Source organism: Dasypus novemcinctus, chromosome 2 (assembly GCF_030445035.2).
Source record: "Dasypus novemcinctus isolate mDasNov1 chromosome 2, mDasNov1.1.hap2, whole genome shotgun sequence".
Classification (NCBI taxonomy): domain Eukaryota; kingdom Metazoa; phylum Chordata; class Mammalia; order Cingulata; family Dasypodidae; genus Dasypus; species Dasypus novemcinctus.
In genome coordinates this window covers 161517787-161589875 of record NC_080674.1, presented here as the reverse complement: position 1 = coordinate 161589875, position 72089 = coordinate 161517787, and the positions used below count along the sequence as shown (strand labels likewise).

Genomic DNA, 72089 nt, shown 5'->3' with positions numbered 1-72089 from the left:
AAATTCAAATTCTTGGCCAGTTGGTTCAGTGCCTCTGCATTTTTCTCAAGAGACCAAATGTAGGTCTTCTCATGCATGGACTAAGGAGGTGGAAAACTACCCAGTGTGAGATTAGGGGGGATGAGAAGATCTATCAGGAAGGTTCCTTCAGTTCCCCAACCAGTAAAACACTTCACTCATGAAGAACTTTTGATCCCAATTTACTATTAATTGGTAAATTAATAACTACAAATTAAATAACTGCAATTGATTTAGGCTAGGGGTTGAAAAATTATTTCTTAATGGGTTAGACAATAAATATTTTAAGCTTTGTGGGCCAAGAGGGAAAACTGAGGCTATTATGTAGGTACTTATATGACCATTTAAAATGACACCCATTCCCTTCCCATAGTCTTGTCTTCTCTATTCCTTCCCCTTCAAAGTCTCCAGACCCCTCTCTGTGAGTTTCACTTATAATGAATTATCTGTTTAAAAACATGACTCTCAGATTGAATGTAATACTCTAACTCTTAATTAGGCAGCATAAATTGTAGCAAATGTCATTTATACAGAATCCATAGTTGCATTCAGGATACTCTTGTTTTCTGTCCCAAACATGCTACACATAAGTAGGACCTGCTTATTGTTTAGATCTCAACTTAACCCTCCTCAAAGCTTTCTTCCCTGGTCACCATATCTAAAATCCTGCCTCCATCACCATCTCCCTGTATCATTTCAGTGGCTTTTTTATTTATGTTCTTAGTAGAACTTATCCAAATGTATAATTATTTTGTCTGTTTAATTGGGAAATTTTTTATTTGCTGTCTCACCCACTGGAAAATAAAAACTTCAAAGAAAGCAAGGATAACTTCTAGTTATGGCCATGATGGAATATCTCACACCACACCTTACCTCTTTTGTAAAGGATTAACAAAATACATAAAACATTTGTTTTTGAGCCTTGGACGATAACCAATGCAGGGCTATGATTCTTGAGAGAAGGAAAGCCAATGAGAGAAGCTTTCCATTCATACAAGTTTTCTTCTTTAGGACATCTTCCAAACTGAAATGCAGAGAGATAGAGTCCAAGCAAAGAGCAGTGTTTTGCTGGGTTGAAGAAACAGATAATGAGAGTTCAAGGCTGCTAAGATGGACTGAGATTTGAGGTGCAGAGAATTGGAAAGGAAGAAGCAGAAAAGCAGCAGCCCCAGAAGCTATATAAAACATCCCCTTGGGTCCTGGGAGTAGTCATTAGCCATAAGAATAAGGGCAGTCCTTTAGACATAAAATTCCTTGAAGACTATAAATTGCTTACACATACTTTTCCTCACTGACCCTAAAAACAGAGTAGATGAAATGAAGAGAAGAAGATTCAAAAAATGTCTGAAATAGGGAAGTTTGCAGGCAGTGGAAGAACTAGACCTGGAACCCATAAGAAAATGAAAAACTAGTAGTAACAATTATAATATATAAGTACATATTATATATATATTTCAAATGCCAATAATTATTTTGACTAGCATTTACTGACTACATAGTTATGTGGTACTATGATTTGCCTCATTTTGCAAGCCTGAAGTCCTGAACCAGCATGCTCCACTCTCCCCCAGAGCCTCCCCCTCTGCCTGGTGCTTTTTTCATGGTAAGTGCTACTTTTGTATTTGTGATTCTTGGAACCAAGACTGTCAGTAACTGGACTCATTAACACTATTTCTTTGGTTTATTTCTCTGGATGTGAGAAGTAAATGTGTTTCCTAGCAACCTTGTCCCCTGCTCCCTCAATTTTCCATACTCATTATCTTCCCCATGATCAACTACAAATTAACGAAATTACAAGCAGGTTTTAGATTTCCCAGTAACAGAAGGGGTACTTGCAAACATTTGTTCTCTTGGCAAGAAGTGGTTCTGGGGACACATGCTTACTGAGGACAAAATAGGAAGACGGCCATTACCTCAATATGCCTCAGCATTTGGGAGCCAGGTCTCCCTGTATAACCACTTAAGTGCAGTCTTTTGGCCATTTCACGGAAGAACCAAGTTTAACACCAAAAGGAGCCGTAATTTTGGTTAAAAAGAGATCCCTATGACATCCTTCTGTAAAATTTATGGTCATTTGTGGTGGTTCTATTCTCAGCTCTTCTGTGAAATCCCTGAATTGCACCCCTACCACCACCAATTCTTTAATATCCTGAGAACCAGACAACTGTCCAAACATGATTACCAAACACCTTTTGTGGGAACATGAAAAAAGACATTTCTTCTAATACAAAATAGAACTAGGGACTCACAAAGCCCAGATCTAAAGTGGTTTTTCAAGCCAGAGACTTTGCAATCATGAATAATCTATATAGAAGAAAATTTTCCCAAACATAGTCCTTTTTGAACTTAATTTTTCCTTTATTAAAGAAGTTGTGGGTTTACAGAACAATTGTGCATAAAATGAAGTATTCCCATGTAACACCCTATTAACACTTTGCATTGGTGTGGAACATTTGTTACAATTGATGAGAGCACATTTTTATAATTATACTATCAACTATAGTCCATGGTTTAACTTAGAGTTTATTGTTTGTGAGTATAGTTCTATGGATTTATTTAATTATTCTGTTACCATGTATACAATCAAATATTTTCCTTTTAATCATAGTCAGATATATATTTCAGTGCTGTTAATTACATTCAAAATGCTGGGCTATCATCACTATCATCCATTACCAAAACTTATTCCAAATAGGATCATATTTGTCATTTTCTGTCTGCTTATTTCACTCAACATGATGTCTTCAAGGTTCATCCATTTGTTGCATGTATCAGGACTTCATTCCTTTTTATGACTGAAGAATATTCCATTGTATGTATATACCACATTTTATTTATCCATTCATTGGGTGATAGACACTTGGGTTACTTCCATCTTTTAGCAATTATGAATAATACCACTATGAACATTGGTATACAAATATCTGTTTGAGTTCCTGTTTTCATTTCTTTTGAGTATATACTTAATAGTGGGATAGCCAGGTCATATGACTCAGACCTCCAAACCTTAAAATGTATTACAAAGGCACAGTAATCAAAACAGAATGGTACTGGCAGAGAGACAGCACATAGACCAATGGAATTGAAATGAGAGCTCAGAAATCAACTCACATTTATGGCCAACTGATTTTTGACAATGGCTCAAAGATCACTCAATTGGTGAAGAACAGTCTCTTCAACAAATGGTGCTGGGAAAACTGGATATCTATTTTTAAACAAAAGAAGAAGGACTCCCACCTCACACCTTATGCAAAAGACAAACCCTACTTCTCTGATATAAAAGAAACCTACTGTGTCCTTCTCTATAAAGGTAGCAAAAAGATATAAAGGAAGAGCCCCAGACTGGAAATGAGAGAACCAAGGCCTTTGCTGCTGTAGGCTGGCTCAGATTCTGGTATGTACAGGTAGGTCAGGGAGTGATAAGTCGGAGGTTTCCAAACCTGGCCCTGCATCAGATTCAACCACCCAATCTTGTTAAAATAATACCCTCAGCCAAAACTGGATTAAGCAGATCATTAGATCTGGGCAGGCACCTAAAAATCAAGCTCCCCAGGTGATTCAGATGCATCTGGTAGTTTTAAGAATTACTGCACTGAGAAAGAAACCTCATCACCCATGTCATGTTTCCCTTCTATTTTGCAGAATCTCCACTTTGCATCCTGATTTGTACCCTGTGACAGTTTGAATTTGGTGAATCCCCCCAAAAAGATTGTTCTTTAACTAATCCATTCCTGTGCATATGAGACCCTTTGATTGCATTAGATTTGGTTAAGGGACCTTGATTAGGTCACTTGATTATTCTACATCAGTGAGGCAGGTTGGGTCTCCTCCTTACTGAAGACTTATATAAACTGAGACACAAAAAAAAGGAAGCTGCCATTTTTAATCCTGCCATGGGAGAGAGAACTCCAGGATTACTAGCAGCCAAAGCTGAAGCACAAAGCCCCCAAGAGGCTGGGCCCATGGAGCAACTCAAGGCTAAAGAACCATATGCCTGATTGCCCACAACTGAGCAGCAGGAGATGGAAAGGCAAAAACCTAGGAAGAGATTGGCTGCTATCCTACTATGCTACTGGCAGGATGCCAGGATCACCAGTAGCTGACTTTGGTGAGAAAACATCTTATGTTCTTATATCTAATGGTGCCTTGATTTTGAAAAATTTTACAACCTCAGAACTGTAAGCCTTTACCCTAATAAATTTCCTATTATAAAAGCCAACCTATTTCTGGTACTTTGCACTGGCAGCCATATACCCATTCTGAGTTAGGACCTAGTTCTGAACCTAAATGTATTGAATTGGAGTCTTGACCATATACATGCCCATCTCTTTTCTTCTGAGCACTGAATCCTGTCTCCTGAACCCCCCATCCACTGGTTTGAGTTCTGCTTAACACTGATGGATGACAGGGGACAGCAATATCACTGATTGAAGAAGCCTTGCTGAGACTTATGGTGGTATATATGATTCTGTGGTATATAAAAGTAAGGTCACAATTCCTTCTCAGAGAAACCCATCTCCCCCTCAGCTCCTGTTGAAAGAGAGAATCAAGGTGGCCATGTTTTACCATGTGACCCACAGCATAATTATAGCCAAGTGTACAACCTAAGCCAACATAAAGAATGCCAATCCACTAACTGTCCAGCAAGTAATCAGTGTTCTGCCTTGAAAGTTTGAACAAAGAGAAGAAAAAAATATATCTGTGATCAGACATGGGTGAGTTTTTAAGCTGAAAGGTCATGTGTAATCGGGAATGCGATGTTCATTTTCAGCAATGTTCTTACTGGCAAGTAATCTTAGAAAACTATATTACAGAGAGAAACTGAACAACATTTTTTAAGATCAAGATTTTTTAATGTAGCCAGAGAGAGAGAGAAAATGGATATACAAAAGCAGAAGCTCAATCCTTAGGAGTTTTTCAATCCCCAGTTCTGAAGCAAAGCCTATCACTCTGTTTTATTTTTGTGAAATGCCCTTGTACAGTTTCAAAATTCTCTTTTACTTGAACCACCTTGAATGGGTTTGGTTCCTTTCAAACAGAAAGATTTTTCTATATTGAACTCCCTTAAGTGGGGTGCACCAGCTTCATTCCAACCTGAACCTGCCTCCTGGGTATGACAATCAGGAATATTACCTAGGCCTCAGTCTGTATGTTCCCATCAACCTAGAACTAAAGGCCCAATATTGCTTGCAGCTGAGTCAATCCTAATTATGCCAATATTTTTCAGCAAGGTTATTTATTTTCACATTTCCTTATCTCTAAATTGAAACAGCTTTGTTGGTTTTCTGATACTTCTGAAAAAGTATTAAAACAATCAACTGATAGATATTTAACAAAGTATTAAATATCTTGGTAAACGGAACATTAAAATGCTTCTACCTCTTTTATTGGAACCTATACACACTACATATGTGTCTCAGAGACTTAAATCATTGGACTATTCATAGGCAGGTTGAGTGCTGAATCCCACCAGAGTTGTAGCCAACACCTACTCTCTAGTTCTTCAGACTTACCCAAGACAACTAAAAATGATAATGATGAACAAGTCCTGTCCCAAAAAAACAAGGAGTATCTACAACTGCAAGCAAAATAGCTCCTTCTATCTGCCCCATAATGTCTGAGTCCCCTCTCAATCTGAAGCAATCAGAGTGGATATCATCCCAAATTCCTCAAGACTGAGGAACAAACAAACATAAAGAGGGGGAGATTTATTGTTATTGTAGTTATTATCGTGTGCTAGCAGAAGAACTTGTAGCACTGATATAAAAATAATGGTTACCAGAGGTGCAGAGGAGAGGGAAGGGATGAAAGGGTAGAACACAGGGCACTATTAGTGCATTGGAATTGTTCTATATGATTCTGCAGTGATGGATACATGAAATTATACATTTGTCAAAGCCAATAAACCTGACAGCACAAAGTGTAAACCATAAAATAAGGACCATGATTAGCAGCAATGCTTCAATTTGGTTCATCAATTGGAACAAATATACTTCACTAATGTAAAATGTTAATAATAGGGAAAATGTGTATGTTTGGGGGGGGTGATATGAGAAACGCCTATACTTTTTTTTAAGGATTTGTTTATTTTTATTTATTTATTTCTCCCCCCACCCTCACTGTCTGCTCATTTTTTTTTAGGAAGCACCAGGAACCAAACCTGGGGCATCCCATGTGGGAGAAAGGCACCCAGTCACTTAGCCACAACCAGGCCCTGTTTATTTTCTCTCTCATTGTATTTCCTCACTATGTCTCCTGGTTGTGTCATCTTGTTGCATCATCTTGCCATCACATCAGCTCACTATCTTGCTTATCCTCCCCAGGAGGCACAGGGAACCAAACCTGAAACCTCACGTGTGGTAGGCAGGAGCCCAGCTGCTTGAGCCACATCTGCTTCTGCCCTATACTTTTTTTCAGTATTTCCCCCAAACTTGGATGACTCCCTTGTCTATTTGCTCATTGTTTTTGCTCATTGTCTGCTCATTGTTTTTGGTCATTGTCTGCTTATTTTTTCTCATTGTCTGCTCATTGTTTTTGCTTGATGTCTGCTCATTGTCTGTCTTCTTTAGGAGACACCAGGAACCAAACCTAGGACTTCCCATGTGGGAGGTAGGCATGCAACTGCTTGAGCAACATTGGCTTCCTGCTCATTTTTTTGTTTGGTTCCATTCATTGTCTGCTCATTATTTGCTTGTTGTCTTGCTTGTTGTATTTCCTCATTATCTGTTCACTGTTTTTGTGCAATGTCTGCTCATTGTTGGCTTGTTATAGGTTTGTCTTTTTCAGGAGGCACCAGAAACTGAACCTGGTACCTCCTGTGTGGAAGGCAGGTGCTCAACTGCTTAAGCTACATGTGTTTATAGCCCTATATATTTTTTTAATTTTGTAAAGAAGTTTTAGATTACATAAATGTTACATAAAAAAATATAAGGGATTTCCATATGCCCCACTCTCTCCTCCTCCCACACTTTCCCACATCAACAACATCCCTCATTAGAGTAGCACATTTGTTACAATTGCTGAGCACATATTGAAGCACTGCTACTAACCATGGGTTACAATTTACATTATAATTTACACTCTGTCGCACACAATTTTGTAGGTATGACAAAATATGCAATGGCCTGTATCCATCTCTGCAATGTCATGCAGGACAACTCTAATGTCCCAAAAATGCCCTCACATTACACCTATTCTTCCCTCTCCCATCCCTTAAAACCTCTGGTGGTCACTAACTTTATATCAATAAGAGTTATTCCATTGCTCTTCTGTATGATCTTGCAATGATGGACAAAGGCCATGTTAAATTTCACCAAAAATTTACAAAAGTGTATGGTCCAAAGTGTAAACCATAATGTAAACTACTGACCATGGTTAGTTGCTATGTTTCAATATTTGTACATCAGTTGTAACAAATGTACCATCTTCATAGTAAAAGATCCTTAATAGGGAAGGGGGGAAACAGGGAGGATGTTAGGTATATGGGAGTCTCCTATATTCTGTATGTGACTTTACTGTGACCTAAAACTTCTTTGAAGACAAAATGAAAAAAAAAGTAAGACACTGAGAAAGAAATTGCCACTGTACATATAGGACAACAATTATTACAACAATGAAAGGTAAAACATCAAACAATTTTTAAAATACTTTTCATTTTTAATACCCCAATTTTTTTACTTTATTCTAGTTTTAGTTTTCAATCACAGAAGGGTTCAACTATGGCAAGAGAGGAGTATTTGTGTGGTGTGTCAGTGATGAGAGATACATGAGAGGAAGCTCACTTGGGCATATATATAAGGTATATAAATATGTTCAAATATTCATGGGGCATTGCCACAGTGGGTAGAGATTCACTCAAGTGAAAGAATGTTGAATTCCTATCCTGGGGGGCTCTGCCACATTCTCTAATGGAACAGCAACAACCCCCGAGTACAGAGGCAATGACCAGTGAAGAAGGATGGTCTGTTGATGGGCCCTTGATACTGATGGCTATGCTTATGAGGCTTTTGCTCTTGAAACTTCAACTTAGCCTAGTGTTTCAGGGTGCCTAAGAGAGCACACTTATCTCCTTAGAGCCTCTATGTTGCTCAAATGTGGCCTCTCTCTAAGCCAAACTCAGCATATAAATGCATTACCTTCCCCCCCACCCCCACCCCCCCAGCATGGGACATGACTCCTGGGGATGAGCCTCCCTGGCACTGAAGGATACTACCAAGCACTGGCTGGTGATGCAAACAGAAAAAGACCTTGAATAAAAGGGGGAAATGGTAAAGACAAATGAGTTTATATGGCTAAGAGACCTCAAAATGAGTCAGCAGGTCATCAGAGAGGTAAGGCCTACACACATCCCAGCAGGACCTCACAGATAGCCAAAGTATATACTTCCCCAAATACTGGGGCTCCTGAGGGTTATGGAGACACCCAGGTCCTAGAGTCATGGCAGATAGCTCTGGAGTTTGGTGCCTTGCCAGTGGTCCCTATTTTGGAGTTCGTGCTCCTGAGTGTGACAGAATTGGACTCAGATGTGACTTCTCTACACATGCCTCTTCTGTATTCTATATTCTGGTATTTTACTATAGACCTATTGTGATTCTAGCAATGGAAGAAATTATATCATTGATGTGGAGACAGTGGCCACTGGAGTTGCTGAAGGTAGGGAGAGGGAAAAATAGGTATAATATGGGGGCATTTTCAGAACTAGGAATTGTTCTGAATGACATTGCAAAGACAGATACAGGACATTATATATCCTGCCATAACCCAGAATGTACTGGGAGAGAGTATAAACTACAATGTAAACTATAATCCATGCTGTGTGGCAATGCTCCAAAATATGTTCATCAATTGCAATGAATGTACCACAATAATGAAAGAAGTTGTTAATTTAGGAAAAGTGGGAAGTACAGGGAGTGGTGTTTATGGGAATCCCCTAATTTTTTAAATGTAACATTTTATGTAATCTATGAGTCTATGTATCTTTTAAAAATAAATAAAAAAGATATTTTAAAGAAGAGTTCTTCCATTGCTAGAATAGTAAGAAGCCTATAGTAGAACAATAGTAAGTCTACTTTAGCCCATTGTTCATTCCCCAATCTTGAAGATTTGGGAATGGTGATGCCCACTCTGCTTCCAATTGAGAGGGAGGTTAGATCTCATGGAACAGATGGATGGAACTATCTTGCTTGCAGTTGCAGACACTCTCTGTTCCTTGGGATGGATGTTGTCCATCGTCATCTACTTGTTAGTTGTCCTGGGTGAGTCCAGTGAACTGGACAGTAGATGTTGCAACTCTGCTGAGATTCAGGGTTCAACTGGCATATGAACAGACCAAGATTTAAGTCTCTGGGAGGACATATATTTAACAAGTATAGTGCTAATTATAGGTTTAAATAAAGGGGGACAGAAGAGCCATATGTAGGAAAACTATAAATAAGTCTGTCTCTATTACACTGGGGAACATAAATTCCAAAGTAAGGCCCACTGATGGGGTGTCAAATTCCTGAGCTGTGTGTCCTGCTTATAGTTTCTGGATGTCCCCAGAACCCCCAGGAGCCCAGATATTTGAGGCACTGTTTACTGTGTCAGTCATGAGATTCTGTGGACATTTGCATAAGCATAACCTCTGGAATGACTTCCCAACTCACTTTGAAATCTCTTAGCCATAAAAACTCACTTGTATTTACTATTTCCCCTTTTGGTCAAGGTCTTTTTCCAAGTACATTGCTAGTTGGTATTTGATAATAATCCCCCAATGCCAGGGAGGCCCATCTCTGGGAGTCATGTCCCACACTGGGAAGAAGGTAGTGCATTTATATGCTGAGTTTGGCTTACAGAGAGGCCACATTTGAGCAACAAGGAGGCCCTTAGGAGGTAACTCTTAGGCAACATATAATACCAAGCTAAATTTCAATTTCACAAGAAAAAGTTCATAAGTATGATCATCAATATCAAGGGCCTAGCATAATGGTCTGTCTTCCTTCACTAAGCACTGCCCTTGTACTCAGGGGATTCTTGCTGTCTTATTAGAGAATGTAACAGAACTTACCAGGATGGGAATTCAATATTCTTTCAGTTATTGTGTGGCTCTCCACCCACTGGAGATAGTGCCCCAGGAAGACTTGAACATATTCATATGCCTTAGAGGCATGTCCCAGGTGAACCCTTTACCATGTATCCCCCATCACTGACACCCTACACCAGTGATCTTCCCCTGTCACTGTTATGACCCTTCTGTGATCAAAAACCTCTCCAAAAATGAAGCCAACAAAATAACCAAATAAAATTAACAAGAAAATGAAATAATAATTTAAAAAATAACCAAATACCAAAAAATTTTTAATTTGAAATAAAAAAACAAAAAACTTTTTTTGGCATTTTGTCTTTCATCACTGTAAGATTTGTTGTCTTGTAAGTACAGTGATATTTTCTTCCATATATTCCCCCGGTGTCTTGTTTTTTTTAAAAAAATTTTATCTGCAAAGAAGCTTTAGGATACAGAAAAGTCATATACAGAAAATAGAGGATTTGCATATACACAATGCCCTCCCCCTTTTCCCTCTCCCCTATTTCTAACATTTTACATGTGGATGATGCATTTGTTATAACTGATGTACAAATATTGAAGCATTGCTACTAATCATGGCCAATGTTTTTTGTTATGGTTTATATTTTGGAATGGAACATAGGACATTTTTTTATTATCTTTTTCAAAGTTAATAGAGCACACAAAACATTACATTAAAAAACATAAGAGGTTCCCATATACCCCCACCCCTCCTCACCCCACTCCTCTACATCAACCTCTTTCATCATTGTTGCACATTCATTGCATTTGGTAAATACATTTTAGAGCACTGCTGCACCACATGGATAATAGTTTACATTGTAGTTTACACTCTCCCCCAGTCCATTCAATGGGATATGTCAGGATATATAATGTCCAGCACCTGTCCCTGCAATATCATTTAGGACAACTCCAAGTCCCGAAAAAGCCCCCCACATCACAACTCTTTTTCCCTCTCCCTGCTCTCAGCAACTACTGTGGCCACTTTCTCCACATCAATGCTACAATTTCCTCCATTATTAGTCACAATAGTTCCATAGTAGAATATCAGTAAGTCCACTCCAATCCATATTTTATTCCTCCTTCCTGTGGACCCTGGGTTGGTGATGTCCACTCCACCTCTATAACGAGAGGGGGCTTAGATTCCACATGGATGATGGACGAAATTCTCCTGCTTGCAGTTGTACGTACTCTCGGTTCCCTGGTGTGATAGTTGACCATTAGAATTGTTCAACCTGATCTTGCAACAAAGGATACAGGCCACTACAAATTTCATCAAAACCCATCCCTTATATTTTTGATGTAAGTTTTTTGTAATCTAAATCTTCTCTAAAAACAAAGTTTATTGTGAATTTTTTTAAATGTGATCCCACACCTTAAGTTTCCTCCTTACTTTCTTATAAATCTGGATGTGTCCTCAACTAAGGAAATTTATAATTAAAAAAACATAACTTGTAATGGATTATGAGGATAAATTTGCTTTTCTAAAGCAACTCTTCAAATTCAGAGCACTCTTCTTCTACACGTAGGTATTAATTTCATTTATTTCACAGTTAAAAACTCCCTAGAAAAGCTGACAGAGTGAAGGAGGAAATACAGCCCAGTCCATTGAAGGATATCTTAGAAAACCACAAAAATCAGTAAGAAAGCAGGTTCTGATTCGTATTGATTATTTCTAGGATATGCCGCTTAAATTGATCAAATGCAGTGAATGTGCCACACTGATGAAAGAGGTTGTTGATGTCGGAGGAGTGTGGGGGGGTGGAGTTGGGGTATGTGGGAAGAGAGAAAGACTTAAAAGAAACCAACAATCCCCATGGAGCCAAGCCTGTGACTACTGAGACTCCAGAATGAGTCTCTAAACTCACTCAAACAATTCCAAACATTTCCCACAAAATTATTTCACAGCATAATTCTTTCCAATAATCAAGTCTCTCTGTGAGCTTGTTATTTTGGTCTTCTCTTTTCACAGCGTACATATCTTATGGCTGACATCTCTTGCTGCTTCCTTACCTTCATGGGCCTATTTCTTTCTACCTTAAATGCCTTGCTATGACCTACAACACTTAGTAAGGAAGGGAAATGGAATTCTTTACCAGAGTTACCAGTTTTTCCTGAGCAAAACTCTCCTCCCTGTACCTTAGCTTTCTTCTCCAGAATCAGGAAAAAATTGTAAAGTATGGATTTATTGAAGGGTAGGTGTTAGGTATTAATAGTACATTTATTTACTCATCTTCCAAGTATTAATAGATATTTAATATAATTAATCACTATAATTATTAGGGAATTAAATTTTTGTTAAATCTCTACATGAGAGTCTGTTGGTAATCAATTTTTAAGCAATGTATTAGAGTATCATTGCGGTCACCCCTCGGGCTGAAGTGTGGTTTGCTGGCCTGGCAGGGGAGCGGCCGCGGTAGGCCTAATTCCGCTGCCCCCATAATAGGGTGGTTGTTTGGGCCCACCGCCACCCCTGAAGGAAGCTCGGCATGGGCGCAGAGTGCCCTCGGGTCTCCCCTTCTCGGCAGCCATGCTTCCGCGGCCGCCCCTCCTCCCAGATGGCGCCACACGATGCCTGTGGGGCGGCACCCTTCTTCTTCCTTCTCCCTGCGCAGGTGCAGGGCGGAAAATTCCAGTCTGCCCTTTTCCCCTCCCCCGACAGCAGCAACAGCCAGGTGTGGGCGGAAAAATCCAGTCTGCCCTTTTCCCTCCCCCCGACAGCAGCAACAGCCAGGCGTGGGCGGGAAACTCCAGTCTGCCCTCCACCCCAGCAACAGCAGCCACCAATCCCTAAACCCTGCCCCTTCCCCCAGCAACAGCGACAGCCAATCCCTAACCACCACCCCTCCCCCATCCAGTACCGCCCACTGACCTTTCGCCGGCAACCAATCAGAACAGGGCATGGCTTCAACCAATCAGCCTTCCCCAGCCCCTATAAAACTGTTGCCTCTCCCTCAATAAAGTGGACTTGCGTGTTTACCTTGTCTCCACAGTAGTTCTTCTGCCGTGCGCCCTCCAGTCCTGAGAGCCCCCGACAAGGGCCTGGCCTCCCTTGTCCCCAGTTCATCGCCTGCTTCTCCGGGCTACCCCTTCATCGCCTGCTTCTCCGGGCGACCCCTTCGTTGTCGGCTTCGCCGGGCGACCCCGTCAGCCGAACCGCGCAACCCCTTGTGAGACCGATCCCTTGTCTGCTGCTGGACCGACCCCTCGTCCCAAGTGGGACCGACCCTTCGTCCCAAGCGGGACCGAGCCCTTGTCCAGAGCTGGACCGACCCCTCGTCCGCAGCCAGACCCCACCTCTACCGACCGAGCAAACCGTCGCAATCATGATTAAGGAGGTGGCCCTAGAATCCAGTTGTCTGGGTTCGTATCCAAGTCTCATTACTTAGCAACTGTCATTATTCGTGGACATGACTAAACCTTCTAAGGCTCAGTTTCCTCTATAAAATGGAAATGAAAATAAAAATGGCATTGCAGAATCATTGTGCAAGTCAAATTATATAATCCACATAAAGCATTTAGCACAGTGCCACTCCGTAAGCATTTGATAAAAAGTCTGTTATTATTATAAATAAGGGATTCAAGTGGACAATGCTAAGATGACTCACAAACATGTCCATTCAGGAAGGGACGGCAAGGATTTATAGGAGAGGTAGGATATGTATATTGCTAAATGTAACCCTTGGTTAAAATCCTTCAATAGCAAAATATGAACCAAAAGATAAATGCCAGCCCTGCAGGTATAGAATAAAAACTTCTTCATTATCTAGTCCCTGCAATACCTTTGCATTCTCTCTTCATTCATATCATCTTCTCCTATCACAAGCCTCCTGCCTCAGTGGGCTTTCAGGAGCTGCACCCCATGCCTAGGACAATGTGTCCTTGCCCTCCTGGAGAACTCCTATTCATCTGTCAAACTGCATCTCGTGTCACCTTAGGTTCCCCTCCCTGCATGCTCCCTTCAGCACCTTTCCTTCCCCTTTTAAGAATGTGCCATAATCGATCATCACTCTTGGTTTGCACATTTTACAGAACTCCCAGTGTGAACCTCCAGGATGCCAAGATATCCAGGGATCCCAGAGAAGCAGCCAGGGGACATACGTTGATGTGAAGGGCCCAGGAGTCTCTGAAGTAAGCCTGAAGATAAATATGAAGTCAGACAGACCTGCTTGACCCAGAACAAAGCCTCAGGTCTAGACGGGAGGATACTTGTCATCAGTTAACTGAAAACCTAAAAAGCAAGTACTCAAGAGATGTCATTTTTTTCCCTTTAAATAGAAGTACTTATTCCATTTGTACTTTCTCAGTCCAGACTTTCTTCTTTTAATTTTCTGGAACACAGGACAGAATTAATTGGCATGGCCAATCCAAGGTTTAAATTTACCTTCTTGAAAACCAGTCTGCAGCTGATTAATTCAGTAGCTAGAGGCCCACAACATGGATCCACTCTCCATGTGTATTAAAGCTACCACAGCCTTGGGTATATTTAATGCTAACACAAGGGGGGAGGGGGGAGGTGCAGAGCATCCTCTCTTCCAGCAAACAGGATTAGCATTCCCCACACTTAGAATGTTGGATGTTGGAGAAGACTTGCCCGATGTCTGTCCCCAGTGCCTCTCCAAAGCTTTCCAAATCCCATAGCTGCAGCAATTCAGTTCCCACCTATAGAATCAGACATGCTCTGGAGGTTTAAGACCCAAGATTTTATCAGAGATAATCTTTATTAATATTCATTTATTATCTTATTTGATTACATGTGTAATGTAAGAACACTGGAAACTACATAAAATCTCAAAAATTACATTATATGTAATTTAATCACTAAAAACAACAAATAATAGTTTGCTATATATTCTTCCAGTGTTATACTCACATGGCATTATATAAAAACACCATTGCATAACTTGCTCTCTTCACTTACTACCCTATTTTGGGCATTTCCTCATGTTATTACAATCTTCCTCATTATTTTTAAGACTTTGTAACACTCTACCAAATTAATGTATCGTACTATAGTTAACTAATCCCCTTTTGTTGGTTATTTCCATTGTTTTTACTATCCTAAATAATGTCACAATGAATGTTCTTGAGCCATAATCTTTCCAAGCCTCTAGGAATTTCCTTAGGCTAAATAAATAGAAGTAGTATTGCTAAGTCAGAATATGTGCACATTTTTAAAAATTTTGAAGCAGATTTCCAAGTAGTGTAACAGAAGGAGATCTCCTGACAGTGTGTATTCTGCCAACACTACATGAGACTGAGTTAGAGGATTTAAGAGTCCTAAGACAATAGAGAGGTGACCCAGCCTTTGTCTACCCACCCATCCCTTCATATATCCATCTGTTAAACATTCAACAACTTTATTGAGCACAAACTCTACTCTAGGGCTAGGAACACAGTGGTGAAAAAGCAGACAAAGCCCCTGTACTCAAAGCTTTAGTAGGGAAACTAGACAATTCCACAAGTAATTATAATAAAGAGTGACCAGTTTAGCCTTGTTTCTGTTAACTTGGTGACAATATGTTCCATTTTTAAAATATGCTCCTGCCTTATTCCAGGGACTAAGTGTCTTGCTAGAAACCAGGTTTCCTTATTCTCCTCTCCCAGGGGCCATGTCTTGCTTTCATGACTTCTCCTGTAGAAGCTATAGCCTTGTTAAGAACATCCCCCCCCAACCCCGCACAAGTTAGCCACTGCCATGGTGCCAGACACCAACTGCGCATCACCCTTTTTCTGGAAAGTAATAAAAACCATGGCCATTTTTGGCTTCACTCTACTCACTTTGTGCCAAACCTCATGCCAAGTATTTCACACACATCATTTAATCAAATAACAATGCTGTGATACTATTATTATTCCCATTTTACAAATGAGGAAAGTAGACAGCAGAACTGGGACGGAGATGCCAGTCTCTCTGACTCAGTGTTTTGTTGTTTTTCACCTGCATCTCTCTGCCTGTGCCCTGATGCTGTGCTTTTTCCTGCCTGGTTGGACATCCCATGGTCATCCACTGCTAGGTCCATCTCCAAAGGCCTGCTGCACCCAATAAGAATCTGAGGCTTTGCACTCTCCAGACACCTGCTTTGACAAAGAATCAAGCTGCCCAAGGGTGTTCCTAGATCTCCACTGCCGAAGATTCCCAAGAGCATGAGCCAAAGACCACCCGCTGCAAAGTCAACTGAGATTGTTGACTAGAGGAATAGCCCAATAACCTACTGAGCCAAAATATATTTGGGACCAGGAATGTCCATTTTTGTAAACTCCCCTGTGTTTCTGATGCACTTTAAAGTTTTAAAAGCATTCCTATAAAAACTGCCAGTAGAGCTACATAGAACAATTGCTCAAATGAACCCCCAGTTAAAAAAGTATTTTTAAAATCTTGATTTTTATAACACAAAGAAATCCTAAAGCATTGCTATAACTGGAGCAAAGAGTCCTAAGGGGAGGTGGCATCATTGGCCTGTCTGTTGCCGTGTCCTTATTAAGCAAAGAATTCAGTGGGTTTGCCCGGTCCATCTACATATGTATCCAGCCAAGTTCCTGGGGTGAAGGAAATGAGGACAGAAGGCAGGGGGCAAAAAAAAGGTACAGTAACATGTGGAAGAAGGACTAACACAAGCCAGAGGAGGAGGGATATTGACTGATCAATATGACCAGGCAAAGTAATGGCATGGCTCCTCTGTAATCCTGAATTAAAATAAGTGGGAATCAATGGGCTAAAAACTGTGGATTCAGTAAAGCCATTAAGTCACAGTGATTCCTTTTGAGGAAAATTAATTCCTCTATGGCTTTGTCCGTTATTGCTCCCAAAACTCAATACTTGCCTGGTAAGTGATTTAGGTGGCATGTCACCTGATAAAGGCTTTGTCACCATCTCCCTCTACCCATTTTATCCCTATGGGGATGGGACTTCTTCACTCATGACTTCTTCCATTAGTAAGGTCTTCTTGCTTCAAGCCCTAAGTCATTGCTTTATGTTAGGGAAAGCCAATCTAACTTCACCTGTTAACACAATACAGGTTCAGACACTCAATAGTTAGTACTGTTGATACTCTTTCTAGGGAACTGCATTGAGTCACTATGTGTTCCCTGTCTCATTAATATGGTAGCTGTGCTACTGTAACAGGTGTTACATTAGGAATATCATATGTATTGCCTTATTTTACTATTACAACAGCCCTATGATGCAGACACTATTATGACCATTTTATGAGGAAACTGAGTCGTGGATGATTTAGTAACTGCCCCAAGGTCTTCTGCCTGTGAGCACACACTATAATGCCTACACATCAGTGCCTCCTTAATTGAAACCCTCCAAACTCCAGGAAGTGACCAAACCACCACTGATCCTCCTAAAGCAGCCCCCATCCCTACACACCAATCCCGAGAAGTCAGAGCAGATTTCTGAGAGAATTAGCTGAACAAAGAAGAGTATATTGAATCCCAGCCACAAAGTCTTAAATACAAGGAGATGTTGGCAATCCACTTCCCTAGACCCCAAGCTCTTGGCTGTCCAAAATCTTCTTTAGCACATAGCCAGATCAGGAGGAAGGAATGGAATGTTCAGGTGAGTGAATATTAGGGACCTATGGCCTAGAGTTGCCACAAGAACACAGGTGCAGTATATTAAGGTGAATAAAAGCAGTTGCTTTGGATTCAAACAACCTGGCTTCCAATTCCCAGGTCTTCCACATATAAGCTGTGTGAATGCCGACAGTTTTAACTTTGCTGACTCCAAATTCTCATTTGTAAACTAGTGTTTATCTTACATGTTGACTATTGTATTAGTTTGCCAAAGGGCTGCCGATGTAAAGTACCAGAAATGTGTTGGCTTTTATAAAGACTATTTGTTTGGCGTAAAACTTCAAGGCTGTGAAAAGGCCAACTCAAGGCACCATAAGAGCTGCTTTCCTACCAAAGTCAACCACCATGTGTTGAAGCAAGATGGCGGGCGATCTCTGTCTGGTCTCTGCCTTCCTCTCCGTGTTCTCTGGTCTCCTGGAACTCAGCTGTGGGCAACCAGACATAGGGCTTGTCTCTTACTGGGCCTCTTCTCTCAGGCTTGGCTGCTCTGCTTTCTTCCCAATTTCAGCTGCAAGCTATCAGACAAATAACTTATCTTTCCCTGGGGCCTCAGCTGCTTGACCCTTTCCTTTCTGTCACATGGAAGGATCAAAAAAGTCAGAACTCTCTTTTCTGGTGTGTGTCTGTTTTTTATCAGACCCAGCTCTTGGGCGGAGACTCAACCTGAGCCATGCCTCATTGTTAGTCCAATTGAAAAAAGGTCTCACACCCACAGGAGTGGACTAGCCCACAGACATAATCATTCTCTTTTTGGGATTCATAAAATAATTTCAAACTGCCACAGCTATGAAGAATGAACAGGATATTCCAAGTAACAGCATTTAGCACAGTGTCCAGCACAGAGAAAATGCTTAAATGTTAGCTGCCATTATGATTTCCCAAGCCCAGACCATTGCCACGCCCCTGAATTATTCCTTAGGCATGCCTGGCAAAGGCTAGAGCCTGTAGTTCACATAGACCTGTGTCCACAAAGGCCAGAGGGTCCCTCCCCTCTAAACAGTGTATCACCTAGTTACCAAACCTCTCTGAACCCAGGTTCCCCAGAAGCTAAAGGGGAACAGTAATGTCTACCTCATTGGTTTGTGGACTGGAATGTTAAGAAGGGAAAGGCTTGTGACAACCTATCCCCTGATTTTACAGATTAGATAACCCTTTGAAAAACCTTGTGTGTATTAGACTTAACCTTTTTTTCTGTCCCAATACTGCAACCTTGCTGGTAGGATCTAGTGCAATGTATTACAATTAAGCAGTACACAGCCATGTGTACTTCATGGAAAAAGCTAAGGCTCAGGACATGTGGCACTTAAAGTTACTAACCACTAGGGGCCGTTGGTAAGCCACAGAAAACTGGAAGGATGACTACCTGTTAGATTTTCAAATTGCATTATTTATTTGAAGAATCCCAGATTTTCAGAAGCCCATCTCAGGGAGTTTTTCAAGTCAGATTGGCTTTGTTTCCTATGAAGGTGCAGCTCTTCTCCCACCTCAGGTTGTAGGGAAGGGGGAAATGGGTCCTGTTCCTTCCCAGCCAGTGAGCCACATGTTGGGGTGGGGGTGGGGGGAGCAGGTAGAGGAAGAAGCACCTGTGTGGCAGGACTTTAGAAAGCCTAGGAAGAGCCTCCATTTGCAATAATGTCCCGTAAGCCCAGTAAATGAAGCCCTGTTTGAGATTTATAAGCACTGTTAACAACTAAAGTCCACTTATAAGTGCAAATATCCACAGGTGAACACAATAGGCCTTCACTCTGTGCAGAAAAAAGAGCCAGAGCACAACCAGGAGTGCCAACTTAGAGTTCTTAGACATGGATTTGAATTCTAGCTTAGCCACTTATTTACTGTGACGTTTAAGCCAGCACTTAGCCTCTCTGAACTTAGTTTCCTTTGAAAAAATGGAACAAATAACTCTTGCCTCATTGGGTGTTATACAGGTTTAGCTAAATAAAATCACACAGAGAAAATTTTAAACACATAGCAAATCTAAATCATTTTATTAGTTGTTATTCTTCTCTTGTCTTGTCAAAATGAGAGCCTAACTCAAAGCCTGAAAAATGGACATGTCAACAGAGGTTTAGGGGTTGAGGAAGAGGAATTGTGTACAAGGTAAGGTTAAAAGGCAGAAAGAAGCCAAAGTAAATGTCTCCATTTCATAGAAGTCCAGAAGAAGCAAGCAAAGGCATTACAAAGTATGAGTTTACATATTCAAAATGCTTATTCTGTTGTATGTTTTTAGGGTGTGTACTGGTATATAGGGAAGGGCAGGTGAAGGTGGTGATGTTAAAACTGTCATTCAGCTTTATATCCCAGGTGGCAGAGAACATGTGAAGTCCCCTTCAAACCAGGTCACCAGAGGTAAAATGGGGCTAGGGAAAATATCAGTTGGCAGAGAGCTCTGGAAATAAGAAGGAATACTATAATACTACTACCCAATTCTGTACCCTACACTGTGAGCAACACAAAGCAAGCCAGAGCACACCCACAGGACAGTAAATGGCTCAGGAGGGGTTCACAAACAGCCTCTGAAGAAGAGAAAAAATGTGGATGTTCAACTGGAAAAAGAAAAAACATAGGGCAATTTGATCCCACCATCACAGTACTCAAAGGCTGTATAGGAAACTAGGAGCAGCTGGCTGATTTATGATATTTGGTCCAAGAAGGTAGATCTAGGATGGATGGGTCTCTGAAAGTCCAAGAATTCCTGAGATTGTATCTCACCATATGTTTGTGTGTATTTGTGCATGTGTGTGTGCATACCTGAATGTGCAATTGTGTATGGGCTGAAAATATATACCTCTTTTAGGGGAAAAGGATCCATAGCTTTTATTAGATTCTCATGACCTCAAAAAACTTTAGAACCCCTACTATAAATAATAATACCTAATATTTATCAAGCAATTGTAAAATGCCAGGCACTGGGCCAAGCCCTTTATAAAAGTTATTGAATCTTCACAAGAACCCTCAGGAGGCAATATAGCTGAATAAGAATGCAGGCTTTGAAGCCAGCCTGCCTTACCTCACGTCCTAGTTCTTCTACTAATTAGCCATGCAGCCTCTAGCAAGTCATTTACACTCCACATCTCAGTCCCCTCATCTGTAAATGGGGAGGAAAATAACCACAAAAGGTTGTTGCAAGGATTAAATGAGTCAGTATATGTAAAGATCTTAGCATATAACAAACAGCATGCTTTATAACTGTTAGCTATTCAGTGTGCTGGTAAATACTTAAAAAACAACTCTTAAAGAAGGGAGAAAAGAGAAAAGCTTTGATTTGGAGCATTTGACAATTTCCATGGTAAATACTCACCATGGTCAATTTCAAGTTCCCAAAGTGAAGTCAAATAGTTCACAAAATTCCTAAGAATTTATCAGTTTTTTTGAGATGGTACAAGCAAGCTCTAGCACATCACTGTTAAAGCTTTTTCTTTTCTCTCACCCTTGTTAAGTGTGGAATGGAGGTAGCCAACAGATATCTCCCTGGTTTCTTGAAGAAGTGGAGTTTAAGTAAAACTGTTAGAAGAAATGCTCATATTCTGTTAGGAGAGGTAAGATTGGAGGAAGGAGTTTAAGAAGACTGGCAAGAGAATGGAAACCAGCTTGGGTCAAGGAAAATTTCTGCCAGTGGTGAGTATGGATCTTCCTTGAGGTAGGAAGGAAATCAAAAGCTGAGTGCTATTTGCTGCAGGTTTACCACATGCAGGGTACTTTACCTTCATTCTTTAAGGTGGGTAGATTTGTCCCAGATTCATAGAGGAGGAAGAGGAGGCTGTGACATTTTAAGAAGTCTTCCCAAGAACGTAAGATAGGCAGGGCAAGAGCTCAGAGTGGTGCTCAGGCCTGTGTGACCTTAAAGCCCCCATTCTTTCCACTTTTTTGTGCTGCTACTTGAACAATAGATAGAAACCCAGGGAGGGAAGGTCAGTTGGCCCTCAGCCACAGGGATGGAAAGGGACATCCCTGAAACTCTCTTCGGGCAAATTCTAAAGATGGAGCCTTGACTTCTTTTATTTACCCCTGACCATCAGTTCTTAATCTTTTGTAAAGTCATGGATTCCTTTTAAAAATGAAGACTATGTATCTTCTCTTCCAGTGAAATATACATAAACACGTTTTGCATATACTTTCAAGGGATTGTCCATCCTCCAAATCCCACCCTAAACCATGCTCAGCAGACTAAAATCTCATACTTCCTTTTAAGTCTGCCCATCCCCAGTTTAACTCCTAGAAACTTCCTATTCCTGTTCCTTTTGTTTCCTCCCTGTTTTCTCTGATTCTATATGCAAGAGTGTCTTAGCCCTCCCCTTCTTGCCTGCCACCAACCCCTCCAATAATTAACTTAACTCTGCCACCCATTAATAACCCCCATAACTACTGAGAATCAAAATAATGTGATCCATAATTTCAAGTACTCATTGGCAAAGCTAGAAAACTGCAGTATTTTACTGGAAAGACCCTGAATTATCAATCTTAATACTAATTACAATTCCTCAGACTCCAGTTTACATGCCATCAATTTACCTTTGCCTTTCTGAAACCACCTCTCAGCCCATAATAATACTTTCAGTACAGGCCAAGCTTGATGCTGTAGCTGCAGCATCCTGTCTACTGTAAGGATTAGTCTAAAACATAACTTCCAAAGACAGCACTTCATTGGGATCTATGCTGAAATCATAGGTCCCCAGAGATAAGACTGTCCTACTGTCCCTAGATGTGGGCAATATATTTAAAGAGTTGAAATAGTATGGCCTTTTCATGTCACACATACGTGTAAATATTATCTCTGAGCTTTCCCTTAGGCATCTATAAAATGGGAGTAAGAATGGAAGTTAAAATGATTGTGATCATTAAATAGGAAAACATATGTTTAGCAACCAGAAGTCATTCACCACTTGAACACCTATTTATTGAGAACTTGCTGTGTTGGTCATTGTGCTGGGATTGAGAATGCAGCTATGAGGAAGACAGAATCTGCAATCAAGTTACCCTCAGTGCTGTTGAGGAAATAGATCTCAGAAACTCTGTGTTGGAAGAATACACAGGCTACTCTAGGAACTCAGAGAAGTGCACTTAGAAAAATGTTTGGCACACAGCTGACACATCCTGAGTTCCCTTACTCTCCTAGCTGACAAGTGAACCTTCCAGTAACCAAATCAATAATCTTATAGATGATCCCCAGAGAGTATGAGTTCTTGGTAATGCCTGCCTTTTCAGACACCAGAAGATTTCATCTCCTATCATCCACCCAACAAAGGAAGGGGGAGAAACCCCCAAAGCTTCATTAGACAGAGGACAGAGAGTCATCTAGACCAAATGAGTTGATCCCAACTATTCTCTCCATTTTTAGAATACTCATTGTTCTTCTCTTGTGGCCAAGAAAGCAATATAAAAGAAAACAGCCAGGAAAATTAATCAGGACCCAGAGAATTTTAATAAAATGTTATTAGAAGTCAGTGTAAACTATGGGGAGGAGAGGAGGTACAGCCTCTAGGGCACCTGTTTCTGCTTTAATTGGATGACTCAGGTCTAGCCGATCCAAAAAAAAATGCTCCACTGATTCCCTAGGTTTGTTGCAGGGCTCATTTGCTAGCAGCAAAATCACACTTCATAGACCTTCTCCTCTAGCCCCCACATTGCCTAATATCTGCTCCCACCACACCTTTATCAGTAATCCCCTGACCCCATTCCAAAGGCCCCTACTTGTAGCACATTTGTGACATTTTCTGTGGCAGATAAGGACCCAGTATTAGAAATCTAAGAAACAGGCTTCTGGTCCCAGCTTCTGCCATTAACCTACCATGGACATTTGGGCAAATCCACTCACCTTGCTAGGTCTCAGTTTTCTCATCTCATAGGGAAGTTGGAATAGACGCATTGTCTTCCTTATATTCTTTGATTCTAAAAGTGCATCCATGTCCCATAATATGCAATACAAGAATCTTAATATCATTTGGTGGTTAAGCACCCCTACGTGGCCTTGCTTTGCTTTTTCTCCCACCAGTGAAGGTTCAAACTTATGTAAAGAAGTTGGCTTCTTTTCCAGCTATCTGCAATGAATTGACTTTCTCTTTGGATCTTGTTACTCATCCTTCCACTGGGTCAGTCACGCCAATACCCTGGCCCTCCCTCACCTTGGTGCTAGACCAGTTCTTGACCTTTGTGTAATGTTTTGTTCTGAAAAACCTGCCTCATCCCTTATCTTACTAAGAACCTTCTGAAGATTTCTGTGATATAGGTATAATGGGCATTATTATCCCGTTTTCTATATAAGGAAATGTAATTGAATTGCTAATATTATGTCAATTAAGTGATAAACTAAGATTTAGACTCTAATCTTTTAACCAGTGCTCTTCCAACTATCATATAATACTCTTCTTAGACAACTCCAAAGATATTCCAAAACTACCACTGTAAGTCTAGACTAATGAGAGGATGATACTAATGTAAAAACTATGAATGAATACAGAATAAAAATAATTGAGTAATGGATAAAAGTATTAGGAAGGTCAAAAGCCAGATAGGTGTGGAAGGGAAACAAGGAAAGAATTTTTTCTTTGGCTGTACCAAAGAAAGGGAAACCAACTAAAATGGAAGTGGATCAGCTTCTTGGCAATAGGAAAAATATTACAAATATAGCTTTGAGATTAATTTTTTTAAAAAGAGCAAGGTAAGGATTTTTCCTCCTCTTTTATTTTTTATTTGCTCTTTTATTAATATTCTACATATCATAGTTACAAAAAACCTTCTACTGCATCGTGAAAATAAATTGGTAATATCAGCACTTTCTCTTCACAGCTGGGTCCCAGGTTGGTAATGTTTTTCTCCCATAAAACCATAATCCCATAAAATTTAAGGTTATTAAGTTGTAGGTGAATAATTCATGAGGCAATTATAAAACATTTATGATGGAATATTATGAGCTTCCAAATAAAAGAAAACATTTGGGGTCACAGAATTGACAAACTTTGGTAGCTGCATTTAGATTTCCCTTGAGGGAGCTTGATGGGCATTCTCTACCCTTTGCCACCTTGAATATTCAGAGACAGCAGAGTCCCTCCAAAAGGTATCTGGAAAACACCTCAACAACTTAGCCAGATGCTGTGACATTCCACTACAAGAGACATAAGGTCTACCTGAGGATAGGCTAACAAATAATGATGAGAAAAACAAACCCTGTGGAGGGCTGACTCTGTGGCAGATACTGTGAAAATTACTTTGCATTCATTATATTGCTAATCCTCACAATAACTCTCTAAAACCAATGTTATCATTATCAGCCCCATTTTTCAGACCAGGAAACTGAGGCTCAGTAAGGTTTAGTAACTTGTCAAAGACCAGATATCTAGCAAGTGGCAGAGCTGAAATGCAAACCCAGGCAGTCTAACTTTCGAACCTCCATTCTTAACTACCATGAATTACTGCCAAGCTAGTCAATGGCTGGAGAATGATGACTTGTGGCAATGCTAATGTGCCATTTATGCACAGTCTGTCCTGTTCTTCAATGCACCCTCATACACAACATTCCATCCATCCTCACAAGTCTTCTGTGATATTATTGTTGGATATTGTTGGACAGGTGTTATCTCCATTTTGCAGATGAATTTAGTGAGGTCCAGGAAGTTTAAATGATCTTGTCTAAATCACCTAGCTAGTTAATAGAGGAACCACAACTAGAACTTGAGGTCTTAATTATAATAATTAATCCATCATAAAATAACAGAACTTGCTAAACCTCCATCCAATGCAGGGATCCTCATCATAGCATCTCAGAAGACTGACCAACCAGCTTCTGCTTGGACACACCCAGTGATAAGGAGCTCATTACTTAATCCAAACACCCTTTCCACTTTTGGAAGATTCTGAAAGTTTTTCCTTATCTTGAGCCAGTATGTATCTGCTCACAACTATTGCTTTATCTAGAAATACATAAATCCTCACCTTACTCCTCTTAGCAGTCACATCATATGTCACCCCCTCATCACAGGTTTTGTCCATCTCTTTCAGTTTACCAACTCGCCTAAGAAATTTCAACTATGCTTCATATAACATGGGTTTTTAACCTGTCTTCCTTCTTAATATCTTTCTGATGTGTCCTACTACATTAACACACCCTTCCACACAAAACTAATTCTCACCTCCAAAGGCATTGGTGCTCTTGGAGTTAGGCACTTCCTCCCTCCTGCATGAGGCTGTGACCATCCTTCTGCCTATTGATATAAATGACTCTAAGTGAGTTCCCAATAACTACTATTCCAATGGAATTTCGCCATTTTGCTATCCCACCCAAAGCCTTTTCACTGGAAGTTACTGTTGAACTAGTGTGCTATTACCTTTTCCATTCTGTTCACACTCCCTTCATTCCCTGCAACATGTTATAATTTCAAAATATCTTTCAGTGCAGGCAATAGAAATAACATTCCTGATGCTGTCCCATTTATTTGCATTTGTTTGGTGATGCTGAGCAGTAAGCAGAGCTTGAGCTTCTAAGGATGCCCAAAGTGTTCCAAACAGTTAGAGAAGAAAATGCTTATTGTAGAACAGAAAGAATCTTCCTCTGTGTTATAACTCTGTTCTCTAGATTTTCAACTTGATGCAGCTGTGTTTCCAGAACTAGTATCTGATCATTGGCTTCCTGCTGTAGTGATGGAGCCATCTACTCTAGGTTGAGAGAGATCTTAAAGACACCTTGTCAAAACTCCCAAATTTATGAGAAGCTGAAACCCTAAGAAGAGAAACAACTTTCCCAATTAGTACTAAAGGTGAGATTCAAGTCCATGCCTCAGGAATCCAAGCCCCTATCAACTACATTTGAATCTTAGAGATCCTATGAGCTAATACCTCATTTACTGTTGAGCAATCTGGGGCAAAAAGGGGGAAAGTTACTCATTTAGGAGTGCTAGAGACAAAGATCAAACCCAGTTTTTATAGCCAATGATTTTCATTAACTAAAAACTATATTATCTTCTGCATTTCTGTGCTGGGTGAGGTCATCTAGTCTGTATCACTGACAATAACACCCACACTGCCTGACTTCTTTCAGTACTACAGGCACTTCCAGTGAGAAGGGTCTCATCCCAACCATTACCTCACAGCTACATGTTCCCCAATAAAACCAGACACACTTGATTCTCTGGGTCATCATTGCCTCATTAAACAGGGACACCAAGGAGCAGAATTTCACTCAAGGTGAAAATGGCAGGGAAATCCAAATGCATTCAAAGGCAACAACTTCTTCCTGCCCAACAGTGTTGTTAGCCTAATAATCTACTCAAATAAAAGCTCCACACTAAACACCCAAAGGTGAGGGACTTCTAAACAATTCTAACATGAAAATCTCTGTAATACCACCCAACTGTTGTATTAGTCAGGGTTCTCCAGGGAAACAGAACCAACAGGAGATATATAGGTGTTCATATATATATTATGTAAATGTTATGAGATTTTTAAATAGGAATTGGCTCACACAACTGTAGAGAGGGACAAGTCTAAATTCCATAGGGCAGGCCACAAGCTGAGAACTCTGATGAACATTTACAATGAATTCCCCAGGAGAAGCAGGCTGGCTGAATTAGAGATGGATATTCTTCCTTCTGACTGCTGAAATCATCACTTCTCCTTTTACAGCCTTCAACTGATTGGATGAAACCTCTCTAATTGTTGAAGGCTATCTCCTCATTTGGTTGTATGTGTAATCAGCCATAGATGCAATCAACTTATTGATGATTAAATTCATGAAATATCCTCACAGGAATCATCAGGCCAGTACTTGCTTGACCAAACAACCTGACACCATAACATGGCCAAGTTGACACATGAACTTTACCATCACAACTGTCAATAGTCTTCATATAATATGCCATTGCCAATATTCTTCAAGCAAAACTATGTTATCCCCTTTCTGCAGACAAAGCACTGTTACCTTCTGTGACAGATTTGCATTTTTCTGCCTGCTGGATGTGAGAACAATCAGTATCTCCAGGCAGAATTTCATCCCCATGCTTAGGAATTAGTCACAGACTGCTGTTGAATGGGCAAAAGAGGATGAACAGGTGTCAGTGGGGATTCCTCTCTGCAGAAGAATCTTAGGGTGGCAATGTGCTGGGCACTTGTCTTAACCCGTTTAACCCAGATGGTACATGACTAATATTTTTTAAAATTAAAAAGATACTTTCTTTCACATGTTTAAAATTGAGCAAATATCTTCAATTGTTCACATAGATGATTTTAATTGAGCAAGGTTTGAGTGAGGGCTGTTGGGGTTGCAAGGGGTGGTAGCCCACCTCCACCTCCTTCATCATGACTGTCAGGTACCATCCCCTAATATAAGGGGAAAAGATAAGAAGCCAAGTCAGGTTGTGAACCAGTCCCAGATTTCCCATGAAGGTTCACAGGTTTGCACTTTTGGGCCAGCCTCCTTCACCACATGCCAGTACTGCAATTCCCCATGCACAGTCAAAGGAGGAGATGATGTGTAGACTTCAGCACATGCACTTGTCTCAGGGAGATTTTGCAATAAAGTGTGGGTTAATCAAAACCACCTGCAGCCTGAAGCTCCAGGGTTTGATTACCCAAGCAGTAACTCTGATGAAGGATTAAAAGGATTCTATCATGGGAATAGCAGAATTTTAATTGCAATCCAAGTTGCTATATTTGTATCCCTGGAGAGAACCTGGAGGCTCTGAGCCTCCGAAATGGTGAGCAGCTATCACTCAAAGAATTCAGCATATCTTAACAGTTCAGAAGACAGAGATATTGTAAGCATACCTTGTTCCCTACGTGATCCTTTCCCCATACCTAATTGGAGGTCAGGAGAATGGAATTTCAGAATAGTGCAGAAGTTATAGCACACACCCCTCATTTGCTTCTGATTTTCAACTGCATTGGTATAATGTACTTAAAATATGTCTTTTATTTGGAAAGATAAGCACAGTAGTTTGGTAATTTCATTGCTATGCCAAATTTCAAAGAAAATTCTATTGAAACATGGTGACTGGCTCACTGCCACCACTCCAACCAGCAGCAAGTTGCTGTCTAAAGGGAAAAGGAAGATGCCAACTGAGCCACTTTCATATAACTGCTATTAATTAGGTATCTATGATGTATCTGGCACTATACTAAAGTTTTTACACACCAGTTCTTTTGGTCCTCATGACTACACTCTGAAAAGTCTGCTACTGAACCCTATTTGATGATTGAGAAAACTGAAATTTATAAAATTTAAATGATGTAAACAAACTCTGACATTATATAGCCTGGATACAATCCCACAGTTTTCTGTCCACAGGTGGCATGTTTAACCACCCTTGTAAACTCATTTTTCCTCCATTCTTCCTGCCCACCTCTATCCTACCTGGCACATTGTAGACAATCAATAAATACGTGCAAATGGCCTCAAACATACTTTTGCTATTGGCCAGAGTCTGACACTTAACCCAGCACTAATTAAATCCTAATCCAGATCTTATACTTAACCCAACTCTCAGCCTTAACTGGCCCTCCAAGTCAGGTTATTAAATACTGAACACCTAATTCTAGACTCTTCACCACCCTCATGCAAATCTGATCCTAAGACCCTGCCCAGTTGAAAGCCCATCTTTCAGTTCCTCAAAGTTTCCAACCTCATTCCTCTTCCAGGGCATTTGCAAATGTTGTGCCTTCTGCCTGAAACATGTCCCTGCTCCCTTCACATAAAAAGCTCCTACTCATCCTTCCTGTATCAACACAAGCATTTCCTTTGGGATGCCATCCTGATTCTCTGGCCTAGGGCAGATTTCTTTTTTAAAATTACTCTTACAGAGCCATGCCTCTATCCTTCATAACCCTCATCTTCATCTATAACCTTTCAACATTTGTATGCTAGTTTGAGGACTGCCTCTCTCTCCTGCCAGATTATATGCTTTAAAAGGGTAGACACCATGTCAATTTCAGCTGAAACATGAATCCCCAGCACCCAGCATAGCATTCAGCTCATATTAGTAAGTATTTATTTTTGAATGTCTAGACCGAATCCTAATCATAGCCACAGGCCTTTAACCCTGGCCTGGAAGCCCATATGGTTTAAAAGTTATCAAATAAGCATTTTTGGTAAATGAGTAATAGGTAAGGAATGATATAAGCATAATTCAAGGTGTAGATCTTATAACATTGAATGATTTTTTTCAATAAAAGGCAAAATATTATTATTTATTAAACTAAAAAATCTAGAACCCCAACTCATATGTAGATGAATCATAAGACAGGTGTTTTCACTTGTTTGGCATATTTTTCATCTTTTAAGTTTCTTTCCCATTCCTTTCATAGAGTATGAAAAGGATTAATAATGAATATATATATTATTATTTTGTTACCTGTCTAAAAAGATCCCATTATATTATTTCTAAAGTGTACTTGAAATAATTTTTTCCCTTAAATTTTGTTATGGAAGATAAATGTTAGGTATCATGAAGCCATTCACTAGGGTTGGAAATTAGATGCATTATGTAGAAATATTTATTACAACCAAATCTTTTAAAATAAAAGTTAATATGTAAATCATTTTGGGAGAAGATAAATTGGGGGAAATGTGATGCTTATACTTGCATTGCTGAATTAATTATTTAATTTGACAATTATTTACTGGATGTTTGCACCATGCCTAGCACTAGGCTATGTTATTGAAAAATAATCCCTTTCTCAGCAAAGCACATTGGTTTGGTTATGTGCTCTGACGGTTAGGCTAATGTGTCAACACAGCCAGGTAATTGTGCCTAGTAGTTTGGTCAAGCAAGCACTGGCCTAACAGTAATACAAGGGCATTTATGGACTTTAGTCACCATTGACTTTACTGTAGTGGTAAATCATAGATAGCTGATGACAATTACATCAATCAGCAGTGAGTGATGCTGTATCCAATCAGTTGAATGCCTTAAAAGGGGAAGTGATTCCAGCATTGAGTGAGAATTTTCCAGCTTGTCTTTGGACAGCCAACATCTCCCAGAATGCCTCAAGAACCTTCACTGAACTTTCATTGAGCCCCTGGTGTGGCCTGCCTGTGGAACATGGACTTGTGCATGCCATGGCTTCATGAGAGACTCTCATAAAATTGCATACTATTGACAGATATCTCTTGTTCATTCTGTTTCCTCAGAGAATGCTGACTAATACAGCTTGGTACCAGGAGTGGGGTGGTTCTTAAGGAACAGAGTCTTAAATATGGGGTGTCTGAGGTGATTCTGGGAGTTTTGCAATTGGCTCTCTACTCTGATTAGACTCAAGGGTATTGACTCCCTTTCCGATAACAAAGAGGCTGCTAACAGTCAATGGCGTGAGTTTACAATCAAGATAAGCAAAATATCATCACTGGATTCCCCTGCTTCCTTGCTTATAAGAAGCAAGGATCTGGATGAGAATGTTTTCAACACCTTAACAGAGTTTTATAGAGTCAAATGGTATAATGATGTCAGCTGGCTCCTCCTAGGTACTCTGGATACTGTTACAAAAGAAAGAGATGGGTTAAAGCCTTCAAATTTGAAACTTAAATGCTGCATGAATCATGGGAAAGTTTCTATGTGTGCTCTGGAAGAAAATCTTGTCTCCTGTTGCCACAGGCTCAAAATATCTGAGAACCAAACTCAGACTCTCATTGTATGAGTAGCATAGTTTCAATGGAAACTAAAATTTCAACCCCACAGGGACGCTACAATTAAAGTGAAGGCATTAATTGGAAAAGAGTGGAATCCAGAGAATTCAGAAGGAGACATATGGGATGATGATAATATTGGTGGAGACATTGGAACCCCTGAATTCTGCCAAGACTTTACCAGATAAGCCTGCCATGGCCTACCTTGTCCAGACCATACCTTGTCAACCTTGCATCATCCAGCCTCCAGCCTGCCCCAGGGAGCCTGGACCTCCTCCCAAGCCTGAGGCATGTACCAGCCACACTCCGGCATGCTCTGCCCAGCCTTCAGTCTGCCGTGAGGAAACTGCCTTTCAACCCCTGCCTGTCTCACAGAAGAAAATACAAGGGGATGCCCTGAGGTCAGTAGCTTGCAAGGCATTTCTAATCCTTCTTACCCACCCCCTCCGCCTCTTTTGTCTTGAAGACCTATTACTAGACTAAAATCACTACAAACTCCCAAAGGTGAAATACAAAGTATGACCCATGAGGAAGTAATTTATGCTCAGAAAGAATCGCATGAGGTTTCCAAATTATATAGACAGAAATCAGGGCAATATGTGTGGGAATGAATACTAAGGGTGTGTGATAATGGTGGAAGGGATATAAAGTTGGATCATGCTGAATTTATTGATACGGGCCCACTAAGCAGAAATTCTGGATTCAACACTATAGCTTGAGGGGTTAAAGAAGGCTCTAATAGTTTGTTCGGGTGGCTGACTGAAACATGGGCCAAAAGATGGCCTAGCATGTCTGAGGTTGAGATGTCCAATTTGCCCTGGTTTACGGTAGAAGTGGGAATTCAAAGGCTTAGGGAGAATGGAATGCTAGAATGTATTTACCATTTGAGAGCTGCCCACCCACACCAGGAATGTCCAGAGGATATGCCTTTTAAGGACTATGAGGAATAAATTTGTAAGGCTAGCTCCACCTTCCCTGAAGAGGTCTGTGGTTGTTCTTCTCTGTAGTCCAGATATTACTGTAGGGAGGGCTGTGATGGAATTAGAATCTTTAAATATTATGGGGAGGATTGGATGTCAGTCTGGTAAAAGTCAAGTATCGGCAGTTAATCACCAAAGTCAGGAGTACATGGCTACCACAATGAAAGGCAGATTCAAAAAAGCACTCAAGGGCGGGGGCAGGGCAGCGCGAACGGGAAACGCTGGCTCAGCGTTTGGCCGCTCCCTGAGAGCGTCCTGGCTGTCTCGGTGCCCGGCTACTCGCCCAGCTTCAAAAAACTGCGGGAGATGCTGAGACTCCACCAGAAAAGACCACGGAGCCTCGGAGCCGCCCCCTCCCCGTCCCGCGACTCCGCGGCCCGCAGTGGCGCCCTAGCGGCCGGGCTGCCGCTGCGCCCCTTCCTGGCGGCGGGCGGAGGCGGCGGGCGGAGGCGGCGGGCGGAGGCGGCGGGCGGAGGCGGCGGGCGGAGGCGGCGGGCGGAGGCGGCGGGCGGAGGCGGCGGGCGGAGGCGGCGGGCGGAGGCGGCCGCCCGGGTCCCGGAGGAACCGCTTCGCCGCCTGGACAACCGGCCAGCGGCCGCAGTGACCCCCGCGACGGGCCGCCCCGCGACCAGCAGGAGGCGCCGGCCCGCTTCTAGATTCTAATCAAGAAAATGATTTGTTGTGGGACGAGAAGTTGCCTAAAAGAACGACCGTTACTGAGTTACCCAAGACTCTACATGTATCATTGTCCGAATCTGATATTTCATCCTCAGAAAGTACTGAGTTACCTGTGGACTGGAGTATTAAAACTCGACTCCTTTTTACCTCTTCTCAACCCTTTACCTGGGCAGATCATTTGAAAGCGCAGGAAGAGGCTCAAGGTCTTGTCCAGCACTGTAGGGCAACGGAAGTTACTTTTCCTCAAAGAATACAGGATCCTAAATTGTCTACTGAGCTCCGTTGTGCCTTCCAGCAGAGCCTTATCTATTGGCTCCATCCTGCCTTGCCATGGCTACCTCTGTTCCCCCGCATTGGAGCTGATAGAAAAATGGCTGGAAAGACAAGCCCTTGGTCAAATGACGAAACCCTACAACACATTTTAATGAGTGACTGGTCTGTGAGTTTTACTTCTCTATATAATCTATTGAAGACAAAACTTTGCCTCTATTTCTACGTTTGTACCTATCAGTTTACTGTCCTCTTCCGTGCAGCAGGATTAGCAGGAAATGATGTAATCACAGCTATCCTATCTCCCACAACTAGAGGTCTAAGAGAAGCTATGAAAAATGAAGGTATTGAATTTTCTCTGCCTTTAATAAAAGAAAATGGCCATAAGAAGAAGAAAGCATCTGGAACAAGCTTGGGACATGGGAAGGAACAAGCAATCAGTGATGAAGATGAAGAAGAAAGTTTTTCCTGGCTGGAAGAGATGGGTGTGCAAGATAAAATTTAAAAACCGGACATACTCTCTATCAAGCTGCAGAAAGAGAAACATGAAGTACAAATGGATCACAGACCTGAGTCAGTTGTATTGGTGAAAGGAATCAACACCTTTACCTTGCTCAATTTCTTGATCAACTGTAAAAGTTTAGTTACTACCTCTGGTCCACAAGCAGGACTTCCACCAACATTGTTATCCCCTATAGCTTTTCGAGGTGCCACAATGCAAATGCTTAAGGCACGAAGTATAAATGTGAAGACACAAGTTCATTCTGGACACAAGGATCAATTTAGTTTGGAGATTACAGGGCCTGTCATGCCTCATTCTCTACATTCTGTGACAACACTACTCATATCTTCGCAGAGTGGATTATTTTCTTCAGGATTGTATACTCTTGAGCCAACTGCTGTATTTAATATCCACCCACCGGAGATTGTTCTTAAGGAACTTGCTAACTGTGGGTTGCATCCCAAGACTCTGGACCAGCTTATTCAAATACCATTACTGGGGAAATCATCTTTATGGCATGTGGAAATGAGTGACTACATTTATAATTGAAGATCATGAACAAAGTAAGCCTAAACGGAATCTTTGAGGAAAAAAAGACTTCTAAACAAGGAAATTCAAGATTCTTTTACCTTTGGCTTTAAAATTCATTTTTGAAGTTTAAAGAAAGGACTAGAAATAGTAAGGATGTTTGTAAACAGCTTTTTATGTTAGCTTTTATTACTTGCATTTAGCAAGATTTAAGTTTTTAAGTCAACATTTTCTATTGAAGATAGCTTTTTTAACTACCTCAGATAACTTGAATGAGAATTCTAGATCCCAGCAACCTAAGTATAAACTGAGTAGAAAATGAAGTAAATGTGTTTTTTTGCAAATGGGAGGCTTAAGTCTGTTGCAGTTTCTCATGGAATTGTGATCAGACCTATCAGGGCAATTAAGACTAAGTTTTGTAGACATATCTACAGAGCTGATTGTTGACGCCTCTACCTCAGTTTTTCTACCGATTTAAAGTTCATCTCAAATACACCTAAATTTTTTTTTAATGCTTGTTAACCCAGAGAAAAGGGTATTTTGTATTCCATATAGTGTTAAGAGTTGTATGCTCAGCTGGCATGGCAAAATAGTATTAATGTGCTATTGTCAGTATTTGAATGCATGTGTATATAATTTAAATAAAAGTGCTTAGAAATCAAAAATAGTCTGAGTCATGTAGTGTTACGGCATTGGCTAATACATCATGGGGTACCTAGCAGTGAAATAGATGGACAGTCTACTAAATTTCTTCTGGATCTGCATAAACAGAAGAGTTTTAGGTCTAGTGAACAAAACCCTAAGTCAAGTTACAGATGCAAAGAACCACAGCCAGCTGAAGTGCTTGCTGAAGGTAATGGAAACATGGAATGGGTAGTAGAAGAAGGTAGTGATAAATATGAACTTTGGCCATGTTATAGAAATGAGGACTGCAATAGCCAAGAATCTTTCTTCCTTGTTTCATTATGATGATAATTGTATATGTACACAAAACAAATTTCTTTGTCTTCATCCCCAAACTTTCCCCTTATCATATAACAAGTTGTATTAGTTTCATGTCATAATATTTAAGGATGTCAAGTTTAAGAGTGAATATTACCTCAAGAACTTTTACCCTATTCTGTGTGGAATTAATGCATTTCTGATTATACACAGGAGAGTTGAACATTGTTAGGTGAAAATATATATATATGCAGATTTGTTATTGTTCTTACTTAGATACTAAGTATGGTTTAAGGTAACGTGTATGGTTGCCCAGTTAACAAGGGGTAGACTGTGATGGTTAGGCTAATGTGTCAACTCGACCAGGTAATTGTGTCCAGTTGTTTAGTCAAGCAAGCACTGTGCTAACTATAATACAAGGGCATTTATGGACTTCAGTCATCACTGACTTTATTGCAGTGGTAAAACATAGATAGCTGGCTACAATTACATCAATCAGGGAGATTGCCATCATCAATGAATGATGCTTTATCCAATCGGTTGAATGCCTTAAAAGGGGAAGTGATTCCAGCATTGAGTGAGAATTTCCAGTTCATCTTTGGACAGCCAACATCTCCCAGAACTCATCAAGAACCTTCACTGGACTTTCATTGCAACCCCTGGTTGCAGCCTGCCTGTGGAACCTGGACTTGTGCATCCCCACAGCTGCATAAGAGACTCTTATAAAATTGCATACTATTGACAGATATCTCAGGTTGATTCTATTTCCTTAGAGAACCATGACTAACACAAGTGCACTCTGTACAAGGGAAGGAAATGAGAGTTCAAAAAGGTTTAGTTGCTTGCCCAAAAGTCACATGTGCAAGGCTAATGCCAGAACTAGAAGCCTTGTTTCCCAGCAAGTTTTCTCTAGTTAGAAGAGAGGCTCCAAGGAGGGTAGTGGTGTTTGGAGTGGAGTGAGGGTGAGTCTACAGCCAGGCTGGACTTCAGGGTATTGCTTCAATAAAGGATATCTTCATGGCTAGAATCAGAGGTCAGCCTTGACAGAACAGGGACACTCACTGGCTCACAAGAAGACTAAACCATAAGGTGTTTTATAACTTAGAGTGTAATACAGAGCACAAGAAAACAGGGATTGCCACTGGTTCAACAAAAGAAGAAATCTAGCATGGTAGAAGGAGAACCAAATAGGAGTCAGGGATACTGAGCTCTCATCTAGTCTGGACCACTGCCCCTATTAGACAAATATTACCTTTTGAGTCAGTCCCACTGTGGGCCACAGTGTCCTCAACTGTAATGGGCTGGACTACAGCAGTAATTGTCAACCATGGCTGTACATTGGAATCACCTGGAGAGCTTTAAAACATACTGATGGCTAGGTCCCAACCACAGAGATTCTGATGAAATTTGTATAAAGGAAGGGCCTCCAGCACTGGGAGTTTTAGAAGCCTCTCAAGTAATTCTAATAGGCAGCCAAGGTTGAAAACCAATGGACTAGAAGATCTCCAAGGTTTCCTTAAGTCCCAATATTCCAGAAATTGATAATGTAAGCCAGTAGTTCTCAAACTTTAACATGCATAAGAATCATTTGACGAGCAACGCAACTGGAAAAAGACCTTGAATAAAAGGGGGAAAGGGTAAAGACAAATGAGTTTATATGGCTAAGAGACTTCAAAATGAGTTGGGATGTCTTTCCAGAGGTAACACTTATGTTTATCTCAGCAGGATCTCATAGACTGTCAAAGTAGATATTACCCCAAATAGTGGGGCTCCTGTGGGCTCTGGAGACAGCCAGGTCCTACAGTCATGGCAGATAGCTCTGGAGGTGGTTCCTTGCCAGTGGGCCTACTTTGGAGTTTGTGCTCCTGAGTGTGAGAGAGTTGGACTCAGATATGACTTCTCTACACATGCCCCTTCTGTCCCTTTTATTTGAATCATAGTTGGTGCTGGAGTTGACTTGAATCTTGAATTCAAGAGACTTGAATCTTTGGGCTATCTACATGCCAGCTGGTCCTGAGCCTCAGCAGAATTTGAACATCTACTCTCTAGTTCATTGGACTCACCTAGGGCAACTAACAAGGAGGTAAGGATGGACAACCACCATACCAAGGAACCAAGAGAATCTACAACGGCAAAGAAGAGAGTCCCATCCATCAGCCATATGGAATCGAAGCCCCTCTTAATTAGAGGTGGAGTGGGTATCACCATCCCAGAATCCTCAGGTTTGGGGAATAAAATATGGACTAAAGTAGACTTACTGGTATTCTACTGTAGACTTACTGTGATTCTAGTAATGGAAGAAATTATATCATTGATGTGGAGACAGTGGCCACTGGAGGTACTGAAGTCAGAGAGAGGGACAAAAATGTGTAATACGGGGGCATTTTCAGGACATGGAATTGTCCTGAATGACATTGCAACAACAGATATGGGTCATTATATATATGGCCATAACCTACAGAATTGAGTGGGAGAGAGTGTAAACTACAATGTAAATAATAGTTTATAATGTAAATAATAAGCAATAATCCATGCTTAGTGACAATGTTCCATAATGTGTCATCAATTTCAATGAATGTACTACACTTATGAAAGATGTTGTTAATGTGGAGAAGTTGGGTAGTATGGGGAGAGGGATATGGGAATTCCTTAAAATTTTTTATGTAACAATTTATATAATCTAAGTATCTTTTAAAAATAAATAAAAAATATATTTTAAAAAAATGAATCATTTGAGAAGCCTGCTAAAATATACATTTCTGGGGCCATCTCTAGAAATTCCAATTCAGTATGTTTGAGATGGGACCCTGGAATCTGCATTTTAAAGCAATCCAGGTCCCAGGAGTATGCATCCAGACACACTTATCTAAGGATTAGCTGACAGTCAGGACCCCATTCTTATCAGCATCATAATTTCCAAACAGACCTTCAGACTCAAAGCTCACAGCTAGGAGGGATTGTGGTAAGGCAGAGCTGACCAACCACCAGAATCTAACTCATCACTTGGCCTATCATGGAGCTGACAGATGGCAGAAGGACAGCCCCTTAGTTTTCAGGAGAAATAACATGGTGCTGCAGTATTCCACTGCAGAGGCAGAGACAGACCTAAGATTGATAGGCCACGAGGCTGATGAAATCCTCCATCAATGGGCATCTCATGACATCAGCAGCTATGCAACTGGCCATTATCAAATCACCTAGGGCACCCAAGATTGATTTCCAGCTGTAGAAATGATGCCTACCATCTCTAGGTACATAGGCAGAAAACAATCTTCAAACCGAATGGTAATTTAGCATTCATTTGCATTTTTAAATTAGTTAGGCCATGGACCGTTGCAAAGCAATGACAGAGAATTTTTATAATAATTAACCTTGTGGGATGGGGGAGGGGACGTAAGGAATGGCTCTGCCTTACAGTTTCACTATAAGGTAAAACTCAATTCAGTATCTTAGATCACTAGATCTGAGTTTTATTTCCTGGTCCCCATTGACAATGAGGACCATGGCAACTTCTCCAAAATCTCAGATATTCAAATCTATCTATGTATGTCCTCCTTTTCTGGGCTACTCTGTCCTCCCCCCTTTCTCACCTAGGCAGCCCAACAAACATTTCCTTATGTTGGCTGAATGCCACTACCTTCCCTTTTGTTTGCTTTCTTTATGGCTGAATTCAGCTCCACTCTGTACAAATACTCAGTATGTGTCAACAGCATGATGTGTCTTCTAAAAATAACTGACAATGACAGAGCGCTTCACAGTATGCAAACAGCATTCCCATCCATTATCTCAAATGAGAGATTCACTATTCTCTGAGGTAACAGAGTAGAAGTTACGGCCCCATATTTTATGGATTAGAAAACCAAGATTTGGGGAGATACAGTGACTTGCCCAGGGTCATGCGGCTTGTAAATGGCTTTGCTAAGACTATATAAATCTTTGACCTCCAAATTTTATACTATTAAGCTTCAATCTCAAGACCAATTAGAACGCGTACAGGGATCAAAATGAAGAAGATAAAGTTCTACTGCACTCGGCACTGTCCAAATCATTCAAAGAAAACTGCATATCCCCAGCCCTGGGCACCACACTTGGAGAATAGTTCTGTGAAGGAAATTGGTAACTGGAAGAGCAAAGGAGATTTTCAAGTCTTGTCATGCAAGCAATGTCAGAAACTAGGAATGTTTGATCTGTAGAATACTCAGAAGGCCGATAAAAGCAGTCTTCAAGTGACTGAAGGCCTCTTTCATGGGAAAGATGAAGCACAGTGTTCTATGTGGCCACAAAGAAATTATAAGGAGGCAAATTTCACTGACCTCAGTTAAGTAGTACTATACAGTGGTTAAAGAGTATGAAAACTCACATAGAATATTTCCAACTGAGTAATATAGGGCAAGTTTGTAATTTCTAAACCCCAGGTTACTGGTCTGTACAAAAGTGATAATGATGGATTCCATCTTATAAGATTGTTGGTAACATCAAGTGAAATAATGCCAATAAATCAATCAATACTTAGCAAATATTTAATAGATAATAGTTATGATCATATCTATGTATTTATAAACTGTTGGAGAAAAAATGGCACTTACTGGGACATGGAGACCGATACGACTATAGACAAAGAAAGATTTATTGAGAAGCTCTCCCAAAGGAGGGGTTCTGAAGAACAGACTTCAGCCCCCACTTGGAAGGCGGGAACTTGAATTTATACAGAACTTTTCTAGGCAGGGGAATGATAGTTGGTGGGAGAGGGCTGAGGGTCCGAGTGAAGTGCAGGGGTCAATAGGAAGTCCTAGAGGTGTAAATTTTTCCTGATAGTGACTAGAAGATAGTGGGTTAGGGAGTTATGGTTTCTTGGAATGCTGCAGGAGCAGATGTTTCTTTGTTCTGTAGGAATTTTATCTCCCTCCAATACTAGGTAGGGAAGGTTTCCATTTCCCTTTACTCCCATCTCTATGTGGTTTCTTTATTTAATCTGTGGGGAAGTGCCATGCCCTTGGACACATAGGCTTAAGGGGAAGTAGGGTTAGCCTTTCCCCAATGCATATCAGGGGAAAATGAGCTATAGGTTGTTATTTACTGCAAACCTCTAACATAAACCAAGTGAAGAACTTTACATTTACTTAACCCAACACATGTATAAATAGATTTTGGTCCTCCATATGTAGTTGAGAAACAAGACCAAAATAAAATAAGGGAAGAGAGAGCAACAATTCTGCTGAGTCATAAGGGTTCATTGCAGACAGTTAATAGAACGTTAATTCATTTCTCTCAGGTGGTTTCTGGAGACAAATCAATGAAATGAAAGATAATGGGTTGAATGACACAGGCCCAAGTTGGAAAGAAACAGGCTGTACACTATCACAACTTTTATAGAATATTATACTTGTCTGGATCTAGCATGTATAATAAAGTAAGGAAAGAAAAAAAGTTGTAAGGATAGGAAAAAAAGATGTAAAATTGTCATTTTCATAATCATGAATATATACTTATAAAATTCAACAGAATGATCAAATAAACTATTTTAATTAATAAGTAAAATAAGCACAGTCACTGTATACAAGGTCAATCTACAAATATTTGCACTACCTTATACTAGTAATACTGAGAAAAATGAAATTTAAAAGGGCATACCATTTACAATAACAGTAAAAACACCAATCCCCTAAGAATAAGTATAACAAAAGATATACAAACCTCTACATTACAAACTGCATAATATTATTGAGAAAAACAACAGAAGACCTAAATAAATGAAGGGATATACTTGGTCCATGAATTAGACATACTGACATATTACAAATATGTCAATTCTCCTCAAATAGACCTACAAACTTTATTTAATCCCATTCAAAATCTCATCAGACTTTTGTATAGAAATTGAAAAACTAATCCTATAATTTATATTTTATAAAGTGCCAATACAAGCCAAGGCAAATTTGAAGAAGAAAAACAAAGATGAAGACATATATGACCATATGGCAAGACTTTTTAAGAAACTATGCTAATTATGAAATATATATTGCATATATATAATTTTGTTTTTCTTTTGCTTATTTTTTGTTTTTCTCAATAATTGTTCATTGTTCTTAGTATAGGGTAGAGGTTTATACATTTTTGAAGCATTTATTCCTAGGAATTTGATGTCTTTTGATGCTATTGTAAATGGTATACTCTTTTTATATAGTGATTTCCTTCTACAGTATTTATGCAAAAAAATAAACTAATAGATGATGATGGTGGCACACAGTTCAGTGGATAACAAAGTTTTTGAAATGAAAAAAAGTCAATCATATAGGAAAAAATAAATCTGACTCCTATTTAAACCATATACACACACACACACAAAAACAAGCATTTCTGGGTAGATCAAAGATCTGAAGGTGAGGGGGAAAATAAATAAAGCTTATAGAATAAAACTTACAATAACCTCTTCATAAGGTTGAAGACAGTAAATATTTCTAAACAGTTTGCAAAAATTACTAACTATAAAGGAAAAAAATACTAAATTGGAATATACTGAGATTAGGAACCTTTGTTCAAACAAAACTCTTAAAGTGATAAGGCAACCAACCCACAGAGTGAGAAATTATATATTTATTATATACACATCTGACAAAAAACTTATACCCAAAATATATATAAAATATTCTTACAAATAAACAAGAAAAGACAGATAATCCAATAGGAAAAAGAGGTAAAGGACTTAAGCAAACCTATCACTAAAGAGGTTATCAAAATGGCCAGGCAATTTATGAAATCAGTAGAAAATAGTAGGAGGAGGGTGTTTGGGGAGCTGGTAATTTATATTGTTTTCTGATTTGGGTGTCAATTACATGGATAGGTTTATGTTGTGAAAATCCATGAAACTGAATGCTTAGACTATCAGAACATTTCTATATGTATGTTAAAATTCAAGAAAAATTTAAAAACAACTAAAAATTTATGAAAAAGGGAATCGCTGGCTTTGGCTGGCTTATGAGGTGCTTGAAGGGAAGTAGGGGTAGATAAGATAAGAATTAAATGTGACCAGATTGACAAGGACTTCAAATATATATATAAAGGTGTTTGGGTATCTTTTTTTAGATTAGGATTTGGCAAACTATTTTAGTAAAAGGCCAGATTGTAGTATTTTAGGTTTTATGGATCGTAAGATCTCTGTCACAGCTACTCAACTCTGCCATTGTAGTGTGAAAGTAGCCATATTAAACATGTAAATGAATTAGTCTAGTTATCCTCCAATAAAACTTTATTTACAAAAACAGGAGGTGGGCCAGATTTGACCAGTGGGTCACTGATTGTCTATCTCTGTTCTAGACAGTGAAAGAGAGCCATGTAATGTTTCTAAGCATTTAGTGACATGAGAGCTGTGCCTCAGGGAAATCATTCTGACAACAGATATAGAATCTTAAAGTTGTAGGGGGACCACTGCATTCATCCAAAAAAGCATAACTGGGCCAAAGACTATGAAAACACATCGTGTGGGGAAGAGAACACAGAGTGTAACTATTTTCCTTTTTTTCTCTTAGTTACCTCCACAGCTCCTGCCTCACTCCCAAAGATGATTCAGGAATGAAGACAAGTATCATCCCACTACCCACTCCCACAAACACACACATACATGCACACACTCACTGAGGAGTCATGATTACTTAGTTTCTCAGAGTTAAGAAAACTAATTGGACTGCATTTTCTAGAGGTGGTGCTGTCAAAATAGGTCCAAAGGCTTGATGTCACTTCCTAGAGGATCGGTCACGCCGTCTCCATATCTTTAGATGTTTTCTCTTCTCACAGCAGACAGGCCTGAGCTTGAAGAAAGACAATTGGAGTAGGATACCATCTTTCCATCTATCTCTCTGTTTCTTTCTCTTTGTTTTAGCAAGTATAAATTTTCATTGTGTTCAGTTGGCAGGTATCTAAATTTGGAGGAAAGTAGGCAGTTGGACTTGCTTCATTTTTCCCCTAGACTGTCTCTGGCCTCAATGAGAGGGTGCTAATGCCTTGTCTAACCCACTCTTATTTTTGGTGGGGGGTGGTGACATGGTAATAAAATGAAAGACCAAAGACCAAACATTCCTGTGTCCTCTGGCCAAGATGACCTTCCTTATTGGTACTTGGTCTCCCCTGGCTGTAACCCTTCACCTATCAGGCAAACCAACCCTACAGCTGAAAAGTAGGAGAAGGATTTGGCATGACCTGACAAACTTCTGGGTAGGACAGAAAATGGTTTAAGGAAATGTATTCCTCATTTTCTTCTGCCTCTCCTTTTGTGTTCTTTTTGCCCCTTCCATTCCTACCCACCTCTGTCCCCATTAAGTGAATTAGAGCAAGAATAAAAGAGAAGGCATCTGAGTTTACTTGAAATTCTCACAGCTTCCAAAATTGAAAGAGGAAAAGCATGTGACCTCTCGCCCTGAGCCATCTTCCCACAGACTACCTCTCTACCTCTCCTCCACCAGACAGATATATGCACCTTGTTAATCATTCTACATACATCAGAAAATATCACCTCCATGACCACAAAATGCCAGCCTCATTACTGGAGCCACAGCCTGCAGTCAGGTGGATTTCCCCAAAGGGCCCCCAAACCTTTCATTTTATTACCATGTCACTCCTCATTTTAACACATATTAATCACAAAGATACATTTTTCTCGGGCTATGGATTTAAATGAATCTTTCTAAACATTTGGTAAAGATTGGTTCAGGAGAGGAGGAAAAGGGAATGATTAAATTTACAAAGTCAGGTCCCTATTCCAATGTGTATATGCAGGAAAAAGAAACTGTCTGAATTGTAGATTTCGAAAATGCATTAGGGACACATTCCTTTTGTTGTTAGGAGACTGTAAAACAAACTGGATGAGGTTCTGGTTTCAAATCACCCTAGTTGAAGCACGGTTCCAGTACGTGTCAGCTGAGAGACCTTGGATAAATGAGTTCACCTTTCTGACTCTTGGTTTCCTCATCTAAAAAATGGGAATAACTCTTCCCAAGGTGACTGTAGGGCTTAAATAAGACTGGATCTGGTACCTAGCAATTGGAAGTGCTTAGTAGACATTAGCCAGTGCTTTCCTTCTTGTCCCTAGATTAGAAGTGCCACCCTAAAAATCCTTCTTGCTTCCTAAGAACAAGGACCACCCAGGAGATTTTCCTTCCTCTTTCCTGCTGTTTACCAAGAGGGACTAGTATTTGTCATTATGCTTTTCTCATTTCAGGATTCTCTGAAACCTATAAAGAGAAAACAATGTTTCCTATGTCTTTTGGTGGTGAAAGGACTTCTCTCCTGTTTTAACCCAGTTTTTCAGAAGGGGAAACCTTCCACCATTCTAAGGTAGAGAAGATAATTCATGGATTAGGGTCAGAATATCTATGGCAAAGAGGAAAATAAAAGTGAGTTGCTGCCTGGTACAAAGACTGTGCTTTTACAGGGCACAAGGTCTGTTCCTGGGGTAAAGGACCCAGGCTACACAGACCCAAACTTTCTCTCTCACACCGGCCCCTACCCCCTCTCTCAACAACAGCCTGAAATTCCAGAGACCAGGTCAGAGACACAGTAGTGCACTATGATGCAGGGAAAGGTTATTAGCTTTTATGATGATAAAAGCTATTATTATAGCCTTGTGGGGACTGAGCTCAAAGCACAGGATGGCAAGAGTCACAGGCCTAGGCTCAGTGTCAGGGGAATATGAATTCTTAACTCAGCTCTGCCACAAAATGACTGTAGGGCAATGACCAAGTTAGGCTCTACTTCTAGGCCTCAGGCTCTTTGGTTATATTAGGATATTAGATCAAATGTCCTCCAACCCCTTTTCAGCCCAAATATTGTGTGTCTACACTAATGGTTCCAATACTTATATGAAGATGTTAACCCTTGGTCTTCAAGGTGAGTTAATTAGTATATGTATTCATAGTGAAAGGAAGGCAAATCTTCAGAGGCAGGCAAAAAGGAAGCATACTGACGCCAAGTGGGTAAACTCACCTTCCACTAAGAAGGCATAGCCCTCAGTGATTGGGGTGGGGTGTGGGGAGTGAGAGATTGGGGAAATGTTTTCCTCTATATGATGGGAATGGAAAAGAGTTAGGGTTTATCCTGTTTGACCTGAAAGACTTACATTATCACTGTCATGTTATCCGCAGGTTTGCCTGTGTAATTTCTCTGAGCACAGCATCTACCATGGGCCAGGCCTTCTGCCAGGCCTTTGAATTTCTACATTTATAGAGACAGACATCATTAACCCTATTTTTAGAGGCAGAAACCAAGGCTCAGAGAGGCTAAGCAAGCTGTTGAAGGCAAGCAGCCAGTCAGAAGCAAAGCCTGGATTTGAACTCACATATATCTGGTTCCAAAGTCTGATCCTATTCACTGCATTCTGTTCTGACTGGGTAAGTAAGCAGGGCTGTGTCCAGACCTTTGCTGTCGCAAGACCTGGAATCTCAAGGGCTGAGCTGGCACCTTTTGCCTTTATATTTTCCAGGAGCAACATATCCTCTAAGAGGAGAGCCTGAAGCCAAGAAGTAACCTCCCAAAGGTGTGAGAAGTGTCAGTACTTCACCTTTTACTAATCATAGTTCATACTTCTGTTTTTTACCAAGACTTTGGAGTTTACTAGCTTTTGGTAGATAAAAAGAGGAAAACTAATGTGATTGTTAAACTTCAAACTGGGAGTGAGAGAGCCTATTTCAGTCTTCTCCAATGCTTCTAATCCTTGAAGTTTATGCTCTATGAAGGAAATGGGTTGGAAAAGAAAAAAAAAAAATCTAAAAACCACATTAACAAAATGGAAATTACACCCTTTCTTCTGAAAGGTGGTTTCTATTTCCACTTCACTCCTCGAGGTTCTTTTTCTCAACTATTAAATCTTCTATATGGAGCTTTTGATTGAATCTGTGGTTTACGTCTCATTTACTCCATCCTAGAAAACACCATTGCAGTGGCAGGCATCTTGTGTCACTGATGCCTGACATATCAGTGTCCAGATTTATTTCATCTTAAAGAACTTCAGCTCAGAGTGGGGATGTGATTCTCTCAAAATCAGAGGACAGGGCCATGTAACATGAAAACAGATGCTCCCCCCAAATGTATGTGTGAGTGTGTGTATGTATTCCTTAGGTTGGAGTTGAAATGGTAAATGAATGTCTTCTCTGTTGACATGACCCATTGGTAACACCCAGAGTCTGAATAGTTAAAAAGCTTGTGAGGTCGTATCCAGCACCAATAGTTCCTGTGACCAATTGCTGATATCTGCTATGGTCACATATGGGGAATGATGAATATGTTTTAAGAATTTACTGACTAATATAGCAAGGTTCTGATTCAAAATAATTAAGTCTAAAATCAATTAAATGGATATGGGAGAAAAAAATGGCAGAATATTAAATTTGCCACATAGTTGATTATCATGGCAGAAGGCATAGGACCGGCTCCTTCCCTATAATACCAACTCTCTTGCTCTGCCATTCCTATCCTTAGTCTTTGACTCTTTATGGCTTTGGAGAACTTTTAATGTCCTGAGAGGGGAGTGACTGCTTAAGTTCTATCCTATTAGCTTGCCATTTATCAGCTCACACCTTAATTATCAGATAGTACAGTGGTTCTCAAACATTGCTGCTCATTACAATCAACTGGGGAGCTTTTAGAACTCTCGAAGCCAAGTCACATTCCAATTAAATCAGAATGTTTGGGGGTGTGAGCCAGGCATCAGTATTTTTAAAAGCCCACAGTTGATTCCAATGGCATTCCAACTGAGCTAATATCTAAAGTAAGTGAGAGTGTAGATGGTGTCCAGAAGCAGGGAAGTAACAAATATGTTGGGATAGCAGAACTACAATTCTGGCAGAGTCTAACAAAGGGCCCCCATGTGAAGACTTCAAAAGATCCCTTAGAACAAATCAAAGGAAGTAGTACTTACATAGCAGGAAGTTAGAGGTTTATAAGAGGTGGAAAAGATTTCAAATACAAATAGATTTATACAACTTTAGATTGACTTATGAATGGTAAGTAACCCCGTTACCAGATATGGTGGATGTCAACGCTAGGGCAAGCACTAGATAGCATCTAATCCAACCCATTTATATTAAGGATGGAGAAACTAGAACCCAGAGAGAAAAGAACTTACTCATGTTTGCTCAGTAAATTAATGGTAACTCTAGAATCTTAGACAAGGTCTTCAAACCCCTGTCCCATTATTAATTCCAGTGTTCTTCATTGTCTCTCTGCCCTTTCTTTCAAACCTCACATGTCCAAAATGAATCTGGTTATTTCCCTATAACTCCATCCCTAGCTCCACCTCCCAATGGCCTTAACTAAATTTGGAGTGGTCTTCAATGATTTCTCTATGACCATCCTGCCCTACAACCAACCTATCAGCTAGTTCTTTATATTCTATTTCCAAAGTATGTCATCAATCTGTCCACGTCTTACCATCAGTGGTGGTTTAGAGCTATGAACCCAGAAAAGCATGTTCTTGAATTTAATCCATCTCTGTGTATGTGAACCTATTTAAGTAGGAACTTTTGATGAGGTTACTTCAGTTAAGGGGTGGTCCAACTCAATGGGTGTGGGTCTTAATCCTATTACTAGAGTGCTTCATAAGAGGATGGAAATTTCAGATACAGAATGATAAGGCCAGAAAGAACAGCCAGAAGCTGAAAGTCAACAGAGCCCAGAAGAGATGTGAGAGGCCAGGAAAGGCCACCATGTGCATCGCCATGTGACAGAGGAGCCAAGAACCAAGGATATCTGGCAGCCAGACCCAAAATGCCAGTATTTGAGAAGAAAGCATTGTCTTGATCACACCTTGATTTAGACTTCTCCTAGCCTCAAAACTGTGAGCCAATAAATTCCCATTGTTTAAGCTGACCCATTACATGGTATTTGCTTTAAAAATGAGAAAACTAAAAAACCAAGTTCACTGTCACGGCTCCTATTCAAAACTACTGTCACCTTTTATTTGCATCACTACTTCATCCTCTTAATGGCAGGTTCCTGGCTTTTACCTCTGATCCATTCTCTGCACAGCAACTTGATTTGCATTCTTAAATGCAATCTTTCAGTGGGTTCCTATTGCACTTAAAATCCAAACTCCTTACTGTGGTCTACAGACCCTGAATGGTCTGTGCTCTATCTCCAGTCTCAGCTCAGGCTACTCTCCACTCACTCATTAAGCTCGAGCCACAGTGTTTCCTTGCCACTCCTTGAATTCAGAGAATTCAGAGGATTCAGAGAATCCTCTCCAGCCCCAGCTATATCCTTCCTGAAATTCTGCCTCCCCTCCTCCCCCACCTCTACCCCTTTCACTTAGCTGGCTACTTTTCAGTCTTCAGGTCTCAACTTAAATGATTCTCTTCTCTACTTTCCCTGATCACCCTCTCTAAGTTAGGCCTCTCCCTGTTATGTCCCATCTGGGTCCCATTTTTTTTTTCTAATACTAATACCACTTATAATTATTTTATTTACATTTTGGTTTATTTTCATTTTTGTCTGTCTCCTCTACTAGACTATGAACCCCACAATGGAAGGAAAACACACAAACATCTGGCTTGTTCACTGTTGTGTTTATTATCACTGGGACCTAGCAGAGTACTTATTCATTAAAGAATTGCTGAATGAACAAATGAATGAACAAAAACGAATGGCATTACCATGACTTACCCTGTCTTCTTAGAGGCTTTTGGAAAAAGTTGGGCTAACGACTGATCCAGGACTAGAACCCAGATCTCCTGATGTCAATGTTAATGATCCTTATTCAGGTTATACTGCCTTTGAAGGGAATCAAGGACAATGTGTGATACTCCTACAGAATCTCTTGGTACCCCCATGGAGATGGAAATGTAATATGGCAAAATTCAATAACTTTTTTAAGTGAAAGATGTTATGAACACTTTCAGTAGCTCTGACTACAGATTTAGCTACAGACAGCTACAAGCTGTAAGTGAACAAGTCCTTGTTCCATTTTTATTCTGGCTCTGCCATTTCTTCCATGATTTGGAATCATTGATTTGACCTGCCTGAGCCTCATTTTCCTCATCTGTCAAATTGAATGTAATAAGCCTATTCTGACTATCACTAGAGTGTAGTGAGGAATAGTGGAGATAGTGAATAGAAAGAGTATTTCAGTATCTCACAGTCATGTTTGTATATATCAGGACTATTACTATTATTGCTAGTACTATCAGCTTTATGTATTACTAATATTCCACTGTCCCAATCCTTTCCTTCATACTTCTCTTTCTCCTAGCTTTATCTTTCTTTTTTGTTTAATAAGAATATTATTGGGAAGTGGACTTGGCCCAATGGATAGGGCGTCTGCCTACCATATGGGAGGTCCACAGTTCAAACCCCAGGCCTCCTTAACCCGTGTGGAGCTGGCCCATGTGCAGTGCTGATGCACAAGGAGTTCCGTGCCACGCAGGGGTGTCACCCACGTAGGGGAGCCCCATGCTCAAGGATCGCGCCCCATAAAGAGAGCCACCCAGTGCAAAAGAAAGTGCAGCCTGCCCAAGAATGGTGCGGAACACACGGAGAGCTGACACAACAAGATGACACAACAAAAAGAAACACAGATTTCCGGTGCCACTGATAAGGATAGAAGTGGTCACAGAAGAACACACAGCGAATGGACACAGAGAGCAGACAACTGGGGTAGGAGGGGAGAAAAATAAATAAAAAATAAATCTTAAAAAAAAAAAGAATATTATCTACCATTTACTGATTACCTTCTATATGCCAGACTCTTTATAGTTAGTAATTCTAATTCTCATCACCTCCCTGTGAGTTACATACTGTTATCATTCCTGTTTTACAGATGGGAAAACTGAGTCTCAAAAGTAGGTTAAACTCCCTCACATGGCACAGTAATAACCTAGTAAATGCCAAGTTAGAAGTCACCTGACTCACAGGTCCACCTTTCTCTGAAACCCATGCCTTTTCTGGCAGGCCATGTTGTCTTTCTGAGTCAGGCAACAAGGTTATTGAGCAAGAGTAGAATACAAGCAACCCACACCTACACTCAGGTGGCAGGCACATTTCCAGCTCTTCCACTATCAGACTGGCTTGTAAAAAACAATCCTAGACAAAAGGATGGGTGGGGGAACTGTATCTGTTGGCAAATGGTCCATAAAATTTGGCCCACATGTTTATGCAAACTCCTTTGTGGTAAAATACACATAACATAAAATTCATCATTTTAATCAATTTAAAGTGTACCATTCTGTGGCATTTACTATATTCACAAAGTTATGCAACCATCACCATTACTTAGTTCCAGAAAATTTTCATCACCCCCATAGGAAACCCCATTAAACAGTCACTTCCCATTCTCATCTTTACCCAGCCCCTGGCAACCACGAAACTATTTTCTGTCTCTCTGGATTTGTGCAAAATCTCTTAGCTCCTTCTTGCTTAATGTATTTGTACAAGGCCCTTGAAGAATCATTTCTTTGGGGAATAGCAGCTTCCTTCGGCTTAAGGTTCTGCCACAGCATTTTTGCCTTGTTCCCCAGGGATCTACCTAGTAATTACCTAATTGAAGAGTGCAGGAGCTGGTGAACAGTCAGATTCTTCCCCAGGGGAGACTGTACCAGCAACTGAAGATACCTGAGAATATTAATGGCCATTAGCAGCGGTCCAGCTCTCTAGGGATAAGCCAGGCTTTTCAGGAACAGAGGTGGGCAGAACTGCAGCAGGGTGGGAGAGTGAAAGAAATAAAGGGTGTTGAGTTGGATAAGCCTGAATTTGAATCCTGTCTCCTCCACAAGTTTTCTGTGTGGCTTTGATTAAGACACTGCATTCCTGAGCCTCTGTTTCCAAAGATGTAAAGCCAGGACAGTAAAACCTACTTTTCTGAGGCTTGGGGAAATATATTAGAGGAAGATTAAATGAGGCTCTAACATGTTAATAATTACTTTATTTCTTGGATCCCTGCCAACTCAGGGTGATGTTATAGTTACTGTTTATGTTCTGAAAATTAAGGAAGATGTTAAGGACCTATGTGTACCATGCAGAAAAATGGTCAGGTCAGGCATTATCATGCCTGTACTGAGATGAAAAACAAATTTAGTAAATTTTAGGTCAAATATTGGTTTCATTCCTTTCTGTGGCTACTGGTCCATGCTCAGAACCCACAGTTCCCTGGACTAGTGCTTTTTTTTTTCTTTTAACTCCGAAAAGACCTTTATTCACCTTCCTTTATGTTGGTGAAAATTATGTCAAACACAAGAACTGCTATTATTATAACTTTTAGCCTATTTTAAAATATTTTTAAGATGGAGGTAATCAATTATTTGGAAAAACCATAGGCTAGACAGTATGCCAGTTTTAAATATTTCCTACATGATAGCCACTACTCTATGTCCTGAGGTTACAAAGATTAATAAGACAAAGAGTGTGACCAGATATCATTGATTTCAAATCCCAGCCATACTTATTGCATGACTTTAGACAAGTTACACCATCAAGTATGGATTTATTTATATAAAAAGATAAAGAGTTTTTTGAGGATTAAATGAGATGATATATTAAAGTATTTAGTACGGTCACAGTACCTGGCACCAAGTAATCACTCAATAAATGTTAGTTATTCGATCTATATTATAATTTTTACTTATAAGCAAACACAGTACCATACAGAGATGAATTGTGTTGGGCCAAAGCTCTGTGATCCCAAGAGTCCAAGATCATTTTCTGAGGAAGAGATGTCTTAAAGGATGCATTTCAATTAAACAAATGGATGGGGAAAATCATTTCAGGAGAGGTGAACAACATAAACAAATGTAGAATGGATAAGGCAGTTGTGTGACAGGAGCTAAGCAGTTGGGTGTGAGAGAGCAAGAAGCAGGAGAAGCACAACCAGATGAGGACCACTCTGTGGACCATACTAAAATACAGTTTATAACCTGGGGGTGGCAGGGACCTACTGAGCAAGTTTAAGCAGGGGAGTGGTATGCTCAGTTCTGAATTTTAGAAAGGTCCCTCTGGTAATTGCATGCAGAATGAATTTAAGAAGAGCAATTCAGTATGCAGGGAGACCAATTAGAAATCTGTTGGAAGAGATGACAGTAAACTGAACTAAAGCAATGGTAGCAAAAAAAAGAGAAAACAAAGTAAAATTAAAATATTTAAAGGTAAAATCCCAAAGACACAGAAATTAATGGGATTAAGGGCAAAGAGGATGGCTGACCCATTGGTTTCTGGCTGAGTATCTAACTGTACAGTGGGGTCCTTCTCTCTAGCAGGAAGCACTGGAGGAAGAGAAGGTTTGGGGAAGAGGAAGAGTTATCCTTAATTACCAAAAAAAAGGGTGTTTCATATGAGGTAGACTGACACTGAAATGTGCCACTCAGAGCCCTCCAGGAAATGAAGCCTTTGACCATCAGTCCTTGCAAAGGATTGCCACAGCTGAAGAAATGTACCTCGCCCACATAGAGTAACTGGTGGGGATAAAGGCTGCCTCACACTAACTCAGGTGGTCCCAGCTTCAGAGTCTCTGTGGAGACTTCATCACAACTCAACTTCTCCCTTTGTCCCACCCTGCTCCCCTCCCTTCCTTTCCACAGGTATGGATCTGGAGAGTGCACCCTATGAACTACCTGCATGCTAACATTTTTCACAGGTGATGTCCCCTAGGAAGTAGACTCTGAGATAGAGATTAGCATGCAGAGTCTACTTCCTAGGGGACATCACCTCTGAAAAATGGCTTCTTTCTCTCCTCACAGAAGCTCTGGGAAGAAGATAAGGATAACTATCTCTAACAGATGAGGAGACTGAGGACTAGGCGTGAAGTGGTGCTCAAGGACACTTGGGTAGTTAATGAATCAAAATGAGAATCCTAATATCCTCTACTCAGTTTGGCTGCCTGCTTTCTCCTCATTATGCCTTTAAGCAGGATTCTCAAGCCTGGGTGCTCATGAAAATCATCTAAGGAGGTTTTATTTTTAATACCAATGTCTGGGACTCAGAGCCAGAGATTCTAATTCAGTGGGTCTGAGATGGAGTCTTTGACAGAACCCCAACTCAAATCAGCTTTAGCAACAAAAAAAGTGTGCTAGGGAAATATTTTATAAAGACATTGTGGAGTTTCATTGGGAGTAAAGATAAAATGAAGTTGAACCTCAGAAATATTGTAACTGAAGACTCAAGTGCCATCTAAAATATTCTTTTATTATTTTCTCCTTCAGTTCCCTCTTCCTCCTAGACTTGAAGTATCCTTGCTTTCATGGATGAAAAAAAAAAAAGACCACCAACGACCAATAGCTTTCAAGATTTATATCCTATCAGTATAAGCACCCAAAGAGAATCTAGCTACTCTTCTTTCTCAAGACGAGAATCAAACTCTTTGGGAAACACTCTGATTAGCCCCACTTTGGTCAGGGGCGTGCCTGATCCTGAGGCATTCAATTGTGTCTTTTGGGTAAGATTATAACAGAATATAGTTAATTAATTCTTCTGCAACAATATTAACTGAGGCAAGGGGCAATTCCTTGAAAAGGGGTATCATGCAGACAATCCCACAGCTCTTTACCATAGCACCTCACCCCATCCCTTGGCTTCCTTATCTCTTCTTTTTTTTTTAAAGATTTATGTTTTTATTTATTTCTCTCCCCCTCCCCCTCCCCCCACCCCCACCCCAGTTGTCTGTTCTCTGTGTCCATTTGCTGCGTGTTCTTCTTTTGTCCACTTCTGTTGTTGTCAGTGGCACGGGAATCTGTGTTTCTTTTTTGTTGTTGTTGCATCATCTTGTTGTGTCAGCTCTCTGAGTGTGTGGCGCCATTCTTGGGCAGGCTGAACTTTCTTTTGCGCTGGGCGGCTCTCCTTACGGAGTGCATTCCTTGCACGTGGGACTCCCCTACACGGCTTGGCACTCTTGCGGGCATCAGCACTGCACATGGGCCAGATCCACACAGGTCAAGGAGGCCCGGGGTTTGAACCGTGGACCTCCCATGTGGTAGGCGGATGCCCTATCCACTGGGCCAAGTCTGCTTCCCCCTATCTCTTCTTACTTCCATATTTCTAAGCCTAACATGGACTTGATTTGAGATTGTTCCTATTGGTAGTTTAACTTCTAGGTGTCCCTGACCCTGAAGAGGCTAAAAAGGAAAGGAAGCCAATTGGGATTAAGAACAGTGGAAAAGGCTTGAAGAGATTTTCTTACTCAAACCATGTCTTTTTTCATTTGGGAATACTGAGGAGCAGAATTTCAACACTTTTCAAGATCATGAGCTGAATTTGTGGCAGATTTGGACCTGGTCCTCATTTTTCCAGGATCTCAGTCTAGTGTTCTTTTCTTTACAAAGGAAAGGAAAAAAGAAACTTGAATCAATTACCAGTGGAAAGAATTCAAGAATTAAGGTACAACACCCCTGAGATAAAGTAAATCAATGGAAAACTGGAATATGATTGGTACAAATTTAATTTATATGCCATTTTTCTCAACATGTACTTATTCCATGAATCAAAGACAATCCTCAACAATCACACCATGTCTAATGCTCTTATAATTCTAAGGTAGTTACCATGACAAGTAATCATGAAGCAAATACATTATTTTCATCCTTGAATGGAAGCTATAGGAGGTTTAGAATTTGTCAAGCAGACTCTTAATTGACAGATCAATTCCTTGGGGCTTTAAGAAGGATTATCAGAGGAGGATTATGGAGTCAACACAGCCAGGTAATAAGTGCATTGAATTAGAGGTGGGAAAGCTGGGTTCTTAGCCCAACGCTGCCACTGATTCTGATCCACTGAGCAAGTCACTTCCCTTCTCTGGGCTCCAGTCACCCTCTCTGTTAAATGAGAAGATTGAACTGGAAATATATTTCCCCAACTTTAGCTCTGCCATTACATAGCATCTTCAATCACAATATGCTGCTGGATCATCATTTGTTTAATACGTTTTCTTTATATCAACTCACTTTATTTTTACCTTAAATTTTACTTAACCTGAAACCTTTCTATTACTGTTGTAAATAAAAAACCAGCATAATTTATCATTATTTGAGGCTAACTTTATAAACTTTATATCTTTTTAAAATTATAATAAGTAATTATTACAATAAAAAATATTCTCTAGAGGCTGTAAGCTTCAATTCACCATGGTTCTTAGGAATAAGAAGAGGTCAAGTGAGACATAAGTCAAGTAACCTCACCCATAAGAGTATTTTCTGAAGCTCTCAACTCCCTGCTGTATCCATCTTGCCCACCAATGCACTCACACTGTAGTCCAGAGTCCTGGACAAGGCTTTGCTTATTTGCCTTTTCATGGCACCTCAATTCAAACCCTGCTGTCATGCTGACTCTGGGGATTGGCATAATAACAGCTTTCTGTTTTGTCCCAGACCAAGAAATTCTGTATCTTAACAGAAGACAGTGCCTTAACATACATATACAAACACACCTAACACCAATATTGGAACTTCAAGCAATTTTAGTAAAGAGTATGGAAATAACCATGCACAAATACTTCTCAGATTTTATCTATGTCTCTCATTCCAATGCCTACCATATCCATCTTTTTGTTATATCCTTCCTTCCAACCTTTTAACTTCTGTTACTTCTATTGTTGTAGAATTTGAGAGAGGTTCAATTATTTGCGTATAGAGAGGACAGGACTCAGGAATGGTTTTGAGAAGGAAAAATGGTTTATTGACGGCCACGGCTGGCCGGACTCGGGAGCTTTCTGTTTGAATCCCGAGCCCCGAACAAGATTTTTGAATCCCTCTTATACAGAGAGGAAAGGCCAAATGGTCCCTTTGTTTCACTTCTCAATAGGCTTCAATTAGCATATACATCTTCCACATCTTAGGTAAGCTTTTAGCATGGACTTCAGTCATTCTAGGTAAGCTTTTAGCATATTTAGTTTGCATTTCCCCTAAATACTTAAAGTTTATAGACCTTGCATTGTTAAACTGTTTCCTGGGACTGGAGTCCTTGCCATTGTTATCAAGGGCAGGACTGCAGCTTCTTACCATCACACCCACAAGTCAGAGAGTTTAGGTTATCTCTGAAAAGACAAAGAGCCTCCCACCCATAACCCACATCACTATTCCTTTCCTTTTTTTTTCTTCCTCTCTAATACCTTTGCCTCCTCACTCCCTGTGATGGTTAGGCTATTGTGTCAACTAGGCCAGGTATTAGTGCCCAATTGTTTGGTCAAGCAAGTACTGGGCTAACTGTAATACAAGAGCATTTATGGACTTCAGTTATCATTGACTTTACTGCAGTGGTAAAACATAGATAGCTGGTTATAATTACATCGGTCAGAGAGATTGCCATCAGCAATGAGTATTGCTTAACCCAATCAATTATGCCTTAAAAGAGCAAGTGATTCCCTCATTGAGAGAGAATTTCCCAGCTCTTTGGACAGCCAACATCTCCCAGAACACATCAAGGACCTTCAATGGACTTTCATCGGAGCCCCTGGTTGCAGCCTGCCTGTGGACCCTGGACTTGCACATCCCCACGGCTGCATGAGAGACTCTTAGAGAATCACATACTATTGACAGATATCTCTTGTTGATTCTGTTTCCCTAGAGAACCCTGACTATACAGCTTGGTACCAGGAGTGGTTCTTGGGGAACAGAGTCTTAAACATGGGGTGAGTGAGGTGGTTCTGGGAGTTTTACAATTGTCTCTATACCTTAATTGGGCTCAAGGGTACTGACAACTCCGTTTCCAAAAAGAAGAGACTGCTAACAGTCCATGACACAAGTTGGCAATTGAGATATGCAAAATAGCATCCCTGGATTCCCTTACTTCCACGCTTATAAGAAGCAAGGATCCAGGTGAAAGTGTTTGCAACACCTTAAGAGAGATTTGTGGAGTCAAACAGTATAATGATGTCGGTTGGCTCCTCCTAGATACTCTGGATACTGTTACAAAAGAAAGAGATGGGTTAAAGGCTTCAGATTTGAAACTTAAATGCTGCATGAATCATGGGAAAGTTTCTATGTGTGCTCTGGAAGAAAATCTTGTCTGCTGTAGCCACAGGTTTGAAATATCTGAGAACCAAACTCACACTCTCATTGTATGAGTAGCAGAGTTACAATGGAAACTAAAATCTCAACCCCGCACGGTTTCTGCAGTTAAAGTGAAGGTATTGATTGGAAAAGAGTGCAATCCAGAGAATTGGGATGGAGACATATGAGATGGTGATAATATTGGTGGAGACACCGGAACCCTGAATTCTGCTGAGACTTTACCGGATAAACCTGCCCTGTCAGACCACACCTTGTTAACCTTGTGCCATCCAGCCTCCAGCCTGCCCCAGGGAATTTGGACCTCCTCCCAAACCTGAGGCACTACCAGCTAAACTCCAGCATGTACTGCCCAGCCTCCAGTCTGCCCTGAGGAAACTGCCTTCTAACCTGAAGAGATTAATGCTGTCTCACCAGAAGAAAATGCAAGGGAATGCCCTAAGGTCAGTAGTTTACAAGGCATTTCTTTTTTTTTTTTTTATTTTTTATTTTTTATTGACTTTGTAATAATATTACATTAAAAATATATATATGAGGTCCCATTCAACCCCGCTCCCCCACCCCACCTCTCCCCCCCCCCCCCAGCAACACTCGTTCCCATCATCATGACACATCCATTGCATTTGGTAAGTACATCTTTGGGCACCTCTGCACCTCATGGTCAATTGTCCACATCATGGCCCATACTCTCCCCCATTCCATCCAGTGGGCCCTGTGAGGATTTACAATGTCCGGTGATTGCCCCTGAAGCACCATCCAGGGCATCTCCATGTCCCAAAGACGCCTCCACCTCTCATCTCTTCCTGCCTTTCCCCATACCCATCAGCCACCATGTCCACTTTTCCCAATCCAATGCTACCTCTTCTATGTGGATATTGGATTGGTTGTGTCCTACAAGGCATTTCTAATCCTTCTCCTTACCCACCCCCACCACCTCTCTTGTCTTTCAGACCTATTACTAGACTAAAATCACTACAAGCCCCCAAAGGTGAAATACAAAGTATGACCCATGAGGAAGTAAGGTATACTCAGAAAGAACTGCATGAGTTTTGTAACAGAAATCAGGGCAATATGTGTGGGAATGGATACTAAGGGTGTGTGATAATGGTACAAGGGATATAAAGTTGGATCAGGCTGAATTTATTGATATGGGCCCACTAAGCAGAAATTCTGGATTCAACGCTATAGCTTGAGGGATTAGAAAAGGCTCTAACAGTTTGTTCGGGTGGCTGACTGAAACATGGGCCAAAAGATGGCCTAGCATGTCTGAGGATGAGATGCCTGATTTGTGCTGGTACACAGTAGAAGAGGGAATTCAAAGGCTTGGGGAGATTGGAATGCTAGGATGGATTTACCACTTGAGAGCTGCCCACCCACACCAGGAATGTCCAGAAGACACACCTTTGACCAGCACTGTGAGGAATAAATTTGTAAGGCTAATTCCATCTTCCCTGAAGAGCTCTGTGGTTGTTCTTCTCTATAATCCAGATATTACTATAGGGAGGGCTGTGATGGAATTAGAATCCTTAAACCTTATGGGGATGTTTGGATGTCATTCTGGTAAAAGTCAAGTCACGGCAGTAATCACCAAAGTCAGGTGTACATGGCTACCGCAATGAAAGGCAGATTCAAAAAAGCACTCAAAATAGTCTGAGTCATGTAGAGTTATGGCATTGGCTAATACATCATGGGATATCTAGCAGTGAAATGGATGGGCAGTCTACTAAATTTCTTATGGATCGGCATAAACAAAAGAGTTCTAGGTCGAGTGAACAAAACCCTAACTCAAATTATAAATGCAGAGAATCACGGACCCTTAATTAATTCTCAGACTTGAGACAGTTTACAGACCAGGGCCCCTTGAATGAGGAGGAGGCCAGGTCTCCTTGGGGAAGGATCCTGTTAAACTGCCCAACATTTATACTCTTAATCTTCCTTCCACCTTTCCCCAAGGAGATCTACCTTTTACCAGAGTAACTGTGCATTGGGGAAAAGGAAATGATCAGACATTTTGGAAATTATTAGACACTGGCTCAGAAGTGACATTAATTCCAGGAGACCCAAAACATCACTGTGGTCCACCAGTCAGAGTAGGGGCTTATGGAGATCAGGTGACTGATGGGGTTTTAGCTCAGATCCATTTCACAGTTGGTCCAGTGGGTCCCTGTACCCATTCTGTGGTTATTTCCCCAGTTCCAGAATGCATAATTGGAATAGACATACTCAGTAACTGGCAGAATACCCACATTGGATCCCTGACTTGTGGAGTGAGGGTTATTATGGTTGGAGAGATCAAGTGGAAGCCACTAGAACTTACCTTACTTAGCAAAACAGTAAACCAAAAGCAATACCAGATTCCTAGAGGGATTGCAGAAATAGTGCCACCATCAAGGATTTGAAGGATGTAGGGGTGGTGATTCCCATGACATCCCCAAACAACTTTGTTTGGCCTGTACAGAAAACAGATGGATCTTGGAGGATGACAGTAGATTATCATAAACTTAACCAGATGGTGACTCCAATTGCAATTGCTGTCCCAGATGTGGTATCATTGCTTGAGCAAATCAACACATCCCCTGGTACCTGATATGCAGCCATTGATTTGGTAAATGCTTTTTTCTCAATTGTTATTAGTAAGGACCACCAGAAACAGTTTCCTTTCAGCTGGCAAGGCCAGCAGTATACCTTCACTATCCTGCCTCAGGGGTATATCAACTCTCCAGCCCTATGTCATAATATTGTCTGCAGTGGTCTTGATTGTCTCTCCCTCCCACAAGACATCACACTGGTTCATTATATTGATGATATCATGTTGACAGGACCTAGTGAGCCAGAAGTAGCAAAGACTCTAGACTTATTAGTAAGGCATTTGCATGAGAGAGGATGGGAGATAAATACAACTAAAACACAAGTTCAGGAAGTGGATTTGGCTCAATGGATAGAGCATGTACCTACCATATAGGAGGTCCAGGGTTCAAACCCACGGCCCCCTGACCCATGTGGTGAGCTGGCCCATGTGCAGTGCTGATGTGCACAAGGAGTGCCCTGCCACGCAGTGGTGTCCCCCACGTAGGGGAGCCCCACGCACAAAGAGTGCACCCCGGAAGGAGAGCCGCCCAGCGTGAAAGAAAGTGCAGCCTGCCTAAGAATGGTGCCGCCCACATGGAGACCTGACACAACAAGATGACGCAACAAAAAGAAACACAGATTCCTGTGCCACTGACAAAAACAGAAGCGGACAAAGAAGATGCAGCAAGTAGACACAGAGAACAGACAACTGGGGTGGGGTGGGGAAGAGGAGAGAAATAAATATATAAATAAATTTTTTTTAAAAAAGTTACCATGAGACCTGAGTTGCCTATCATGAGCTGGGTACTGCCTGACCCACCAAACCATAAAGTTGGGTGTACACAGCAGCACTTCATAATAAAGTAGAAGTCTTATATACAAGGTAGGACTCAAGCCAGTCCTCAAGGCACAAGTAAGTTACATGAGGAAGTAGCCCAAATGCCCATGGTCACCACCCCTGCCCACAGCTTTGGCCTCTTGGGGAGTCCCTTACAATCAGTTGACCGAGGAAGAGGAAACTCGGGCCTGGTTTACAGATGGTTCTGCATGATATGCAGGTATCACCCAAAAGTGGACAGCTGCAGCACTGCAGCCCCTTTCTGGGACATCCCTGAAGGACAGTGGTGAGGGCAAATCTTCCCAGTGGGCAGAACTTCAAAGCAGTACACCTGGTTGTTCATTTTGCTTGGAAGAAGAAATGGTCAGAGGTGCATTTGTACACTGATTCATGGGCTATTTCTAATGGTTTGACTGGATGGTCAGGGACTTGAAAGGAACATGATTGGAAAATTGGTTACAAAGAGGTCTGGGGAAGAGGTATGTGTATTGATCTATTTAAGTGGGCAAAAATCAGGAAAATGTTTGTGTTCCATGTCAATGCTCACCAGAAGGTAACTTCAGCAGAGGAAGATTTTACTAATCAAGTGGATAAGATGACCTGCTCTGTGGCTAATGCTCAGCCTCTTTCTCCAGCCACTTTTGTCATTGCCCAGTAGGCCCATGAACAAAGTGGCCATGAAGGTAGGGGTAGAGGTTATGCATGGGCTCAGCAATACGGACTTCCCCTTGCCAAGACTGACTTGGCTACAGCCACTGCTGAGTGTCCAATCTGCCAGCAGCAGAGATCCACACTCAGCCCCTGATATGGCACCATTCCTTGAGGTGAGCTGCCTGCTACCTGGTGGCAAGTTGACTACATTGCCCCATGGAAGGTGCAATAATTTGTTTTAACTGGAATAGACACATACTCTGGATATGGGTTTGCATTTCCTACACGCAATGCTTCTTCCAAAACTACCATCCATGGACTTACCGAAAGTCTTATCTACCGCCATGGCAATTCCATACAGCATTGCTTCTGATCAAGGAGCCCATTTCACAGAAAATGATGTGTGGGAATGGGCACATGTCCACAGAATTCACTGGTCTTACCATGTTCCCCATCACCCTGAAGCAGCTGGGTTGACAGAATGGTGGAATGGCCATTTGAAGACTCAATTATGGCACCATCTAGGTGGAAATACCTTACAGAGCTGGGATAATGTTCTCCAGGAGAACTGTGTATGCTCAAAATCAGCCTCCACTCTATGGTGCTGTTTCTCCCATAACCAGGATCCATGGGTCCAGGAATCAAGGGATGGAAATGGGAGTGGTTCCATTCATTATTAACACTAGTGACCCACTAGGAAAATTTTTGCTTCCTGTCTCTGCAACCTCAAACTCTGCTGGTCTACAGGTTTTAGTCCCAAAAGGAGGAGTGCTGTCACCAGGGAACACAAAAATGATTCCATTGAACTGGCCATTAAAACTGCCAGCTGGCCACTTTGGGCTCCTCTTAGCTCTAAATCAACAGTCGAAGAAGGGAAATACTGTACTAGGTGATTGATTCTATCAAGGGGAAATAGGACTGCATCTACATAATGGGGGTAAAGAAGTATTTGCCTGGAATACAGGAGATCCTCTAGGGCATCTCCTAGTACTACAATGTGCTATGATTAAAGTCAATGGAAAATTGCAACCACCCAATACAAGCAGGACTAACAGTGGCCTAGAATCTTCAGGAATGAAAGTTTGGGTCACCCTACCAGGCAAAGAACTATGGCCAGCTGAAGTGCTTGCTGAGGGTAACAGAAATATAGAATGGGTAGTGGAAGAAGGTAGTGATAAATATGAACTTCAACCATGTGACCAGTTACAGAAATGAGGACTATAATGGTCATGAATCTTTCTTCCTTGTTTCATATGATGATTGTATATGTACACAAAATCAGTTTCTTTGTCTTCTTCCACAAACTTTTCCCTTATCATATTGTTGTGGAATTTAAGAGAAGTTCAATTATTTGAGTATAGAGAGGCCAGGACTCAGGAATGATTTTGAGAAGGAAAAATGGTTTATTGACGGCCGGCCGGACTCGGGAGCTTTCTGTTTGAATCCCGAGCCCCGAACAAGATTTTCAAACGTCTTTTATACAGAGAGGAAAGGCCAAATGGTCTCTTTGTTTCAGTTCTCAATAGGCTTCAATTAGCATATATCTCTTTCACATCTTAGGTAAGCTTTTAGCAGGGACTCTAGACATTTTAGATAAGCCTTGGTTTTTGCATTTCTCTTAAATACTTAAAGTTTATAGCCCTTGCTTTGTTAAACATTTCCTGGGACTGGAGCCTGCTGGTCCCTAAGAGCAGGACTGCAGCCTCTTACTGTTTCACACCCACAAGTCAAACAACAATATAACAAGTTGTATCAGTTTCATGTCATAATATTTAAGGATGTCAAGTTTGAGAGTGACTATTACCCAAGAATTTGCACCTATTCTGTATGGAATTAATGTGTTTCTGGTTGTACACAGGAGAGTTAAACATTGTTAGGTGGAAATATATATAAATGCCTATCTGTTATTGTTTTTACTCCATGACTAAGTATGGCTTAAGGTAATGTGTATGGTTGCCGAGTTGACAAGGGGTGGGCTGTGATGGTTAGGCTATTGTGTCAACTCAGCCAAGAAATTGTGCCCAGTTGTTTGATCAAGCAAGCACTAGGCTAATTGTAATACAAGGGCATTTATGGACTTTAGTCACCATTGACTTTACTGCACTGGAAAATCATAGATAGCTGGTTATAATTACATCAGTCAGGGAGATTGCCATCAGCAGTAAATGATGCTTAACCCAATCAGCTGAATGCCTTAAAAGGGGAAGTGATTCCAGCATTGAGTGAGATTTTCCCAGCTCATCTTTGGACAGCCAACATCTCCCAGAACTCATCAAGAACCTTTGCTGGACTTTCATTGCAACCCCTGGTTGCAGCCTGCCTGTGGAACTTGCACTTGTGCATCCCCACGGCTGCATGAGAGACTCTTATAGAACTGCATACTATTGACAAATATTTCTTATTGATTCTGTTTCCCTAGAGAACCCTGGATAATACACTTCCCCATTTTTCTCTTTTTCTTCTTCTGTCTCATTTTCTCTCTCTCACCTTCAGCCAATATTGACTTGGCAAATATTTACAGGCACAACTCAGAGATATTGCAGGTTAGGTTCTAAACTACCCCAATAAAGAAACTATTGCATGATTTTTTTGTTCACCAGTGCATAAAAAAGTTGTGTTTACACTATCCTATAGTCTATTAAATGTGAAATAGAATAATGTCTTTCAAAAATTTATATACCTTAATTTAAAAAGATTTTAGTGCTAAAAATGCTAACCATCATCTGGGCTTTCACGGAGCCCTAATCTTTTGCTGATATAATGCCTTGCTTAGATGTTGATGGCAGCTGACTGATGAGGATGGTGGCTGCCGAAGGTTGGGGTGGCTGTGGCCATTTCTGAAAATTAGACAACAATGAAGTATGCTGAATTAATTGGCTCTTCCTTTCATGAAAGATTTCTCTAAGGCATGCAATGTTGTTTGATAACATTTTACCCATAGTAGAATTAATTTCAAAATTGAAGTTAATCCTCTCAAAACTTTTCACTGCTTTATCAACTAAATTGATGTAATAGTTTGTTGTCATTTCAACAATGTTCAGAGCATCTTCAATAGGAATAGTTTCCATCTCAATAAACCACTTTGCTCCTTGATAAAAAGCAATTTTTCATCTGTTCAAGTTTGATCGTAAGATTGCAGCAACTCAGTCACATCTTCAGGCTCCTCCACTTTTTTTTTTAAATGTGTTTCTATGGATAGTTTCCTTATTCATTTAATTTTTTTGTCTTAATTTATTTTTTTAATATTACGTTCAAAAAATATTAGGTCCCCATATACCTCTCACCCCCTTCATCCCACTCCTCTCCCCATAGCAGCAATCTCCTCCATCATCATGAGACATTCATTGCATTTGGTGAATACATCTCTGAGCACCACTGTACCTCATGGTCAATGGTCCACATCATAGCCCACACTCTCCCACATTCCATCCAGTGGGCCATGGGAGGACACACAATGTCCGGTAACTGTCCCTGCAGCATCACCCAGGACAACTCCAAGTCTGGAAAATGCCTCCACATCTCATCTCTTCCTCCCATTCCCCACACCCAGCAGCAACCATGGCCACTTTCTTCACACCAATGCCACATTTTCTTTTATTACCAATCACAATAGTTCATGAATAGAATATCAGTAAGTCCCTCTAATCCATATTCTATTCCTCCATCCTGTGGACCTTGGAATGGTTGTGTCCACTCCGCATCTATATCAAGAGGGGGCTTAGATTCCACATGGATGCTGGATGCAATCCTCCTGCTTTCAGTTGTAGGCACTCTTGGCTCCATGGTGTGGTGGTTGACCTTCTTTAACTCCATGTTAGCTGAGTGGGGTAAGTCCAACAAACCAGAGTGTAGCAGCTGAAGCCTTTTGAGGCTCAGGGCCTGACTATCATATGGTCAGTCCAGAGATTCAGATCCCCTGGGTATGTTAAACCCCAGCACCAACTACAGTTCTGGTAAAAGTAACAGGAGAGGCTTGTGAAAAAAGATCACATCTGAGTCCAGCTCCATCACACAGAAACACAAACTCCAAAGAAGGGCCAACTGACATGGCACTGAAACTCCATCTGCCATGACCATAGGACCTGTGGGTCTCTGTAGCCCTCAGAAGAACCAATACCTGGGATAGTATCTACTTTATCTGTCTCTGGGACTCTGCTCAGGTGTGCATACCCCTCTGATAACCTCCTGGCTCTTTTTGGAGACTCATAGCCATATAAACTCATTTGCCCTTTCCATTTCCCCCTTGATCCAGGTCAAAAAGCATTTTTAACTCCTGGTATTATGTGTAGACTGAGATATTCTGCTGGTCCGAGTTGACCCTTTTATTCAAGGTCATTTTCTAGTTACATCATCAGCTGGTACTTGGTAGAAATCCCTTGGTGCCAGGGAGGCTCATCCCCGGGAGTCATGTCCCACGCTGGGGGGAAGGCAACACATTTACATCATGAGTTTGGCTTTGAGACTACAGACTCCACTTTTAAGGCTAGTTCTCTTGCTATTTCAACCACATCTGTAATGACTTCCTCCACTGAATGAAGGCTTGAATCCTTCAAAATCATCCATGAGGGCTGGAATCAACTTCTTCCAAACTCCTATTAATATTGATATTTTGATATCCTCCCATGAATCACAAATGTTCCTAATGCCATCTAGAATGGTGAACACTTTTCAGAAGGTTTTCAATTTACTTTGCCCAAATCCATCAGAGGAATCACTATGGCAGCTATGGCCTTAAGAACGCTTTTCCTTTCACTTGAATACTTGGAGTCCTTTGTAAAGAAAAGAAGGGTTATTTAATTGGCCTAATTGAGTCTCAGGAAATGGGGGGGGCCAAAGGAAAGGAAAACAGATGGGGGAACAACTGATCAGTGGAAAAGTCAGAACACACATAACATTTACATTTTTTTAAGATGTATTTTCTTTATTTCTCTCCCCTTCTCCTCCCCCCCCCCGCCCCCATTATCTGCTCTTTGTGTTCATTCACTGTGTGTTCTTCTGCATCCACTTGCATTATCCAGTGGCACTGGGAAATTGTGTCTCTTTTTTTGTGTGTCATCTTGCTGCGTCAGCTCTCTCTGTGCAGCGCCACTCCTGAGCAGGCTGTGCTTTTTTCACATGGGGTTGCTCTCCTTGCAGGGCACACTCCTTGTGCGTGGGGCACCCTTATGTGGGGGCACCCCTGTGTGGCACAGCACTCCCTGCGTGCAGCAGCAGTGCGCATGGGCCAGTTTATCCCCACGGGTCAGGAGGTCCTGGGACTCAAACCCTGGACCCTCCATATGGTAGATGGATGCTCTATCAGTTGAGCACATCCACTTCCCCACACATAACATTTATAGATTAAGTTTGCTCTCCTATGTAGGCATGGTTCTTGGCATCCCTAAACAATGACAATAGTAACATCAAAGATCACCAATCACAGATTACCCTAATAAATATGATAATAATAAAAATGTTTGAATTAGTGTGAGAATTACCAAAACATGACACAGAAACATAAAGTGAGTACATGTTATTGGAAAATGTGACACAGAGACATAAAGTAAGTACATGCTATTGTAAAAATGATGCTGATTTGCCACACACCTTCATTTTGTAAAATGCAATATCTGCAAAGTGCAATAAAACAAGGTATGTCTGTCATCAGAGCCTTCTCTGTGACAGGCATTGTGCTGGTCTTCCTCACTCCCTTTCTCCCTGTCTCATTGTTCTTATTCCTCTCCTTCAACTTTCTCAACCAGCATGCATCCACTTATCCAGTCACACACAGTCCACCCCACTATTCATCCTTCTAGTATTTATTCAGCAGCACCCACGTCTCGGCTTCTGTTTGCTTATGTTTCCATCCTCCTCTTGTGGCCCCCACCCTGACCTGTCTTCTGCCCCCACTTATTGCTGGTTGATCAAGCACAAAATCCCTCACAAGAGCTGAAGCAAGGAAAAGAATGTTGCAACCAGCAAAATAGCAAAGGTCCCAAATTGGGCTAAAGCACAGGAGAGGATCTGGTACTACAAAAAGGATCACAGAACCAGACTCCAGCACTGGTCTCCAGTTCTAGCTTAGGAGTGGCCAGCTTGGGAGACAGGGGCAGGCACCAGTCTGATGGACAATACTGTCATCAGCTCCTTTCCCAGGAAGTGGCAGGTGGACACTGCAGATCCTAGCCCAACCTCTGGCACAGATCTCAGCCATAGTTATCCCCAGACTTTGAATAGGCTAAAGAATGGGCTCAGTAAAGTCAGTGGTGGAATCAGGGCTAGGAGAGCTGAGTGCACTCAGCCAAATCCTGCCCTGAGCTCTAAGTGAAAGAAATGAGTGCCGGAGAAAAAAGTCCTTTGTTCAGAAAGTTCACAGAGAAGTTGATGGCCAAGATGAACTAAAACTCTGGATATTCTGACCCTAATCTTGATGCCTCTGTCATTGAAGCCTGCCTACCTTCTTTTCCACTTCCCTAAAAGCTCCTTTAAGTGAATTAAATAGTGGATGTTTGCTCTTTCTCCAATGAGAGTCTGATTATGCTGCTCCATTTTCCTCACAGCTGGGGTCAGATGCCTTATAAAATCACTTTAGTAGTAATGATTTTTTTTTAAATAGCCAACAATTTGTATTGAGTATTTACCATGGTAAGTGCTTGTATTTAACATGAACTATCTCATTTAAAACTCATCGCTCCTCTTATATAGGATTAATATTATTCCCAGTTTAAGAAGAGGAAATGGCGGGGATGAGCCTCCCTGGCAACGAGGGACCACTATCAACTACCAACTGATGATGCAACTGGAAAATGACCTTATACGGAAGGTTCAATGCGGATCAGCAGAATATCCATGTCTACATAAAATACCATGACTTTAAAATGCTGTTTGACCTAAAGTAAGGGGGAAATGGAAAGGAGAAATGAGTTTATATGGCTACGAGTTTCTAAAAAAGAGTCTGGAGGCTGGCAGAAGGTTTGCCCTCATCCACAACTGAGCAGAGTCAGAGAGACAGATAAAGCAGATACAACCCCCAGATATTGGTTCCTTTGAGGGCTAAAGAGACCCATGGGAGTTATGGTCATGGCCGATGGGGTTAACTACCAGGGCAGATGGCCCCTCTTTGGAAATGGTGTTTATGTGTGATGAATCTGGACTCAGATGGGATCTCCCTTCATAAGACTTTCATGCTAATGTGCTGGAGGTGCAGTTAATGTTGGGGTTTAAGATATATTTAGGGGATTTGAATCTCTGGACTGACAATGTGATAGCCAGATCCTGAGCCTCAACAGACTCCAGCACCTACAATCTGATTTATTGGACTTACCACACTCAGCTAAGATGGAGGTGAAGAAGGACAACCACCACACCATGGAGCCTAGAGTGATTACAACTGAAAATGGGAGGATTGCATCCAGCATCCAGGTGGAATCTGAGCCTCCTCTTGACATAAAGGTGCAATGGACACAACCAATCCAGTGTCCACATAGAAGAGGTGGCATTGGATTGGGAAAAGTGGACATAATGGACAAAGGGTATGGGGAAAGGCAGGAAGAGATGAGAGGTGGAGGCGTCTTCGGGACATGGAGCTGCCCTGGATGGTGCTTCAGAGGTAATCACCGGACATTGTAAATCCTCACAGGGCCTACATGATGGAATAGAGGAGAGAATGGGCCATGATGTGAACCAATGTATATGAGGTGCAGAGGTGCCCAAAGATGTACTTACCAAATCCAATGGATGTGTCATGATGATGGGAACGAGTGTTGTTGGGGGGGGGGAGAGGGGGGGTGGGGGGGTGGGGTTGAATGGGACCTCACATATATATTTTTAATGTAATATTATTACAAAGTCAATAAAAAATAAAAAAAATTAATAAAAAAAAAAAAAGAAATAAGGAGGACACCTTGTACAGGGAAGATAGAATAGACTCGTAGAACACCAAGTCAAAGAAGAAGTAAGGAGCTAGATAAATAATAAGGCTAAAATGAGATTAAAAATCTTCATTTACAGACTCTGCAGCTTGGATTTAACTTGCCAGCTTCCCATGTGATTTTATAATTATGCTCTATTGTCAGGCAACATGCATTCTCATTTGTTGAGAGTTTCAGCAAAGAGATCTACTTCAGATTCGCCATGGAATGGGTTTGAAAGGCAGAAAAGTTGATCTATTTACTTCCATATTGCTGGTGCACAGAAATGCAAAGCAAAGCAATCTTTCTTTAAAAAAACTCATAGCTTTCCATATAGTCCCAATCCTTTTCCTCATTTCATGAAAATTTTGTTATCATTACGTAAACACTTTGATATGATTTTGGATATTATTATGAACTAAATTGACCATGCATGTCTGCCCCAAAGATGCAGGCAACAAGAAACTATTTCTCTGTGATCTGTGAATGCCAAAGACAACTAGAAAGCAGAATGTTTATTTTTCAAAGGGCTATAGATAGAGTTACAATAAAAATCTGAGAAACATCAGCAAAAAAAAAAAAAAAAAAAAAGAAGAGGAAATGAGACTTTGAGAGCTTTCACTAGGCCATATGGTTAGCAATTGTTAGGACCCAATAGGGCCCAAATCTGACTCAAGAGCAAACCATGTTCCTTATAGCAAAGCACAGGCAATATATCACAAATTTAGGGGTTTCAGAAGATGGGGACTTGTGTATAGATTGGAAATCAGGTAAGTGGGAATCTAAAAGGTAGCAGAGTCCTGATCTGTGAGATGCCATTATCCTTGCTCCAGGTCCTGAGCTGGAGGAAAGGGCGACATCAAAGCAGAAATTTATAATAGCAGAGGCCATTCCTGTAATAGGGCTGGGATGGGGCACTTAAAGCTGGATGGATGGAGAGCGCTGGATATACAGAAAGGCTCTCTCTCCTAAGGGCCAAGGGTGAGACAGGTTTTGGTCCCAAGAAGAAGGCAATAGCCCAATAAGCTGATCAGAGCAAAGACACATAGCCTTTGAGATTTCATCACCTATGCTGGTCAACTATGGGTTCTCAGATGGCCGTGACTAGGTCTGGTGGGTTCCAGAGGCTTGAAGTATGCTTAGCCCTAGTGATAAGTGCTAATCAAGTGGCACCAGCTTGGAGAGATAAGGTTGGGATACCAGAGTATTGTACCAGAAAATCAAAGACCTGAGTTCTAGTCCAAGTGAAACTAAGCATATTATCCTCTTCTCTAAAACCCTTCAGTGCCCCCACATCCCATCACCACTGACCACTAGATAAAATTAAGACACACAGCAAGGCATTCGGTGTTCTTTACGATCCAAATTTTACAATATCATTGACTTCACATATTTTATTCTCATGTTCTCTCTCAGACCATGGCTTTGCTTGTGCTCTCTCACCAACCCCTTTACCTGACTAACTCCTCTTCAGACTTCAAATCTCAGGCATCATCTCCTCCAGGAATCCTTCCCTGATTACCACTTCCCCTTTAAATTGGGTATTCCACTCCCTTCCCCCTTCCTTTAATTCCCTGGCATGCTAATTTCATTTTGCTAACTATACATAATTTCCCATTTATGAGCCTGTGCTCATCTTCCCCACTGCATGTTCCTTGAGGCCAGGGTGAGTATTTTATATATCTCCCCATGCCTAACTCAGGGCTTAGCACAAAGAGGCTACTCACTAAATATTTTCTGAATTAATAAATGGATAAATGAATAAACAGTTCTTTCATTATCTGGCCTACATAATTCCCTCCATGACTCAGTTTACCTATCTGCAGAATAAGACTCCCTATCCTGCCTGCCTCACTGGACTACTGAAAGGATCAAATTAGGTCGTATAAATGCAAAAGCTTTGAAAACTATAAAGCCCGGCATGAATGTAAAGGATTCTTTTTATCTTCTGCCTCCCCTGGGTCATCTAAATGGCTGTACTAACTTCTGCTTCCTTGTCAGTCTTCAGAGGGACTTCAGAGTTTTCCTCCCAAAGAAACCAATTCAAGTTTGCTTCAGATAAATGATGATACAGATCATACCAATACTCCTCCATTCCTCCTTACCATCCTATTTTCATGAAAATGAGGTGCCCCAGAGGAGAAGAGAAAGCCAAAACGTGACAAGCATTTTCTCCCTTTTCCTATCTCTATTCACTGGAGCAGGGAGAGGCTGGAGAGGAGGCAGGAAGAATGATGTAAGATGCTGGGAAATCAGGTCAGAGGCAGGCAATGAGATCGCTATTGTTTTCCCATTGACATTTTAGACTTGGATTCTGCCTACAGGCATTCGGTTGAGTGGCAATGCATAAACCATGTGTGAGATGTGGACTTTGGCCCAGACCCAAGCTCTACCTCCCTGTGTGACACTAGGCCAGTCCCCTTTTCTCCCTGGATCTTGTACTTCGTTTGTGTAAAGAGGATAATTACAGAATGACAGCCAAAGGTTAGTGAGAACCACCTGTGTTCCAGGGTGGCCTCGGCCATGGACATGGCACATATTTCCTCCTTCAATCCCATCCCATTCTCCCTCACCTCTTGAGCTCACAGAGAAGACCAAAGTTCAGAATGACCGAAGTTCAGAACAACCGAGTGAGTTGCCTGCAGGCATTGAGCTGGAACGTGGAACAGTTGACTGTTTCCAAAACCCTCATTCCCACTACATTCTCTGATCAGATCATGCTTCCTCATGGAAATGATATCATCCATGTCTGGGGAGGAAAAAAATATTCTACATGATCAAAAGGTATAACTATGAAAATGTAGTTTATTGAGCTAATGATATGTTAGCCTTTAAGAGAAAATAGTAACGCTTTATTAGAAGCTGAAAGGGAGAGATACAACTAGAAAATATGCTTTTGTTTAATCTGGGCTTTTTCTTGTCAAAGATATTTGTTTTAACTTCCTGGAAATAGAGGCAGGTGTACTAACTGGTCCCAATTCTTTGTCTAAAATATAGGATAGGC

At 40.9% G+C, this 72089-nt stretch overlaps 1 pseudogene; it reads left to right on the top strand.

Annotated features, from left to right (window-relative positions):
- The first annotated feature begins 32560 nt into the window (after positions 1-32560).
- On the top strand, positions 32561-34262 carry LOC101442408 (protein downstream neighbor of Son pseudogene; annotated as a pseudogene).
- Positions 34263-72089: the final 37827 nt, after the last annotated feature.